At 41.0% G+C, this 60,948-nt stretch overlaps 1 protein-coding gene across 5 annotated transcripts; it reads right to left on the bottom strand.

Moving 5' to 3' along the window:
- Window positions 1-20,465: 20,465 nt before the first annotated feature.
- LOC105046751 (uncharacterized) lies at window positions 20,466-45,765 on the bottom strand. 5 transcript variants are annotated; one of them, XM_073259666.1, is made up of 6 exons: window positions 45,566-45,765; window positions 45,347-45,408; window positions 26,499-26,629; window positions 23,317-23,766; window positions 21,084-21,697; window positions 20,466-20,962 (listed from the first exon to the last, which is right to left on the bottom strand). In XM_073259666.1, exons 2-5 carry the CDS (start codon window positions 45,371-45,373, stop codon window positions 21,283-21,285), a joined length of 1,023 nt encoding a protein of 340 aa, XP_073115767.1. In that variant the 5' UTR covers window positions 45,374-45,408; window positions 45,566-45,765; the 3' UTR covers window positions 20,466-20,962; window positions 21,084-21,282. The 5 variants fall into 5 exon arrangements, with proteins under 5 accessions (XP_073115767.1, XP_073115766.1, XP_073115763.1 ...); XM_073259665.1 differs by having other exon boundaries at window positions 45,347-45,419; window positions 45,566-45,764; XM_073259662.1 differs by lacking the exons at window positions 45,347-45,408; window positions 45,566-45,765 and adding an exon at window positions 27,120-27,299.
- Window positions 45,766-60,948: the final 15,183 nt, after the last annotated feature.

Here is a 60,948-nt window from a genome sequence, read left to right as displayed (position 1 = left end):
ATACTGATGTATTGGATCTACGAACATATTTGTCATAAATTTAAATTATTTAAAATATTCAAATAATTCCATAAAAAAATAAAAAAACAAACTGAAAGAGCATTGAAACTCTTCGATCAGACCAAAGAGGAAAATGCCTTTTCGATGAGTTTTTGACATATCTAGAAGAGAATAGGATTCTTTCTTATTAGAATCGACTTTGTTAGACATAATTTGATCCATAATGGGGTTTAAAAATCTGTCAGTCTCTTTTTAGGATTATGTTCTTGAGACTACTTATCATGTTCTCAATTGGATTCTGAATTAATCAGTCGTAAAGACTCTATATGAGATATGGACTAGGCATAAGCCAATACTTTCTTACCTTAGGGTTTGGGAGTATTTGTTTAATGTCAAACATTTGCAGATCGATTAGTTTGGATCTCGATCCTATATGTATTATTTAGTAAGATGATCCTAAAAAATCTAAGGGATATTACTTCTATCTTGCTAAAGAATAAAAGTTGTTTGGTATTTCTTTTAGAAAATGAGTACCTTGGTGAAGAAACTGATGTCTCTAATGTGAAACTTATGAAGTCCGACAGATAGAAGAACCAACATAATTTAATGAACCCATAGAATTAGATTTGATTAGATCAAATCCAGAATCTATTATAGAGGCACCATTAAGGAGATCCGATAGAGTACCACATCTATCGGATAGATACTTCGATTTTTAGTTTCAGAATGTGATCACTATTGAACTCGATAAGAACAACAAGAATCTGATCGTCTATATGGATGCCATGCAGAGATTTGACTCTGATTCATGGTTTGAAGCCATAAAATCTGAAATGAAGTTTATGAAGGTCAACGATGTATGGACACACATTGATCCACTCAAAGAGATAAAATTCATAGGATGTAAATGGATCTTCAATAGGATCAGAGAGTGCAAACAAAAAAGTGGAGACCTACAAAACTCATCTGGTTGCCTAAGAATATTGTCAATATTATGGTATTGATCATAACGAGATATTTTTTCCTATAGTAATGCTATAATATTTTAAAGTTAGAACATGCATTTTGATAAGTGATCAAAATGCATGGCTTCATTAGAAATGAAGAACTCTGTAAATATAAATGGGTTAATAGTTCTGTGAGTATATTTCTTATTTTGTATGTAAATAAAATTTTCTTAATCAGGAATGATATTTCTTACATTATAGAGAATAAAAATTTCGCTGTTATCATTATTCTCCATAAAAGATTTAGAAAAAGCATCCCTCATCCTAGGGATGAAGATCTATAGAGATAGATCTAAAAGCCTGCTTAGGTTATCTCAATCTACGTACAAAGAGTGTTTATGAGTAGAATTTATTCTATCATGTACACCATGTATAAACCGAATATAGTATACTCACTAGAGTAGTGAGTGGATATCTACAAGATCCAGATGAGAATCACTGGAAGGTCATCCTTAAGTATTTTAAAAATACTAAGGATCGGTGACTCGGTCATGAAAAATCTGACTTAAAACTTGTAGAGTATGACTTCAATTTTTAGTTGGACATAATAATAGTAGGAATATGTGAAAATACATTCTTATCCTAAATAATGGAGTAATCTACTGAAAAAATTTCAAGTAGAATAATATAGCCAATTAAATTTATGAGGTAGAATGCATTGCAGTATTCGATGCTTGCAAGAAAGCTATATGATTGTATAAGTTTACTGGCAAGTTAGGAGTGACACCTTCTGATGATGGTCCTGCTATATTGTACAATATCGGAACCATAGCTTATGCAAAGGAATCGGAGTTCTATTAGTTTATCAAGTATTTTGCATCACTTCCACCTTATTCGAAAAATCTATTAAGGTGACGTCGAACTTTAGAAGATCGATGGAAAGAAAAATCTGGCCAATTCATTTACTAAAACCTCGATATATAGAAGTTCTGAGATGATAAATCAAATATGGGTATATGATACTATACTGATTGGCTTTAGTCCAAGTGGAAGTTGTTGGTAAATATATTCTAAAGTCAATCGTTTGACGATTGCACTAATTATAAATGTATATGAATTAATAAATAATAAAAGTTATTTAGCCTTTTTCATCATAAGATTACATCTTCTGACGAACTCCTATGTTGTGATCAAATCTTTAAGATTATTTTGATCGATAAAGAAAGATTTATCGTATAGTCCTTAAACTGGTTCATGACCAAATGATATGCTATTACTAGGATGATGGTGATATCAAGTGTAAATCATTGTGTGCCATATGTGCTGGTTGTCCTCATAATTAAATAGTGTAGAGACACTGGTATGGCATGCAGGTGAGATTTAAGAATACATCGTCATTGAATGTGACCAACTGCGGAGAACTCTACTGTCAAGAGTAGCTTACGAAGGGTATGGATATAAGTGTCTCTCTGACCTGAGATCACCACGGTGACTTACAAGCAACTCACTATACTTTGATGTCAGATTAACTGAATTTTAAATTCAGTGATGGAAGATTTTTGGATGCAGTCAAGTACTTATCAAGTTGGTGCGTGAGTCAAGATGGGATTGATCCCTCCGAATTAGTTGGAGTTGATGTATCAATGCATTTCAATTTAACAAACTTGGGTCTGGATAATCTATGTGATGGATTTGAAAGATTAAAATATAATATGGATGACTTATCTCGGATTAACAGTTAAATCCTAGGTCATCCTTGAATATTAGGGTCAAAGGGATGAATTATACGATAACCATACGCCATAGGTTTTTGAATGTTGCTTCACCATCATTCGACATATTTGGATATTGGGTCACCATTGCTAAATAGTTACATTGATTGGTTCAAAAATTTATTCTTATACTGTTGGCTTAGGTTCAAAACTATAGGGTCACACTCAAAAAAAGTTTCTGACTGACCATGTAACTAATCAATGATTGAAAATCGTACAAGGGTTTAATTGTCAATTCGATTAATGATTAACCTTATGCAAAAGTTGTAATAAATTTATTCATCAAGTATTAGTGAATTAATAGAAGATTAATTAGCAATTACAATGCTGATTAGCTCAATTTGATTGAGCAAAGAGGATTTGATAAAATTCAATTGAATTAGATTCAATTAGGTTTGACTCGATTAGGTTATGAGATGACCTAATTGCTAAGGGAGAATTATCCCTGATTTGATCAGGATTTTTATTCAATCAATTTTTAATTTGATTAAAATTTGATTAAAAATTTATGAACTTAATTAGATTGAGTTTTATTTATTTATTTGGGCTAAACCAAATGTGATTTGGTTTGGAGTCAAATAAGAAAATTAAGAGTCCATATAGCATTGGACTCTTCTCCCTTGCACACCAAATTTTGCACGCCATATTTCTCCATGCTGAAATATTTTTTACATGAGACTTTTTCATGCCTAAGAGTCCCTCACCCTCTCTATCTTACGTCCAAATTTGGGTAAGATCTGATTTTAAATGGTATGTTCAAATTAGATTTGAATAGGATACCATATAGATAATGTTGGACATTATCTATAAGACCTTGCACTAACTTATTTTATTCTTTTCATTTGTGAGACATTTTGAGGAGGATTTTTATTATGAGAAATTAGTTGGAGAACTTATTTATCATGGAAAAATAGGAATTGGGGCATCCAATGTTTCTTTGGGCGTGAATTGGTGAGAGGAAGCGACAAAAGGCAAGTTAGAGTCCAACATCCCTAGGACTCTTCACCCTATCTTATTACATGCTAATAAAAAGGAGTTTATTTTTTTCTTTTGGGTGTGTAAGAGAGTAGAGAAAGGGATCTACACGTTGAGGGTCTTGGGGCATGAGTTCTTGGTGTGAAAAAGAAGAGGAGAGTCCTCTTCTCTTGGATGTGCGCAAAATCTAGTTTCTAGGATTTCTACCTCAGGGTTTGGGAAGAGAAAAAAATAAAAGAGAAAATAGCTTCTTCTCCATCTTTCTTTCATCTCTTCATCTCCTCGAGAAGTATATCTTCAATCTTCAAAAGGTTCGAGAGATTTAAAGAAAAGATCCAGATCAGCCAACCAGATGGTCTTCATGCGAGCTAACACTCTCGAGAAGATCGATCAGATTGGAGCTTTGAGTGGACTTCTCGTAGAGACCAAATACGTGTGCAAATGTAAGCAACCAGTAAAGATCATCTTTACCATGTCTCTCAGCAGCGGCAATCATCGACCCATGCTTACGTATCGAGTTCTAAACTCAGATAAGTGTAGATTTGATCTACTGCTTACATCCATGCATGCAGATTTTATATGCAACATATCATGTCATAGATCCTAGAGTAGGTTGATTTAATGATTAGATCATATGCATGTTAGATTAATATGATTAATCTGGATGCCTTTCGTTATATTTTATTTCAAAAATTTTTAAAATACAGGTATGAAATCGCCTATATTTTCCAACACCTCCAACATTTAAAGTTGATATCGTCAGCCTGACAGGCAGAAGCATGCGATGAAAGATTGTGACTGATGGGACCATATAATTGATAATTTTTTCAAAAAATTAATTTCTCCAGGTGGCAGCTTTTTATCTTCATCCTTGTCTTCTTTTAAATTTGCCTTTCGGGTGTACAGAGGAGACAATCGCAAGACTTTTCTTCTCCAAATTTTTGCTGCGACTCTTGACGATCCTTGAAGACAAGATAGATTCAAAGCGCTTGAGAAAGTTTGAGTTGGTACTGGCCAGAAGGAGGCAAATTAAAGTTCCATCTGTTGGTCCTTCGGTCCCGTTGGGTGGTGATGTGAGGGTTCCGATCGTTGAATCAACTGCTGCAGCTATAAGGGATGAAAATCCTCCCTTAATCACGGAGCCGACAGTTGCCCCATTGGAAGTCATGGCGAAAGCTCCACTAGAAGGGGCTCCAACAGAAGAGAGGCTGATGGAGAAGGTGCAAGGGATGGACTCGGCTAGCTACCCTGAGGAGGTCCCAACGGAGGCCATACAGGTAGAGGATGCGGGTGGTCGTGTCGAGGAGGCTCTGATGATGGCGATAGAAATTAGGGAGCCTTCGGAGCAGGTGCTCTCACTCCAATGCCTTCCCCCAACCGTAACTCAGGCGAGGACTTCACAGCAAGCACCTTCTGGTCTGTCCGCAGTAAAGAATCTCAAGTCCACGGCAAAATTTCTAGGAAGCTTTCTTTCTCCTGTTGAGAAGCAGTACATGGATGAGTAAGGGGCCCAACAAATGATGACAGGCGCTCTGAGATCTCTTGCTCAGACAGAGTGTCTTTGGATCTCTTCTTTTAATCTTCTATGACTTGCAACATTGAACGATTGAATGTAAATTTGTACAGATTGGATATTATTTGGCCAGTTTTGTTGGCTCTACCCCCAAAGCCTCAATGTTAGAGCTTGCTGCAATGAGAGAGGAGATGGACTCACTGAAATGTCGCTTGGAGCAGGTAGAGTCAACCAACTTTGAGTTGGTCAAAGAAACCAACTCTTCTAAAGAGGCTCTCCAAGAAGCTCGAGAAATAATTGATCGTCAGGATGACGAGTTGAGGAGAGCCGAGAAGAAGATTAAAGATCTTGAGCGATAGAGATCTAAAGCTGAAAGGAAGATCGAAGACCTCAAGAGGCAGAGATCTGAAGCTGAAAGAGACTGCTGCTGAACCTGCAATAACGTAGAGCACCTGAGGAGGACGCTCGAAGAAAAAAAAGGTCGAGATTATACCCTCAGAGGTTCATTCTTGAAGGAGTCCCAACGAAGGCTCAGCTAAAAGGGCCAGGACTTCAAAAAGAGGGAGGCGTAGGGAGAGAACACCTCTGAGGGGTGAGGGCTCTGCTTCTAAAGGGATCCAGGCATCTCCAAAGCCATTTGCCAAATTTTAGGAGGCTTCGTCTGAAATGGAGCGCTTGAAAAAGAAAAGAGAGCCAAAATATCCTCTAGCATCGATTCAAAGATCAAGAGCTCTTAACCAAAAATACTGAAAGAAGGGAAAGTCGGCTGACAAAAAAGGAAGCTAAAATCCTAAATCATGCCTGCAAAATGGTATTTTTTGCGAGCTTTGAGAGATACAAAATAATGGCCTAGGTGCATCTTCCTGTTGACAGTATCAAGCTTCTTCAAGCCGACCTTTTAGACGAAAGTTTGCTAGCTGTGGCGGTGGATAGTGCAGAAAAATTTGCGAGGGCATCTGGCTACTCTGTTAAAGCAAATAAAATCAACAAGACCGTCTAGACTGAAGAGGCTACCAGCTCGATCCATAGTCTGGGCCAAAATTCGAGCCGTACACAACTTGTACCCATACGCAGGTGTTTAAAAGAATTGAAATTCAAATCGCCTCCACGTGGTAGATACCATCGCATGTTCTCGCACGCCTCTTTGAAAGTGATGCAGTGTATGATTCGCCTGTCATTGGCATTAACTACCATATCGACGGCAAGAGTTACATCCCATCAAGGGTTGCCATGCATCGAGCATTCACTATGCTCTATCGATTCACGTCTACAATAATCAATGCTCTGAAAAAAAAACATCGCTTGGAGATGATTTGAACTCTGGGGCTATTTAAAGCCTCAGATGAGACTGAGCATAAGCATTTAGGATTTATCCTTCTCTCTTCATCATGAGTCTCCCTCTTCTTCTGACTATTGCTTCCTAAATTTCTTTTGTCAGGGAGATGGCCTCTGGAGACTCCGATTTCGTCCCACTGTGATTTCGATCTGAGCTGATGGAACGGGATGTGGTACTGCTTCACGAGCAGTTTTAAATCCCTTCAAAATTCCAACTGAAAATTTCAAGACTAAATGATGAGTTTGCCGCCCTCCCCTAGGCCGGATAAGCATCTATAAGGAATACTTTCGGGCTGTGCTAAGACTTCCTCTCCATCCCTTTTTCATGACTCTCTTCCAGTATCTCAAGATGTCGCCGTGTTTGATAGTTCCAAACTTTTGATAACATATCTGCAGCTTTACCACGGTATGTGTGCTAGCTGGGATTGATCTCAGCATCACGCTCTTCTTTACCTTCTTCAGCCTCAAGAGGCATCTGGATTCACATAGGTGGTGGTATGTGACGACACGAAGGAAGAAGAATATCCGCCCACTGATACAAGATGCTCCTACAGTAGTCCATGGTTGGAAGGAGCAATTTTTCTTCATCTCCCAAACGTTCGGCGAGGATTGGGGGTTTATCACTTGGGGCGAACCCTAAGAGGTCGTGCTAAAAGAGCCTCTATTAGATTAGTGCCTGAGGTAGGAAGTGGAGACCTTGCGTAACTTCAAGGTTTCGATACTAAAGGAACTTCTATTGGCACAAATGCTATTCAACGCCGGCATCAGTTAAACTGCTCCCCAAGATGAGTATAGGTTTTCTGTCTCAAAGCCATGTCTTCCTTGATTTTTGCTTTGCTTTTACACTAACCATTTGATTTTTACTTTGCAGAGATGGCTGCAGAGACAAGCCTAAATTTCATGAAAAAATTAGAGAAGCAGGCCCATCGAAATGCTGGCACACGAGCTATTCATCGGTTGCTCCTCCCAGCCGATGCAACCAAGCTACTAGCCGAGCTGCGCAGGGAGGTGAGGAGAAAAGCCATGGAGAGCTTCATCCGAGTAAATCGAGATTTCTGCAATTGTTTATTTTCAACATACATTTATTGCATTCACTGATAAGATGTTTCTCCTGATAGCTCGCCCATTACCTAAATGAATATATGGAGAGTTGCCTCGAGCTCTCAACTGAGATAAGGAAGCATCGAGCCGATGTCGAGATGCTCAACGGTACGAAAGATAAGGCAAAGAGGGAGGTCGGAGAGGCCTCCATGAGGGCCAATGTCACCAAAAGAAGAGCTGAAGATGCTGAAGAGGCACTAAGAGGAGCTATCGAGGAGAACTCCCGATTGCAAGAAAAAATAAAGGAGCTTAAAGCTGAGCTGGAGGTAGTGTTGGAATTCGTATATAGGGGCATACATATATGTTTCAAAAATTTATTTTCTAAACACCACAGTGAAATAGTAGATTAAAATACTTTTAATCTATATCATATATGTATAAAAATATAAACTACAAGGATCTACTTCATATGCTGAAATTGTACATATAATGAAATTTAACATGTGATCGAATCACATATCTATTTCATAATTTTTTTCTTCAAATCTGGATCTGAAAAAGAAGAAGCTCTTTCTTAATCTCATAAGTGTCCAACCTCTACAGGTATCCACTCGGGATCAGTCTGGAATAGCCCTCTTAAGATTGAATTTTCTTCTCTAAAATAATTCAGTCTGCGAATCTGAACGAAGCCTGGATCGTGATCAACTCTTTGATCCTTTCCTTGATCTTTTTCTTCTCTTCTTCTCTTGCCTTCTTCCCTTGATTTATGCTGTTACCATGTGATCGAAAATAGCAAAGAAGGGACGGCCAACAGCCTTGGGCATGGAAGAAGATAGGATGCCCAAGAGGTGGGGCAGGTGGATGCCCAAGGGAGAAAAGAAAGGAAGGAGAAGAGAGGGCATGGGGGGGCTCCTTTGTGGTGTGTGGGCTGCTGGTTTGGATACTTAGGGATCTTAGGAGAGGTCCCTTTAAATAGACATAAGGATTGAATCCTATTCAATCTCATAATACAAGTCCAACTTATATTAGGTTTCTTAATAACTTAAGTTATTCAATTTTCATTAGGAGACCTATTAGGCGCCAACTCTTAGAGCCCTTACACCCACATAAACACAACCCAAAGTGTACCCAAGGGATGCCCCATAAAGGGTCTACATGCTCTCTAAAGATGGGACACGCCCAACTTGATCCAATCAAGGTGGTGCCCCAACTAAACTATCAAGGAATATTAATTAAGGACTTGCACCCTTAATTCAATTGATCCAAAATCTTAAACACCCAACAATTGGAGTCCAATGAATCTAATTCATTTAGATTATTAGTAGGTAATTATATTTGAATTATCTTAAGAAATCCAAACGTAAAGAGGAAATTGGGTCCAATCATGTGCTAGCAAGATTATCTGGAATCCAATCGAATTTCTCTAAATCCAATTGATACTTCATAAGTCTAATTGCTAATTTCAGGCCTAATCCCTTTGTTATGTGACTCCATAGATTCAATTCTATCTGATAGTGAGATATACAATGATCTCTATCAAAGTATCATTGAAACTCTTTTCAATGGATCGGAACAATTTCACTCTAACTCATCAAGAATTGTCGATCCAGAATAATCCTAGTCAGCTTTCACAATCCATCAGTGACATCTAGTAATATGTAGTGGCAACCCAGTAGAATCGAAAATGAACATCAAGGTGTAGTTAGCATGTGATTCAGTCCCTCTATCATGAGTCCCGACTAGATGGCAGGTCATGGATAAATCATCAAATCTCAATATCAGTTATATGATAGATCCGATCAGCTCAAGTCTAATTATAATTTTTATGAAAACTTCTTTCCATCAATCATACTGCTGTGGCTACAGACTCTTAGACTTAGCTTTTAAAATCCTATTGGACTTCTCTTTTCTATCAAGGTGGATAGATCCCATCTTAATGCGCACTCTACTCCTACAGTGGACCAACTGTCATTAATATCCACTACAAGAGCTCATTGAGATCTATATTTATGTGTCAATCAAACTCCAGCAGCCTCACTGTGAGCAGTCATATCATCTCAAATCAAAGGATCATTCACACAACTACAATATTGAGACAATCACTAACGATCAAATAAAAATCTAAGTGATCTCTCGTATGATCACACTCAGTACTAGTTATTTTCTAACAACTACCTATACTCGTCATCCAGTATCTCTACACTGTAGATCAGAGACTCATCTATTTCGAAAAAAGCGATCTGTGCATCAGTCTATCCAGATCAATCACCGTCCTCATGATGATACTATGATCGAGAGCATTTAAGAATTAAATACATATCTCTAATTTTTAATTCTTTGATAATATATATCGAAAGTTAATTCCATAGATGATTCAAGGACACATCACACTTGAATAAAAAATAAATTTATCCTTTTATTGATCAAATCAATGTATTAAGTATAAAATTGTATCCTAGATTTATTATAATGTATCAGCCATATTGACTTCTAGAACATACATCTAACAGATAGCAAAAAAGAAGGCAATAGAGGCTGCCTCCAGGGCTGTTACAGACTTTCGAACGTCGATAGAATATGAGGATGAGAAAATTAAGTTTTCTGCTGATGCCTATGCTGATGAAAAATAGCTGATCTGAGATAGGATTGCTACTCAGTATCTAGAATTAAATCTAAATTTTTTGGATGAGCTTTGAAAATCTACTACAGCCGACGTACCTACGACGAACATCCTAGCTCCAGACGCTGCCTCTTAGACTTTTAACTTTCTTCTTTTTTGCTTTGTAACCAGACCTTCTAAGGTCGTTGGAAAAATTCTCATTATAAATATTTTGCAAAAAATGAATGAATAAAGTTTGATCCTTTTTTTATTTTCTGTCTTTCACTTGTGATTGCACACTTAGCATGCAAGGTGATTTAGGATAGTAGGCTCTGTAGTGAACTTAGCTTCAATCGTAGAAAGTAGGAGTGTTTTGGGCAAAGAAACATCAATGGTAGCCAAGTCAGTTTTAAATTAGGGTCAATCAAAAGTCGTTGAGACTTGGATCGATCAAAGATCACCGAGACTTGGATCGATCAAAGGCAATTGCTCACTCATGCCAATCGAAGGTTGTTGTTCGTGCTTGCTGATCTGAGGCATTTGTTTGTGCTTGCCAATCTGAGGCAATTATTTGGACGGCATCTTTGCCTCGCACTTTTTAATGTGAGTAGTCATGGGGAACAACACCTACTGACTCTTCCAATAGGATAATGACTGGGAAAGAATGTTAGGCTTGTAAACATACACCACGAAGTCATGCATTGATCCATGAAGTGTCACTTGGATTTATTTTTGGTAGTAAGAAAATACACCATTTATTACCTGATCCTACTTTTTGTCTCTCTCCTTGTAGAAATTTTTTTCCCTTATTACGATGGCACCACCTCTGTATCCACCTATCTCAGCAATTAAACCCAGGGTAAAGGAGTGGAGGGCCTTCGTGAGAGCAACCCACGAGAGAGCAAGGATTAGGTGCACTGGACCATCTTCCTCTTGCGGGGCACCCTCCAACCCTCGGGTCCTGCCACCTTCTGAGAGTGGACATACCCCTCAGTCTGGATAGATTCTGTCTAGTATCTGAACGTGCTGTGCTGAGGAGTCCTGGGCCTTTGCAGAGTTTTAAGAGGCTGTCGACATTGCTATCGCCATTTTTATCCTCATTTTTGAGGATTGTAAGGCCCACTTGCTGCAGATAATACCGTATCTAGAGCTCCAATTCCTCTAGTTTGGGAATAGTGATGAAGAGGCGGGGGTCTTCTCATCAGATGAGGACTGAACCTCCTCATCTTCTCTCTTCTCTTTTCTTTTTTTTTTTATAAGGTGGCACCTCAAATGCCATCTTTTTTCTTTAAATATTTGAATGGAAAGAAATTATCCTTCTTGCCATTTGCATTCTCTTTATTTATGCATGCGTATTTTTTACTCAACACGTAAAGGCTACTCTTGACTTAAGGAACTTAGAGTTGTCCCAACTAGTAAGGTCTACAGTGCAATTCTGACCTTAGGGATTTAGATGAATCCATTCTGATTTAAAGAACTGAACATTATTATGGAATCAGAGCTAAAACCATCCCGAGCAGAGGAGCCTCGATGACCACAGTCCTGATCAAAAGGACTTTCCAAGTCGAAATCAATCGAAGGTAATTATTTGAGCAGCGCCCTTACTCTGCTCATTGATACGAGTGGCATTTCTACTCTGCTCGCTGATGTGAGCGATATTTTTGCTCTGCTCGTTGATATGAGTAGTATTTTTGCTCTGCTTGAAGATGCGACCGGTATTTTTACTCTGCTCATTGATGCGAGCAGTATTTTTACTCTGCTCATTGATGTGAGCAAAATTTTTGTTCTGCTCAAAGATGCGAGAGGTATTTTTGCTCTGTTCGCTAATGCAAGCGGCATTTTTGCTCTGCTCAAAGATTGTAGATTAAGGTCCTTTCGGTTGGCCCTCCGAAGATCCTTTTTGGTTAGCCTTCGCTTGCTAGGTATGGTTCCAATCTTGTTATGAACTGAGAATCTTTTTAGGTTAGCCCTACGAAGGTCCTGTTTGATTAGCCTTCATTCGTCAAGTATGATTCCGCTTAAAGAAATCTTTGTAGAGCTCATTGGATATGAGTTTTAAACTTCTCATGCCATTTCCACGTGCGAACACAAATTACTAAACCTGAAATTTTATGTATTCAACGGTAAGATGTTACAACATCATTGATAGTACATGCGCAAGTTAGCCAAATTTCATGGCCTAGGAAGTGGAGTCCCACAAGCTGCTTTACCTGATAGGTCTCAGAATGTACTACCTCATCCACTTGATAAGAGTATTCCCAGTTGAGTGACAATTTCTTTTGCTCGGTGGGCTGTGAAACTTCAGCTCATCGTAGCATCAGGTCGCCAACTCGAAACTCCTTGGTCTTGACTCGAGCGTTGTAGTATCTGGCTACCCTCTGATAATAGGTAGCCATTCTTATGGCAACACACTTTCTACTTTCTTTGATCAGGTCAAGATTAGTCTGAAGCCATACTGAATTGATGTCTTCATTATACTCCTCCATCCTGAGGGTCGGGAGCCCAAATTCTATAGGTACAATCGCTACAATCCCAAATGTGAGTGTGAAAGGAGTCTCGTTGGTTGGAAGCCTCTGAGTGGTCCGATAAACCCACAGTATATGATGAAGCTCATCTACCCATGACTTCCTAGTCTGATCTATTCTGACCTTCAAGCCCTGCATAAGAGTTCTGTTGGTTACCTCTATCCCTCCATTTGCTTATGGATGGCCAATCGAGGTGAAGCGGTGCTCTATTCCATGTTCTTTACAAAATTTTTAAAGTCAAACACCATCGAACTGTTTGTCGTTGTCCGTTATCAGTACTTTGAGAAGACTATAGTGGCAGATGATAGATTTTCAAATAAAATCTTTTACCCTTATCTCTGTTATATGGACCAGAGGCTCGACTTCAATCCACTTTGTGAAGTAATCGATGGCCACTAGAAAAAACTTACGCAAACTTGATGCGAGAGGAAAAGAATAAAAAATATCCATCTCCTATTGAGCAAACGGCCATGGGGCACTAGTGAGAGTTAGAAGCACTGCCGGCTGATGCTGAATATTAAAATTTCGTTGGCACCTATCTTAGTTCCTGACAAAGTTACCTGCATCTTGCTACATTGTGGGCCAGTAGTAGCCCTGTCGAAGTATTTTATAAGACAAGATATCTACCCCCCAAATAGCTTCCGTAGATTCCTTCGTGAACTTCTTGCAACGCGTAGTCTGCCTCGGGTGGGCGCAAGCACTTCAATAGAGGTAGGGAGAAAATTTGCTTATACAACTTGTCATCATATAGAACATAGCAGGCCACCTACTTCTTTATCCTTCAAGCCTCCTTGTGGTCAGGTGGTAGCTCGCCCAACCTGAGATACTTGAGCAGAGGATTAATCCAGCAGGGTTCTTCATCAACTTGCTGGATGACAAGAGGCTCCTTAAGGCTCGAAGCTTTCAGTACTTTGAAGTAGGTCCCTTTTTGCAAGTTAACGGGCAACAAGATCACTAACTTCAATAGTGCATCTGCTCTGGCATTATCCGCCCTGAGGACCTGCTAAATGTCAAAACAAGAGAAGATCAAGGTTAAGTCTTTTATCTTTTGAAGGTATTTCTTCATGTTCTCCTCTCGGACCTCGTATTCGTCCTTGATTTGTCCAACCGCCAACTGAGAATCACTAAAAACTTTCGGATGCTGGGCCCTCACTTCTCTCACCACTTTGAGACCAACAAGTAAAGCTTCATATTTTGCTTGTTGGTGGCGGTCGAAAATTTGAAGTGCAAAGCATATCTGCCATGTCTCCTTCTGGACTAGCTAAGATGAGCCCAGTCCCTGCTCCTGCCATATTTAACGAGCCATCAGCATGTAGTGTCCATAGCTCTTTCGAGTTAGATCCTATATCTGCCTCTTCAATTCTCAAGCTTTCTCCAACTTTCAAAACTTCTGCAACTTCCGAACTTTTTTCATTCGGGATGGTGCATTCAAGGATAAAATCTGCCAACACCTGGGCCTTGGTGGAAGAACTCAGACAGTACTGCACGTCCAATTCAGCAAGTTCCAGAGCCTACTTCGCAATACATCCTGAGATGTCCGAACGGTGGCGAACAATCTTGATCGGCTGATCTGTAAGCAGCGCTATGGTGTGATCCTGAAAATAAGGCTGTAGCTTCCTCGTTGTGACAACTAGTGTAAAAATTAGCTTCTCAAGCTTAGAGTATCTGATTTCCACATCATAGAGAACTTTGCTAGTATAGTATATGGACTTCTAAATCCATCCTTTCTGGATAAGGACTGAACTGATTGCCACTAGAGAAACGGCAATATATAATAGCAACTCCTCATCAGGCTCGGGCTTCGAGAGCAATGATGAAGAGCTGAGGTACTGCTTCAATTCTTCAAATGCCTTCTGGCATTCGACGGTCCACTGAAAGTCTTTTGACTATCTGAGGGTCTGAAATAAAGGGAGGCACCTCTCGATTGATTTAAAAACAAAATGGTTGAGCAAAGCAACCTTGCTGGTAAGATGCTGCACCTCTTCGATGGTTCTTGATGGCATCATCTCCAGGACTGTCTTGATTTTCTTGAAATTTGCTTCGATGCCTCTCTGTGAGATCATAAATTTAAGAAATTTGCCAGCAGTAACCCCGAAGGCACACTTTACCAGATTCAGCTTCATTTAAAATCAATGGAGGGTGTCAAAAGTCTTCCAGAGATCGGCAATATGATCCGGGGTAGCTCGACTTTTGACAAGCATGTCGTTTATGTATGCCTCTATATTGCGACCAAGTTGGTCTTTAAAAATCTTATCCACCAACTGCTGATAGGTAGCTCCTGCATTCTTTAGGCCAAAAGACATCATCATGTAACAAAAAAGTCCACGGTCAGTAATAAAGACTATTTTCTCTTCATCTTTAGGTACCATCCAGATTTGATTATAACCGACAAAGATATCCATGAAGCTGAGAAGCTCATATCCAGAAGTAGCATCCACCAACTGGTCAATCTGAGGCAATGGATAGCTGTCTTTAGGACCGACTTTGTTCAAATCGATGAAATCAATGCACATGCGCCACTTTTCTTTCAACTTCTTGACCAGCACAACATTCACCAGCCAATCTGGATACATGACCTCTCTGATGAAGCCAGCCTTGAGCAGCTTGTCCACTTTCTTGGCTATGGTCTTCTAGCACTTTAGGGCAAAGCTCCACTTCTTCTGCTTCATCGAGCGGTGGGTGGGATCTACCTTTAGGTGGTGGAAAATCATCGCTGGATCCATACCAGGCATGTCCGCGGTCGATTAGGTAAAAAGATTTGTATTCTCCTATAAAAGAGCAATTAGTTGACTCTTGGTTATCTCAGCTAGGTGTGAACCGATCTTCATCATCCGATTGGGATCCTCTTTCCTTAGAGGAACATCCAAGAGATCCTCAATTGGCTGGGCACGTTCCTCGACCAAATCTTCTCGAGTATCCAACCCTATTGGAAGTTCAAGCTGGACCTCCACTTGGGCTGGCTGACCTTCTGCTTGAAACTTGACAGCAAAGCATTATCGAGCCATGGTCTGATTACCTCAGATTTGTCCAACTTCATTTTTTATTGAAAACTTTACCATCAAGTGGTAGCTCAATACAATGGCCTTTAAAGTCTATAAGCTCGGATGGCTAAGGATTACGTTGTAGGCTGAGGAAACTTTAACTACCAGAAAGTTAACTTGAATTGTTGTTCTCTGCAATGGAGTACCCACAGTAATAGGGAGCTTAATCATCCCCTCTGGAATCACTGAACTTTTGGAGAAATCTTGAATCGGGATGTCGAATCTATTTAGCTAGTCTAGAGTAAATCCCATTTGGGTGAAGATAGAATAATACAAAATATCAACTGAGCTTCCATTATCAATAAAAATATGGTGTATATTAAAATCAACAATATTTGCTGTCACAACCACCGCATCATTATGCAGAGAAAGTACACCTTCTGTATCCCACTCGATGAAGACAATGATGTCTTTGTGCCTATCTTTGAGCCTTGTTCTTTTTGCCTTCAGAGGCTCTGTCAATCTGGACGACCCTCCAATTATCATATAGATTTTTCTCCAGATGGGTCGGTATTTCACTGTTGCTTGTCCCCCTATTTTCTGCCTATCCTGCTGCACCGATATTGGCTATGGCTGAGGCAAAGGGAACAATTACTGAGGCAAAGAAAGTGGCTATTGATCTCTCGGAGGTCGACGTTGAGGTGCTGTCTTCCGAACAAAGTGATTAAGCCTCCCCTACCTGACGAGCCTCTCAATCTCATCTCGAAGCTGAATATAACCTTCAATGTCGTGACTATTCTCCCGATGGTAGAAGTAATATTTATTTAGGTCACGACGGCATTCTGGCTTTGTCTGTATTTTTGGAGGCTCGAGCAATTTGGCTCGTATCTCCATTAGTACTTCCCTCCTGAAAACATTCAAAGATGTGTAGTTAGTATCACGCCTAGGAGGAAAGGGTTGTCGATCCCTTCTCTGAGAACTTCGAGATCGATAATTTCAGGAGCCCCCATTCTTTTGCCTCTGGAATGGGGATCGGGAGCGCTGTCGAGTTCTCCCTTCTCATCTCGAAGAATGCTCTTTATTTTGCCCCACCGCCATGAAACTGGTAGGGGTCTTCTCCACAAAAGCCTCCTCCGTGCGGGCATATTTCTCTGTACGAACAAGCATATTTGGAAAGTCTTGGGATAAGTCTTAGTCAACGATTTTTTTAAGTCATTCTTCAGTAGGCCGCCCATCATCGTGACCATCGCAGTCGACTGATCCAAATCATGGACTTTCAGGGTCACCGCATTGAAACTATTAACATAGGTGTGGATCGACTCACCCTCCTTCTGCTTGATGGTGTGGAGGTAGTCGGACCACTTCTGTTGTCGTCAGCTGCTGACGAAATGATCGATGAAGGACCAGCACATCTCCTCAAAGAAGTGGATGGAAGCTGGCTTCAAGCTTGAATACCATTATCGAGCCATCCCTTTGAGAGTAGGAAGAAATGCTCGACAGAGGATGACATCAGATGTCCCCTGAAGGAGCATTGCCATATTGAAAGTCTCCAGATGATCGACAGGGTCGGTGGTCCCATCGTAGACCTCGACCTAGGGCAACTTGAAGTGCCGAGGGAGTGGCTCCTATAATATCTTTGGAGCAAAGAGTGGCTCACTATTGAACCTCTCATAGGGCTGCATCGAGAAGTTATTATTAAGAGCATTCTCGATCTTTTTATCTATCCTCTCATCGAGTACTCGAAACCATCTTTCGATGGCTAGATCTCGGATGGTGCAGGCCTTGAAATACCGAGGAGAATGACGATCAGGGGTTGAATTATGCCCTGATTGCGGACTAGGAGATTGTCGCCCGATCGATTGCTGGGCCCTAAAATGGCTCTGATGAGTTTGCCTTCTCCCTGGGCTCTGAGGAGGCACATGCGACTTTGGCTGTAGTGGGGGCACCACCATGAGAGGCACCGATGGTGCCACCGAGAGAACCACTGGTTGCACTACTGAGGGATGTGCAGGGACAAGCTGAGCAGGCTACGGCATCGTCTGAGGAGGTGCAAGAACAATCTGGACCGTTTGGACCGCGACCGTCAAATTCTAAACCTACTGAAAAAGCAGGTTGAATAGATCCACCATGACCACTACTGACTGGATTGGCAGAGGAGTCTCCATCGTCGGTTGCTGTGCCTGGCTGTTAGGCTAGCTCTGTGCCCGACGAGAGGCGGCAGTGTTGGAGAGTCGAGATGATGCTCGCTTTAATGGTATAATAAAGATTACACCCTTCTTCTATCTGTTGCTGCTTATTTCGACTAGGTCGGAAGGCGGACCCTGGTTCTTGCGTAGGGAGTGCTGGAGTGACCTACAAAATAAATCCAAATTGAAGATTTTCGCTCCGACGAGGACCTTCCGACGCTCAAGTCAGATTTCAGAGAATAAAGAGAGCAGCAATGAGTTCTCTGAGAATGATTACTTATCTTGATCCTCGATACTTTGATCGTTTATATAGAATGTCATCGAACAGCTGGTCGAATAGCTGTAAGATAGTGTGATTCCGAAATTGCAAGGTCGTTGAACATGCCATTACGGACAAGATATTTTAGCCCTTAATCACTCCCACAAAATCAGGGGAGTCGATTATCTCTGAGTCTATCCACCCGAGGTAGACAACTGTTGTACATGTTAAAAAATAAGTCGGTCGAGGTAACGGAGGCAACTCACGTACCAGACAAACCATGCGACAGGCAGTAAGTTAGTAGCTCGGCTTTGCATACCTTAGCTCTGTTCTTAGGTCAGCAACCAAGCAATAGCTCGACGGTTTGAGGTATCCCATAATAACAGACTGATCTGAGATATTTACAGTACCACTGCAACAGTTTCCATGTCAAAATTATGAGTCTTTGAGGAAAAAAAATTTAATTATTTTAAAAATCTTAAATTTTTTAGAGATTTTTATTGTTATTTCGAATTTTGATTTGTTACAATCAGATCATTCAACTTTTAGAATGTAGCAATTTTTTCCTAACTGCTACTTCCGTCTAATAACCGTGATGAAAATAGTCATGTACTATTGCATGACATATAGCCGAAGTTGATGTAGCATGAAATAGTTGATGTAGAATCTTTATAAACTCTTTCTTCCACTATTCTCTCTTTTATTTAGGATTTCTATTTCCTACTTTTTCTCTTTATCACTATATCCTTTATATTCCTACTACCTCCTATACTACCATCGGTACCTCCATCTCTACCATCACTGACTCTAAAACCTCCGTCATAGCCACCACCACCACTAAGACCACCTCCACCACCAAATCCATTGCCACCAACCCTCATGACCCTTGAGCAGCACACTATTTTTATAATATATGCTACGAAAGGCAAATCTCTCTTACACAATAGCCCACCCAAATTATGAAACTCTTTTAATCATGCTAAACACACATATTTGTCTCCTCCATAAACACCTAGAAGAGGAGGTACAAATGGTAGAGGTTTTAGGAAAGATAGCAATGAAAAAAAATGAAGAAAAATAAGAAGTAAAAATCCTAACTAGAAGAGGAAAAGGGGGAAAAAAGAGTTTAAACCCTAATTAAAAGAGGAGAAAAAAAGAAGCTTAAACCTACCTAAAAGAGGAGGAAAGAAGAAAAATTTAGAATTCCACGTCAGATAATTTCATACCATATCAACTTCCAATATATATCATATGATGGCACATGACCATTTCTATCATGATCTTTAGACGAAAGTAATAGTTAGAAAGATACTGCAACATTGTAAAATTCGATAACTTAAGGTACATTTGATTAGCCATTAAAAAATATTTTTTTATTTTTTAATTTTTAAAAAGTCAAAATTAAAAAGTAATATTTGATAACATCATGAAAAGCAAAAAGTAAAAATCAAAATAATCAAAATAATTACTTTATATGCAAAATAAAAATTTTTTACTTTTCAAAACTTACTTTTCTATTTTTTTTTTCTTCCACACATCTAAAATGCCAAACCAAAAAGTAAAAAATCCGAATCCTTCTCTCTCGTTGAACTCTTCACCTCCCGACCCCCTTCTCCCTCCCTTTCTAAACGATTCTTCCTCATCGATCTCTTCATCTACCGTCTCCAAATATTGCTTTTTACCTTATAACAATAAAGTTACCAAACATACTTTTTATTTTTTTACTTTTACTCAATAACAAAAATTTAAAAAATAAAAAATATTTTTTAAAAATTAAAAATCAAAAATCAAAAAGTGTAACCAAACACACCTTTAATTACAACAAATCAAAATTCGAAATAAAAATAAAAACCTCCTAAAAAGTTCAAGTTATCTAAATTATCTAACCACCACTGCCCCATAGCTTTTTGTTTGCAGACCAGGAGCCGAAAGCTACATATATCTTTTCACAAATCAAAGCCTAGAAATACAATAAGTGAAAGTGGTGCAAGCAATTCTTAAAAAAATTAGATTTTCTAAGCGCTAACGACTAAACATATTTGGATATTTCTACAAAATTAAGCTGAAATTCTACAGGTATCGCCTCTGCTGGGCCATCTACCTCGCATCTCCTGAAGACCAGTCTCTTTTTTTTCCCACAGAACTTTGGTTTGGAGATATTGGCTGATAAAGCCATACTTGAATAAGCAGTTCAATCCACAAATCCTTCAAAATTTTCAGTCTAATCCTATAAGAATATTCAAATAAGCCCTTAATTATAAATAAAAACTCCTGAAACACCGAGCTTAATATCTAAAACTGATTTCATGTGCATCTCTTTAACTTCAGATGGTAACAAGTCAAAAACTATTTTCTTATAACCATCATTCAAATTGATGAACTTCCAAGTTGACACCACTGCACTCAGCAATCCCACCCAATAATCACAACCATATTCGAACAGCCATCCCCTAAACACACAAAACAAACAACATCGCAGCATGGTCGGCTGATTTTGCTGTGGTGCTGATGACCAAATCTGTACAAACAAAAATAAACTTGCACTTATGACTACCACACAGACATTATTTCTTCCAAATTTTTTTACAAAAGGCTTCCATCATTCAGATATTAGGAAGCTGATTTATTCTATAATCTAAATAATCCATACTGCAGAGCTCAAAAGCTTTGAAGGCGATTCTTCCAGGACCACGAGACATTAGAGAAAAAACTCACCTGTCAATATCACAACATAAATTTTACATGGCAATCTTCACAAATTTTGACAAAGTACTTCAATGCTGAACCCCAGAAAAACATTAACTCCTTCATGTACCCAAAGTATCAGATCTGTGAAGGTCAGATCATCAAATGGTGTCATTACATTTTCATTTCATCACAATAAGAGGGGAAATGAAAAATTTAACAATTACAGAATAAATCAAATAACTGCTATAAAGAGTTCAGATACCTGAAAGTCACATCCCCAATCATAACCTCTCATTCTCAAGGAGGAAAAGTTTGTTTAATGAGGAATACCAGAATGTCCACTGCATCACCTTTTCTAGCAAAATCCTCATAAAAAATCATCAGTTATAGCCAAACTTAATGATCGTTCATGAAATACATAAAGAGATGCTCACGATAACTGTATTCTTTGATAACTGCAGCTAAATGAAATGGGCTTTCTTCAAAAATCGGATAGTTCTGCAATAGTATGGCCATATCAATTCGATGAAATCCAGATATTTCTCAAGTGCCCACTCTTCAAGTTGTTTGAATTTTTGTCTCAAAAGAGCTTTGTAATCTAAGTTTTTGATGTCTATTATAGGCTTCCAGAAGAGGGCCCAGATAAATGCTTTAAGCTTTCCCGGAGCAATGTAAGTATAGACCAATGAAGAGTAAATCGGTAGGTTCTTTATCAGTCTAGAAGCTTGCATGAAGAGGAAAAGGTATAGCAAACAGAGCCCTTGAATAATTTTTATATAGAAAGCGACGATTAGTGGCCCAAGAACCCATAAAGGTGTCAACTCCTTAGTGACTTCAACTCCATACACCAATTTGACTGTTAGGTACCATGGTATGCTGCAAGAAACAGCACATAAATCAGCTTTCTTTCCTACCTAAAAATCTAATTTCATCTCACTGCAGACAATGTTATGATAAGTAGGTAAATAAATTCTAGTAAGATAACCCTACTATGATAAAAAGCATAGAAAACCGTTTGCAATTCTTTGATTCATTGACTACATAAAGATAAATTACATGGCACTGGAGAAAACCCCACACCATAAAAAAATAAAAATTCACGTCTTTTGACAACTCAATGACTTTACATACCATACATCTTTAAATAATTAATTAAAACAAAAACCCCTCTTATCATATGCAAACTCTTGATAACATTCAAGCAAAAGGCAAAGTAACTAAATAAAGTAAATATTCCATAGCATCAAATTTTTTGGATGACAATGATAAAAAGTTTTGAGGTATGTTCAACTGTAGCTGAGTGTTAGCACACTCTTAACTTTTATCATGGTTGACCATGGCTTAGGTCAAAGGGAAGTTTTTCTAGAATGTCCAGGTTCTTTACTTTGCCTTTCATGCAAAGATTTAAATCCAATCATAAATGAAAGTGGAAAAATAAAATATATAGCAAAGAGAAGAACCATATCCAATAAAGCAAGTGAATTAACTTTCATTCCATCTGAAGTCATACTTCTTTGATACCTTTCATACATAATATTGTTGCAAACACCAAGATAAAGTCCAAAGTAGTATTCTTGCCTTCTAGATGCAGAAAAGTAGTTCTTTACAAAAATAACTACCTTCCCTGAGGTAGTTTCCTCCATTGGTAACTTTCTCCTTGGTGCTTGCTCTTCCAAATAACTTCCTTTTAATAGTTAATTACAAGGATAACTACCTACACTTGGCCTCTTGCGATGCTTCTTATATGAGGGACAAGTGGCCAAGCCCGGTTTGTCCAAATATCATTTCATACTAAATCAAGAATGCTTAATATTTATTACAATTGGTCAATGACCATTTGTTTATGTTAACACTAAGTCAAAAGTCTAATTACACATAAAAATGTTAAGCCGTCTTTAGAATTTATTATTGAAGGGTTGTAGGAATTCCAAGCTGCCACAGCAATATGACACCATCTGTATGGTTAAGACCATGTAACACAAAGACTTTAGAATTATAGCTGAGACTTGGATGCAAAGGGAGAAATAAGTGATCAGGGAGGCTGTTAATAACACAATCGCGAGATTTTTGGGATCCTGGAAACAACTTTTAGATACATTGAAATTATCCCAATATTCTTGGGGGTGCAAAATCAACAGCCCCTCCAATCCTTCCTACTTCCTTCCACCACCTCCTCTCCTTAGTCAAACAAAAAGCTTCACGATATACTTCCCGCTCATGCAGGGAATACAGAATTCACAAAGCCCTAAACAAAGAGTGGAATACACTACCAGAGATCATCATATGTGCATAAAGCTACCAAAGAAAATCGCCCAAAATATTTTTGAAATTGTAGATTATTGCAAGCATGGAGAAGGCGATCTTGCAACCAATCACAATAATTGCAAGCAAAATATGATACCATATCAAGTTAATATTCGTATATGAGCACATTCAAGTGGAAAAGTATAACAGCAAAGAACAATTATGAGCAAAGGCACTATCTCAGAACTTACAATATCAATAATGGGACAGATATTGCTGCATCAAGTCCCAAGAAGTATACCAGTGCAGCCTTCAGCATATTCCCGGCCCTCATTCTTATAGTTACATGTTGACCTTCAATTGTTACATTCTCAGCTGGTTCTTCGTGGAAGTTTCCATCCATTCTCAGACTAGGTGTCTGTGTTCGCAACATGATCAACCACTTTCTGAAAAGTTTTTGTATTGCAAGAGATCCAGCTGTAGTTTCCTCCCTGACTTCAGGTGCATAAGATAGTGAATGCTTTTGCACATCATGAGAATCTGACAGAATTTCTTCTCTTTCTTGTTGTGCAGAGAGCTGAACCGGTGCCTTGGGAAATTTTGAGCTACTATCTCTGCCTTCTCGTTCATCATTCTGGGCATTGCCTTTAAACGATGAGACTTTGAAAGCTTTGCCTTTTAGTAAAATAACAGGTTGGCCTCTGGTACAGCAAGCAAAATAATGCAAGAGAATTTTCAGCACTGTGAAATTGCAAAAAGTGAGAAGACTTTACATGCACTTGATGTACATGACATCATAGGAACAGCAGAGAATAAAATGTCCAATAAAAAATATACTGAACAGGTGAAAAAAACAGATAGAATTTTTGTTCATTCAATATATATTTCAGAAGATAATAAAAGGATAAGTTGAAGGACGCACGCATTCTCTTCATAAACTGAAATCCAAAGCCTCATATGTTTCAGAAAGGCTTTTTATTGCAGTTGCACTACGAAATTACATAACACTTCTGAGAAATAATCCATATTAAAATAAGATAAAGTTCTACAAGGACATAGCTCCAAAAACAATATCCACCCCTTATTTGAATAGAGAATATTAACCTCATAAAAAAATTAAGCAAATAGTAGAGTAAGACTCTCCAAAGTAACGAGTCCGTAAAAATAGACTTTGCTACAACACTTAGGACTCATTTGGTTCACAGGTAGTGGCGGGGGGGTGTGTGGTCAACGGGAAGTGGAGAAAACCCTCTTGTTTGGTTGGGAGTTTTCAAAAGAGTGAGATTGGAAAAGATGTTCCCATGGGAACAAAATTCCCATGTTTCATACGAAAGAAAAGACCATGCAGGACATGGAATTTTGGCTTTCCTACGGGATGGGAATTGAAAACTCTTTTTTTCCAAAAATACCCTTTTAAGCCATCAAAAGACATATGGTTGAAATGAATATTCCCTCCACCACAACACCTCAAACCCTCCACCACGTCCTATGGCCAAAAATACCCTTCACCATCATAATTTTTTTTATTTGAACAATGGTAATGTGTAGAAAAGGAAAAAGTTTTTCTTTAGGATATACTAGGTACTTTACACAGCTTTCCTAAGAAAGTGGATATTTAACCAAACATATGCCACTCTAAAATAAGCCACTTTCTATGGTCAACCAAACATGCCAAAACCACTTTCCCAAGCATCATATTTTCATAAATCAATTTTTCAAAAATAATATTCCAAGGAAAAAGATTCTTCTCATGAACCAAACGAGTCCTCACAAACTTACACATCATAAAAAGTACCTAGAAGTGTATCCATCACATCAAATGGACTCAGATATCTATTTACAGCCCTCCAAAATATCAATATTAAATTAAACAAGAAAATAGATATTCAAATGAACATGCTACTTGTCAAACTTTTTAGATCATAACTTAACCTACCAAGTGAACCCCATGAAGATGGGATAAGGGGTTTTCGATTTAGGTTTTAAGATTAAAAAGTCTTAATTTTACTAAATTCTTTGTTAACAAAAATGTAGACATAATCTTGATTTGAAAATTCCTAGTTTAGATAAGAAGATAAAAATAGTGAGTTAAGAAATCTGCTAAGCCATCATTTGCCTCAGTTGCACTAGAATTCATCCCTCGTTTTTTAGGGTGAGATTCACTTATCATAAATCTCTAGTTTTCCATTTCATATCTTCTGATGCATTCATCTAGACAAGGAACCTATATGAAATGAGATCTCGCTCAATGCAACTAAAAATGTGTTCTTCATTTCCTGATAAGATTGAAAAACAAAGGCTCGGATCTGGTGGTCGGCACCACTTTTTGTACCGCAGTGCTGATGCCTTCATTATACAAAGGAATATCCAATTCTCATTTTGCATGTTGCAAATTTAACCATTGTTTCAACTTCAAAACTAAGAAAGCACCTTAATTTCTTTTCACTTGCAAAAGGAAACATTGGATACTAAAAATACAATACTTATAGGAGAATAGGCATCAAACAATACATGACAGAGAAACCTCTTTCGTAAATAAGAACACCTAGATTTGCTTAAGTTTCATTAAATATATGATGGGTTTCCCAATTCCCATCAACATCGTGTTCTATATAACTTTTTGTTAAAACAACTCCAGATCTCATAACAAATGTTTATCTATGATAAACCAATAATGCAACAGTGATATAAATTAATTTCAGCTCAAATAGCTTATCACTCTTAGATTCTACCTATTCAACAAAGCTTCTGGCCCTCCAAAAAGTGCTTCCTGGAGGGTCAAAAGCTCCTTTGGGTGATTATGAGGTGTTTGGTAAAAATTTGAAATAGCTTTCTACCTCCTCCAAAAGCTAAAAAAGTCTACTAAGGAAAAACTCCAATTCAAAACTTTTGAGCAAAGCTCTACCTAAGATACATCATGAAGCTATTTTCATTTTAATATAAGCTTCCAAGGAAACGAAAATACCAATACTAATAGTTTTTGATAGTATATTACTATATAATATAATAAGATAGATATATAATTTTATATTGTTTTACTAGTACTATTATATTACAATAATATAATATTATTTATTATAATAAACGATATTACATAAAATAATACTATAATATTATATAATGATACTATTATTTATTATTATTTATTATATTATTTAGATTCTATCAAAATAAATAATCTATAAATTAAGAATACTTTATAATAACAATTTTTATACGACAAACAATTGGACAATTGAAAACACTATATTGTCATTTCATGATATCAAAAGAGCTTTCTCAGTTTCTTTACCAAGTTCCATAGTACTTCAAATATGTAGTTACCAAATGGCAAAAATCTTTTATTAAAAGCTCCACCACCCAAACCTTTATAGACAAAAGCTCTATTACCTACAGCCATGCCAAAGGGGGCCTTAAACTTTTTACCTCTCACCTGAAATGGAACTGAAGCTTCAATGGTATAGACTTATCTTTCCTTCCACTGAACTGAAATGCTACAAAAGATCCCCACCTCACTTCATGGGTCAATGCTTTAGGTCTCAAGGAATGGATTGAATAAGAACCCTGCAACAAAATACAGACATGGATAATCATAGAATATTAGTTATCTGGTTTGGCACTACACATGGAAATAGGATGCATGACATGGTAACTAAAGACACACAAATATCAACATTCTGATTTTCCATATCTTTTTTTTTTTTTTTCAAGCCCAACTTCATGAAAACTCTATACATGTTAAAGTGAAGAAGTGGGGGTACTGATAAAAGCTTTATTCATGTTAAAGAAGGCAACAGGTTTGCTTGAAGGGGAAACAACCTCCCTGGATCTACTTTGCAGGGGATCAGCTCTTTCAGTTCTCTAGAAGAACAAAATTTTGAGTAAATTTTCTCTACCAGCTTCATCATTACAAGAGATTAAAATAGAATTACATGACTGTAGTGTAATGCCAAATCATCACAATAAAATTCTCATTCCAAATTGTATAAGTTTGAGACTCCAAAATGGAGAATAAAAGAAAGCTAGTAGGTAGCATGGTTAGTTGTGAGCTCACACTTTCAGTATTACTTGCAAAAAGAAATACAAGAAAAAAGCCTAGGAGGGTTATGCCTCCTTCCTTTCTGTTATATTCATCTTCTTCCCTTAATTTCTCTCCCTTCTCTACTGTGAAGTTCTGAAAATGAACCAGTTTGTGGAAGCAGTAAGTTTTGTTCAGCATGGCTTTCTCTTCACCCCATCACTGATTCAGAAACCATTTTTAAGGATACTAAAATATACCAAAATTGATTAAATAAATTTATTTAATTCAAAAAGTTAAAATTTTGGAAAAAATAGCATCCCGATATGGTATCTCAAAGCCAAACCATCCCAAGTCGCAACAGTTGGGCAGTAGCATCAAGTGGTGTTATATGTTTGTAGTCTCACGTTGTTTAAGTAGCTTGTGTTTTTGAAGTCTATAGTGATGAACATCAGAAAGTAATGCCATAACTTTAGAGTCCTATTGTTCAATTCCATACAAACTAGCATAATGGAACTGAAAGGATAGTGAACTGTGATATATTAGAAGTCCTATTGTTGAATTCCATACCAACTAAGATAATGGAACTGAAAGGATAGTGAACTGTGATCCTCATTATAGAATTTAGTAGGTTGGCTCCCTTGAAGCAGCAAGGTCTTCTTCCTCTTCTTTAAACTCCATGGCCATGTGATAGTTTAGGCATCAGGGCTAGGTCGTTCCATATATGGCCGAGGGTATTGGGCTTTGCCAATTTGCAGAGTCTGTGAATTAGTTGCAAGAGACAATTTGGTCATAACAAAAGGTCATCAAAGGACTCATGCAACAACTCCATGTTGTCATAGCTGACGATGAATCCTTGTCTCGGTGTCACTATAAAGATCGAGGAGATGGATCAGATGGACAGTATAAATCATCACTTCCAAGGCCAAAATTTTAAATTGTTAGGTAGCATTCAAATAACAACTCGCTTGAACTTCCCTAAGGTTTATAGAACGAATCTAACTAGTTAATCTTGTAGAGCAGAACAATTCTTTAAATACCATCAAACCAACCCTCAGCATCGGTCTTTACTTGCCTCTTGTTATATGAAGCACAAAGCATGTCATGGTTCAAATGGATGGATAATTCTAGCTCTATTATTAGTTGGGATTCTTTAACGAAAGTTTTGAAAACCCAGTTTGGCCTAACAGAGTTATAGGATCTACCAGTCACTCTTACAAAACAAAGATAAACTACAATAGCAGAGAAGTACCAAACCCAATTTGAAATCTTAGCACATCGGGTAGAAGGAATTGACAGAACACTCATAATGAATTGCTTCATCAGCAAGCTCACAGATGATATTCAGTTGGATGTCCAAATGTTTAAATCCAAGATTCTTTCAGCAGCTAATGATCTGGCCAGCTTGCAAGAGATGAAGTTGAACCTATGGAGGAGGCCTATACATTTTAAAGGAGCGTAAACCAGCCTCTCTGGTAATGTCGACAGTATTAAACCTTTGACCATTTCAATCAAAAGGGTTGCACACGAAGAATGTAAGAAAGGTGTGATCATCGGCTGCGCTACAATTTTAATGAAAAATATGCCCCTGGAATGAATGCAAATTTAAAAAAATTGTACCTGCTGGACAGTGTCGAACCCTAAGAAGGGAGTGCAGAGATCATGGAAATGCCTAATGATATTGCGGATTGTGGTTAAAATAGAACTAGAAAAAACACTTGAGAAATGTCTTCATGCCATTACAGGTGCTTCTACACCATAAACCATGCAACTGGGAGGGAAATTGGACCAACAAAGCATGGCAGTGTTGATTGATTTAGGCTTGGCTCAAGATTTTCTTTGTTCTACAGTTGCGAAAAAGATTTGCCTCCAATTCAATCTTGAAGTCAACTCCAAGTTATGGTCAACATTGGGTTTTCAGGGGTAACACCAAATCTCCAAGGGCACTCAATCACCACTGTTTTTTTCATAGCTTTGGGAGGATCTGATGTTGTTCTTAGGGTTCATTAGCTACGGGCACTTGGAAAAATTGTGTGAGATTTTTCTAGCCTGCCCATGCATTCTACCCAGGATGGAAAATTTTGGCTACTGACTTGTTTGTAATGAATGATATAGAACTCCAAAAGATGGCAAAATGGGACCTCAAATTTCATTCTTCAATTGTTTAGCGTTGCTGGAACTCAAGCATCCAATCTGGCGGAACCTTAAAAAACGCATCAGGGGAGTACAGATGTGTTCAACAAACCAACTTGACTTCCTCTATCACAAGCTTGTGATCACCAGAGATGGAGGTAGTTTGTGATGCCCTAGAAGTAGGGATATGTGGAGGTTAGACAAGGAAAAAGTTATTCCACCTATGACAAAGAATTATATGCAATTAAGCAGGCATTGAGATATTGGATGAATTATCTCCTACCTAAAGTGTTTGTCTTGTATTTATACCCTTAGGCCCTTAAACATTTGGACTCTCAAAAGCAACAAAGGCCTCGACATATTAAGTAGATGGAGTTTATCCAAAAGTACACCTTTCTCCTCAAGCATTGTCTTATTGTTCAAAACAAACTTGTTGATGCTCTTAGCATGGTGGTGGCTATATCTTGCATCTTGCTCATGTCAAGATGGATAGATTTGAGTGCATTAGAGATGACAGTGCTTCTTGTCAAGATTTTAGCAAAATTTACAAATCATTGATGAGTGATGCACATACCAAAAGTGTAGATTATATCATCCAGGATGGTTATCACTTTAAGAACCAATGATTGTGTATACCTAGTTCTCCTTACACAAGGATTTTGTCATTTATGAGTTACATGCTGCAGGTGCTACTGGTGCGCTTTTGTCCTGAGAGATGTCAAATGGGTGCTATAAAGAAACTTCAAGCAAAACATGCATGACCATATAAGATTCTCCACAAAATCAATGCCAATGCCTATATTCTAGGTTTACCTCTCAAATTGGGAATTAGTCCCACATGTAATGTGGAGGATCTCGCCCTCTATAAGAAGGCAACTAGTGATCCCTTGTGTGTAGCTCCAGATCGTATCAAATGCTTTAAACGTGGAAGATTTTGCCTTCAACCACCAACAAACAACTGTGGCAATGAGAAGGAACCCCAAGCTAGTTCCCATATATTTTGGCCCACATAGGGTGATCCAATATGTTGGACAAGTTGCTTACAAATTCGATTGCCAAAAAGTTCTCTTATATATCGTGTTCCATATCTCTTGCCTCAACAAGAAAGTGTATGGTGATATTTCTGTCCATACTACATTGCCTCCAATGACAAATAAAGATGTTATACAGCAACAGCCAGCAGCCATCCTTGACTGCCACATGGTCAAGAAGGGAAATAGGATATTATAAAAAAACCTTGTACAATGGGAAGGAGTTGGAAAGTCGGGTGCTACTTGGGAAAAAAAAAACTTTCCTAATGCCAACTTTGAGGACAAGATGCTTTGAAGAAGGGATGAATTTTTATGTATTTGGAGTTTGGACTAGGATGCCATTTTTGCTTAGTTTATTATGTAAAAATCTCTTATGTTGGTTACTTTGTGGTGGTCATATATTTGTAATTTGTGGTGTTGATAGGGATGTGCAAAAAACTGACCAACTCACAACCCCAACCAAACTGATCACTTTGGATTGATTTAAATCAGTTTTTCTATAGAGGTTCTGGTTTAGTTTGAAAAATTCTCAAATTGAAAAAATCAATTCAATTTTTGTTAGGATTTTGAAAAATCAACCCAAATCAAAATACACACACACACACATAGAGAGAGAGAGAGGTACACTTACCTATATTCGAGTGGATCTCTACTCAGACCCAATCAAGTTTAGATCGGATAATGGGAGTCTCTCATTGGCAATACGAAAAATTAGATATGATCTACTATCTTTAAACTTCTTACACACCAAAAATCTTCTAATTTGGAGACTCCTAGCCTACGCATCAAGCAGTCAAAAAATTAGACAGTTTATATATCCTGAAACAAGAAATACCGTACCGGGCCGAACCGCCTAGTACGGGATGTACCGAACCGGACCAGCGGCCAGCCAATTCGGTTCGGCTATTTTTCTCAGAAAATAGCTCTGAACCACACCGAATCGGACGGTTCGGCATGGTTCGACGCCATACACCCGAAATCGGGCGGTATGGCTAAGTACGGTTCAGTTCGGCATTGAGTTTCGGACGGTATGGCTCGGTACAGTTCGGTTCGGCGTTGAACCGAACCGTACCGACAAACTTCACGTGGGGTGTGGGGGGTTGTGGGGGGGTTGTAGTGGGATCTGGGCTGTCTTTTAGTGACAGCCCAGGTGGTTTGTCTGAGAGATTCGAGAGCTCTTTTAGAACTCTCAAGCTCGCCTGAGAGAAAAACGAGACGCTGAAAAAATTAGAAAAAGAGAAAAGAGAAAAAAATTCCGTCAAATTACAGCACTGGATCGAGGAGACGCTGATTTTTGACCAAGGTAATGTATTATTCTTTTAATAAATATTTTATTGTTTATGTTTTTGTTGTTAAAAAAAGGATAAGAATGAAGAAGTATGAAAATAAAAAAAAAATTATGCCAAAATTTTTTGATTTTGGTATGATTTGATCATATATGATAGATCTTTAGAAGATTTACATAATGATAGTAAAATCATTGATTTTTATTAATTATATTTTTTAAATATTTATATATATATTTATTCATAAAAATTTATTAAAAAATAAATTCAAAAAAATAAAAAATCAAAATTTCAGAATCATTTTTAGAATGACTCAAACTACTTAAATCTATTATTTAAATAATAAAAAAATATTATCAAATAAAAAATATGTAAAAATAGTGTTATATTTTATTTAATTCAAAAATATTATTTGAAGCATATAACGTATTTTTTTGAATTTATAAGTTTTAAAATTATTATTAATTTTTTTTGAATTTATATATAATATTTTTTTAATAATTATTAAACTACCGTATTTTGTTATACTTGCAGAAAATTGTAAGAAAAAAATTCACAGCCATACCATCATCCCGAAGATACTTCTCAGAGCCAGAGTTTGAGTGAGAGATCTGAGATATCTTACAATCCAGAGAGGATACCTTATGGAATGAATATTCAGAAGTACAGTGCATCTTGATCAGAGGGTTGGACTAATGTTCCTCCAGATTATGTCGATGATTCAAATATCTACGAGTGTCACAGACACTCGACGAGATATTAAATGTAGAGCAGATCTTGAGATTAGTATATCATTTTTTATGCTTTGTACTTTAAAAGTTTAGATACATTTTAATGCACATTTATATATTTTTTTTTAATTTTAGGATGTTAGAGTTGTAATATAATGTAAATAAATACATATTTAAAATTTTGGATCAAGAATCCCTGTACCGCTATGAACTCAAAAATTGAACTTAAATATGTCAATAATATGCAATATAATATAATTTTGAGATTGTATTTATAAATTAATAACTTGATGATCCAAAAAAAGAAATAAAACAAAAAAATTATACCGGGATCGAATCGGTATGCCGGAGCATACCGTATGTCGGTACGGTATGGTACTGATATCGTACCATACCGGCCTGACGTCAGTACGCACTCCGGTATCGGTACAGCGAATCTTGGCCTGAAATAATACACGTACTTTTGACCATTTGATGCACAAGCTAGAAGTCTCTAGATCATATGATTTTTGGTATATAAACAATCTAGAGATAGTAAATCACATCTAGCAACTCAGATCATTGATATGCAACCTTCATTGCCAAATCTTAATTTGATCAGATTTGAGTGGAGATCCACTTAAGTGTAGTCAAGTCTAATTATATATATAGCCTCTTAAACGATTTTGGTCCTAACCTTAATCATTTTTCACAGTTCTCCTTCCCACTTGAACAACCATCCATCGCACCTTCTCTCACGATCTCATCTTCTCCTCACCGCCATAGCCACCAAAGCTCCCTCATCCTATCGGGCTGTCGCAACTCTTCCTCACACGGACCTTATCTCACCATATCTCTTCTTCTCTTCACCACCACAACAACCAAACCCCCCTCAACCTATCAATCCAAAGACGACGAGCCAATGGTATCATCGCTTGGTGGCTAGTTCGATTGTGATGGGCAAGGGAGACATCTTTCTTGTGCCTCATGGGGTATCCCATCTCTTTCAAGCCCCACTATTCCCTCATAAAGTTCCATGCTAGGAACCTCATCAAATCATCACCACTTTCTTAACTATTCATTTTTTAATCTTTTCTTCTCTTTCCAATTGATCACTTCACTTTTGTATCCCAAATGTGCTTCTTTAAATTCTTGGAATGGGAAGTACAGTGAAGAGAGATTTTGGAATTAGATGTCTAGAAGGAATTGGAGAGCATCCAAAACCTTTCTCTGGTCTACTTTCCAGCTCTCTCTCTCTCTCTCTCTCTCTCTCTCTCTCTTTGGATTTTATAGATTTGTTTAGATGAATTTTTCAAATAAAATCTCCAAGAAAACTGTCACAAACAGGCAATGCTCAGATATCTCAACTTGGCACAACAAACCTAAAATTGGATCTCCTCAACCCAATGAACCGAACCAAATATCTCAGTTTACTTTCGTTTGGTTTTTATAAACCATTGGTTTGATTACAATTTTGGTTTTACTAAATCAAAAGCAGTTTGGTTTTAAGTTTATCCTAAACTGACCCAACTCAACCAGTGCACATCCCTAGATGTTGAAGTAGTTTGTGTCTTTGAAGTCTACTGTGGTGAATATTTGTAGGTAGTTATATGATATTGGGGTCCTAGTTTTTGTATTCTATTGAAATTAATCTGATTGGAATTGTAAGGACATTAAGTGTTATCCTTATTCTTTAGTTTAGGAGGTTGGCTTCCTCAAATCAGCAAAGATCTTCTTCTTCCTCTTCTTCGCTAAACTCTATGGCCACGTAAGAAATAAGCACTCAAATCGGTGAATAATTTTATTTTTCTGGGTCAAGGAAAGGGGTCCAAGCCCCTACAAGGGCATAAATGGTCAAAACCAAAAACAACTCCATGCTTTTTGTTGGGGAATACCCACCGACCGACCGACCGATGGCCGGAGGAACCGACCGACTGCCGGAAGGACCGACCGACTGACGGCCCAACCGACCGACCGACGGCCGGACCGACCAATTGGCGGTCGGAGCGACCGACTGACGGACGCCACCACCGGCTAATTATCGGCTCACGACCGACTGAGGATATGTCGGGCGCACCTTTCCCGACCGACTGAACCCAGAGGTCTGATGACCGACTCACGAAGGATTCGCCGACCAACGGAGGGGCCCGACGCCACTCAGCTGGCCACCGACTTAGGGTCGGTCGGCTCCTCCAATCGCCGTACAGCCGCCAGACCTTGTCAGTTAAGACAGCAACATGCGGCACGGCTATCTAGGGGCATTGTCCCGCCGAGGGCATTGTCAACCCTGATGATTTGACAGCCACACGGCGACATGACACTTTCACGGCGACTCTGACAGTCTACAGTGAGTTGACAGTTTCTCACTTGTCTGCGCCATTAATGATGGCGCCATACCGTGCTCCACTATATAAACCGGGGAAGGCAACAGTGCAAGGGATCCGATCCGCTCCCCCACTTCTCGACTCCAAAAACACAGGCTCGCTCCTCTCCCTCTCTTCTCCTCTCTCGATCGAGCTCTCTGTCTACATTTCACTGTTGCCCGGTCACCTCTCTGACTTGACCGTCGGAGGGTCCCCGCCGAAGCCGCCTCCGGTCAGTGTGGACTTCTCGTTTTTGCAGGTGCACGTCCCCCGACGATCGATCGACGAGGCGATTGGCCGCAACAGATTGGCGCGCCAGGTAGGGGTCAGCATGACAAAGACAAGAGCTCAACGATCGAGAATCACTGGATCGGCAAGGCGCTCTTCTCACCGGGAAGAGGCCTCCCCGCCACCACCGGCGGCGGAGCCCAGCTCTCCGCGCCCTGCAGTGACCACGGAGGCGCAGATTGCGGCCATCGTACGGCAGATGACCGTACTGACGGACGCAGTCAAAAGCCTCCAGCAGCAACCGGCGGCCCGTCCGATGCCCTCCAGGAGCAGCCGCCGACGACCGCGCCGATCCCCGTCGCCTCCATGCGAGTGCCCCCAACAGCGCTCCCACGGAGAAGAGGAGGGACGACCTTGGCACGATGACCGACGGTCCCAGCGGCCCTCTCCTTCCCCGATGGAACGGGCAAGGAAGGAGAAACGACCGCGCACGCCGTTGGTCACCCTCTCGGAGTCTTCCGGAGACTCCACTCCCGAGATCTCCCAGCATCGACGAGCGGACGACTACGAGCGCCGGTTCGAGGAGATCGACCGCCGACTCACCCAGTTGCAGATGGACGGCCAGAAGTCTTCGAACGACGTCGACTTCCAGACCGCCCAACCTCTCTCCCGACTGGTCCTCGACGAGCTGATTCCCAGTCGGTTCAAAATGCCGCACGTGGAGCCATACGGCGGCTCCACCGACCCAGTCGACCATCTCGAGGGCTATAAAGCTCTCATGACGATTCAAGGGGCAACCGACGCTCTTTTTTGCATCGGCTTCCCCGCTACGCTCCGCAAGGCTGCCAGGGCCTGATACTCTGGCCTCCGGTCGGGAAGTATCCACTCCTTCGGGCAGCTCGAGCACTCGTTCGTGGCCCATTTCAGCACCAGCCGAAAGCCGCCGCGAACGTCGGACAGCCTTTTCTCCCTCAAGCAGGGGGAAAATGAGACGCTCCGACACTTCGTGGCGCGATTCAACCCGGCCACGCTTGAGGTCCGGGACCTCAACGAAGACATGGCTGTCTCAGCCATGAAGCGGGGCCTGAAGGCGTCCCGATTCACCTATTCTCTGGACAAGACCCTCCCCCGGACATACGCCGAGCTACTGGAGCGCGCGTACAAGTATATGCGTGCGGACGAAGGAGCGTCCGACCGACGCTTGGCCGAGCCCAGAGGCCCGAAAGAGAAGCGGAGGAAAGGTCGGGAGCCCGCCGAACCTAGCAAGCCCCCGACCGATAGTCGGGTCTCGCCACCCCGACAAATCCAAAAGTCACCCCGGCAACAGACTCCGAGGCCAGCACGCCCCAGGTATGACTCCTACACTCCTCTCTCCGCTCTTCGTGCGCAGATCCTGATGGAGATCGAGGGGGAAGAATACCTGCGACGGCCTCCGCCTCTGAAGGCAAAGGGCCTCGACCGTCGGAAGTACTGCCGATTTCACCGAAGCCACGGCCACGACACCGAGCAGTGCATCCAGCTGAAGGATGAGATCGAAGCTCTCATCCGCCGGGGATATCTCGGCAAATTTCGGAAGGGTCCGCCGACCCAACCAGTTGCCGATCGACGACCCCAGCCGACTGAAGAAGCGGCGAACAATCAGCCGACGGCCGGAGTCATCAACATGATCTCCAAGCGGCTGGGCCCGGGGACGTCTGCGGGAGGGGAGCCGACGAAAAGGCCGCGCCCGGACGGCGTAATCACCTTCACAGAGGACGACGTTCGGGGCATCCAAACTCCCCACGACGATGCTGTTGTTGTGTCGGCGACAATAGCAAATTATGATGTAAAATAAATTTTTGTTGATAATGGAAGTTCAACGAATGTTTTGTTTTACTCGACCTTCTCCCGAATGCAACTGTCAACTGACCGACTCAAGAGGGTCTCCATGCCCTTGATCGGCTTTGTCGGAGACGCCGTCACGACAGAGGGAGAAATCACCCTGCTCGTGACGGTCGGCACCGAACCACGGCAAAGCACGGTCCGCCTAACTTTCGCGGTCGTCCAAGTTCCTTCGACCTACAACACCATACTCGGACGACCCGGATTGAACGCCCTCAGGGCAATCGTCTCGACGTACCATCTCCTTGTTCGGTTCCCGACAAAAAACGGAATCGGGGAGATGCGCGGAGATCAACAGCTCGCCCGACGATGCTTCCAAATCTCCGCTCAAAGCGACGAGTCGAGGGGTTCTCTGACAATCGACAAGCTGGACCAACGGGAGGAGGAAGAACGAGGTTCGCCGGCCGAGCAGCTCGAGGCGATCCCGATAGGAGAAAATCCCGACAGAAAAGTTTGGGTCGGATCCCAACTGCCCGACACCGAACTACGCCGACTGACAGAGCTGCTGACGGCCAATGCCGACATATTTGCTTGGTCGGCAGCAGATATGTCGGGCATCCCCCCAGAAACAATAACCCACCGACTCAACATCGACCCGACGATGAGGCCGGTGAGGCAGAAGAAAAGGTCCTTCGCTCCAGAAAGGCAGAGGGCCATCGACGAAGAAGTGAACAAGCTACTCGAAGCAGGCTTCATCCGAGAATCCACGTATCCCGATTGGCTCGCCAATGTTGTCATGGTCAAAAAAACCAACGGGAAGTGGAGGATCTGCATCGACTACACCGATCTCAACCGAGCCTGCCCAAAAGATAGCTTCCCGCTTCCCAAGATCGACCAGCTGGTGGATGTGACGTCCAGATTTCGACTGCTCAGCTTCATGGACGCCTTCGCCGGGTACAACCAGATCCGAATGGCGCCTGAAGACGAGGAGCACACCGCGTTCGTGACTCCCAAGGGCCTCTACTGTTATCGGGTGATGCCCTTCGGACTGAAGAACGCCGGCGCCACCTACCAGCGACTCGTCAATAAGGTCTTCAAAGACCAGATCGGCCGCAACATGGAGGTGTACGTGGACGACATGCTGGTGAAAAGCACACAGATCCCGGACCATGTTCAGGATCTCGAGGAGACCTTCCACACCCTTCGACGACATCGAATGAAGCTCAACCCGACCAAGTGTGCTTTTGGGGTGACCTCAGGGAAGTTCCTCGGATTCCTCGTTTCTCAGAGAGGGATTGAGGCCAACCCTGAGAAGATAAAGGCAATCCTCGACATGCGTCATCCGAACACCAAGAAGGAGGTCCAACAGCTGAACGGAAGAATTGTCGCTCTTAGCCGATTCATTTCTCGATCAGCTGAAAGGTGCCTCCCGTTTTTCAAAACTTTGCGTCACGCAAATGGATTTTCTTGGTCGGATGAGTGCCAACAGGCCTTCGAAGACCTGAAGAGGTACTTGGCTTCCCCACCGCTGCTCGTAAAGCCGCAGGTCGGGGAAACCCTGTATCTCTACTTGGCCACATCTTCTGAGGCGATCAGTTCGGTGCTCGTCCGAGAAAACGAGTGCCGAACCCATCAGCCTATCTACTACACCAGCAAGGTGCTCCACGGCACAGAGGCCAGATACTCGGAGACGGAAAAGATGATTTTCGCCCTGACCGTCTCCGCGCAACGACTCCGTCCATACTTCCAGGCTCACGCCATAGTGGTGCTCACCAATCAGCCCCTGAGGGCGATACTGCGCCGACCCGACACATCTGGACGACTCGCGAAGTGGGCGATAAAGCTCAGCGAGTTCGACATTCAGTACCGACCAAGGCCTGCCCTGAAAGCTCAGGTCTTGGCCGACTTCATCGCCGAATGCCCGACAACCGGCCAAGGGTCGGGAGCTGAAGACCCAGGACGAGATGCGGTCTCTGAGCCAGACCCGATCTCCACCTGGGTACTCCACATCGACGGAGCCTCAAACGCTCAGGGAAGTGGGGCCGGGCTCCTGCTCACGAATTCGGATGGGGTGGTCACCGAGTACGCCCTCCGGTTCGACTTCAAGGCCTCCAACAACCAAGCCGAATACGAGGCACTCCTCGCCGGCTTGAGGATGGCAAGGGAGCTGGGCGTCGACAGCCTCCGGACATTCTTCGACTCTCAGCTGATCGTAGGGCAGGTCAAGGGCGAATTTGAGGCGCGAGATCCGACCATGGTCAAGTACCTTCAGAAAGTGAAGGACCTCATGGCACGCCTCAAGTATTTCGAAATTTTCCACATCCCTAGGTCGGAGAACGCCCGTGCCGACGCACTCTCCACACTGGCGACTTCGGCCTTCGACTCCTTGGGTCGGACATTCGTGGAGAATCTCGAGCACCCGAGCATCGATCGGGTCGACGAGGTACTGCAGCTGACATCCGAACCAAGTTGGATGGACCCGATCGTTCGGTATCTGACCGATGGGGTCAGCCCCGAAGATCCCACGGAGGCCAAGCGACTCCGATGGTCAGCCTCACAATATGTCATCATGGACGGCCGACTGTACAAAAGGTCGTTCTCCCTCCCCCTGCTAAGGTGTTTGGGACCGACCGACGCCGACTACGCTCTCCGAGAGGTTCACGAAGGAATTTGCGGGAACCACTTGGGGGGCAAGTCCCTGGCCTACAAGGTCCTGCGACAAGGTTATTACTGGCCTACCATGAAGAGGGATGCAGCCGAGTTGGTCCGGAGGTGCGAGCCATGTCAAAAGTATGCCAATATTCAACACCAACCGGCCAGCCAAATTGCCCCTATTGTCGCTCCGTGGCCCTTCGCCCAGTGGGGGGTCGACATTCTCGGTCCTTTTCCACCAGCGTCGGGCCAGAGGAAGTTCATCGTTGTCGCCATCGACTACTTCACCAAGTGGGTGGAGGCCGAACCATTGGCGCAGATCACCGAGCGGAAGATGGAGGACTTTATCCAGAAATCCGTCATCTTCAGGTTCGGATTGCTGCACACCATCATCACCGACAACGGACGGCAATTCGACAACCAGGACTTCAGAGACTTCTGCGCCAGGTTCCACATCAGGCACCGACTGACTTCGGTCGGGCACCCCCAGTCCAACGACGAGGTCGAGGTGACCAACCGAACCTTGCTCCACGGACTCAAGACCCGACTAAACGAAGCCAAAGGTCTCTGGGTCGACGAGCTAGGCTCCGTTCTGTGGGCTTACCGAACGACCCCCCGCGTTCCGACCGGGGAGTCGCCTTTCAGTTTGGCCTATGGAACGGAGGCCATGATCCCGCTCGAGATTGGACTGCCATCTTCAAGGATCGAGCGGTACCAAGAGCCAGACAACTCCGAGAGTCGGAGGGCCGACCTAGACCTCCTCCCCGAACTGCGGGACGAGGCCCAAATTCGCATGGCTTCGTACCGGCAGAGGATCGCCCGGTATTACAACGCCAAGGTCAGACCGAAGCTTTTCAGGCCTGGCGACTTGGTCTTGAGGAAGGCAGAAGTCTCGAAGCCCTTGGACCAAGGGAAGCTGGCCTCGAATTGGGAAGGACCCTACAAGGTAGCAGACACCTACGGTCCGAGAGCCTACCGACTGGAGACCCTTGAGGGGAAACCCATTCCCCGAACTTGGAACGCCGATAACTTGAAGCTGTATTACCAATGAACTTTGTGATTCAGTAGTCGGAATACAAATTCAGTTTGAAAGTTCGGAGTTTTAACTCTTCGACTAATGATCGGTGCTCATCAAGGTCAAGCCCCGACATGACGATGTGGACTTAGTGTCCTCCTGGAACCAACGGCCTTATCGCCGGTGATCCATCGGACCCCTGTGAGGACCGACTCATCTACATGGTCGGGAGTTGACACTCCTTCGACGATCGACGATCGACGATGCATCGGACCCTTACAAGGACCGATGAACCCTTATTGACGGGAGTTGACACTCCTTCGACGATCGACGGTACGTCGGACCCTTACGAGGACCGATGCACCCTCGTGGACGGGAGTTAACACTCCTTCTACGGTCGAACTTTCGGGCCAAACCATCGGCTGACAAGCCGATCGGGCCCCGACCAAAGAGAGGCGAAAAGCCTACGCGACTGACGTCGCGACTTCCGACCAGACCACGGCCGGTCGAGGGATATTCGGCTTACCACCGTCTATCGCACAACGCGACCTTAGTCGCATCCACGACTTGCCGACCGACCTACGGCCGGCTGGACGACATTCGGCTTGCTACCGTATGTCGAAAGATACAGAACGAATACCCGACGCAAGAGCATGGGGATCCGACTTATTGCCGTTCCCCCGACACTGCGCCGGACGACATTCGACTGAACGCGTCTATGGAAGCCCGACTACCGAACCTTTACCAGGTTCGGTCGGCTCCCGACTCAACAAGACGCGCCCGACTGATGAGCTCGACTATCAGAAGCCGACCCAAAGTCGGGACTTACCCTTCCTTCGTAGCGGCACGAGTTGCCGAACGTCCTACCGACTTATGTGAGTTAGCGACTTACACAAGTTAATGACTCACTAAGGCATTCAACTATGCATTCGGAAGAAGGAGACAAAGGGAAAACAGAAGAAATTTTCATTCAAAATTTTCATTCAAAAGTACAAAGTCGGGTCGAAGCCCGATTACATGTATTTCAAAAAAAAAAAAAAATAGAAAAGGCAAATGAAAATCGGTATAGCCCGATCACCCGTCTGAGTCGATCTCCTCGACCGATGGGAGATCGGGGATGACTGGTGTATCGGCCACGAGCGGAGCCGGGTCAACGGTTGGAGCTGGTCCTTCGGTCGGCGGGGGACTCAAAGTCGGCGCCGCTTCCTCCGGGACGACTTCCTCCGCAGCAACTACGCCTCCCGACAGCTGGTCGGCCATCTCCTCGGTGGCTTCCTCCTCGGTCCCCGGTGGGACGATGCTGCTAAGGTCAAGCCCCGGATACAAGGCCCGGACTGCCTCCCGACCGTCCTCGTACCCCACCCGGTACGAGGCGAAACCCGACTCAAGCATCTCCTCCCGATATTGGTCGGAGACCCGGAAGTCTTCAACCGCTCGGTCGGCCGACTCCCTCGCCGACCTTGCCTCTTCCTCCGCGCGGCCGAGCGATTCCTTCGCCGACTCCGCCTCCGCCTTTGCTATGTCGGCGTCAGCCTGGGCGATCGAAAGCTCCTCCTCGGCCTTCGCGAGCTTCTCCAGGCTCACCCGAAGCTGCTCGCGCTCGCCTTGGAGTTCGGCAGTGGTGCCGTCTCGTTCGTGCCGAAGACGACGCACGGCCCGACCCTTATGTCTGGCCTCCTTCTTGGCCGACCTAAGCTCGAACCCAAGCTGGGAGACCTCGTCTACTAACTTGGCCTCCCGATCGGCCGACTGCTGAAGATGGTCGGCCAACATCGCCCTCTCGGCTTCGACCGCCGCCGACCTCTCCTTATAAGCGGCCCGGACATTGCCGAACCTCCGGTACCCGACCTCCAGTTCCGACATTGTATAGATCAGCTGCCGATTGCAAATGCTTCGTCAGGATCACATAACAAGAAAAACTTCTAAGGAAAAGAGAAGGTGATGCGAAGCTTACCTCGACCATAGTCGGATAGAACCTGGACAGCATCTCGGTTACCTGCCGAGATCTCAGCGACTCAACGTCGGCCGGAAGAAGAATCCCCTGGCACAACCTCCTCGCCAGGTTGTGGTCGGCCAACGCCGACGCGCCCTCGGGGAACTGTGCGCTGGGCGGCACAGATCGGCTCCCCGACCTCGTTTCGTCTGCGGGGTCCATCGGGGCTTTCCCCCGATCGGCCGCCCCGACCGACGGAACCGGCAACGAGGGGATGCTCGAAGTGGAACCAGCACCCCCCGCTGCGGCCACGGACCCTGCCGGATGATGTTCGGTTTCCCGAACGACATCCAGCTCCTCCGCCTCCGGTGATGCCGCCGACGCTCCTTCGGCCGCCTCCTCCACCGGCCTCTCCTCCGTACGAGCCGCCGGAGCCGCGAGCGCGATGACGGGCTCCGACTGATCGGTCACCGACGCTTCGACGATCGGCGCCGCTGGAGCAGGCTTCTTCGAGGGGCGCGAAGGTCCGGCCCCCGATGCTGGCCTCTTCCTCGTCGCGAATTGCCGAATCTCCGCGTCTGTCGGCCGCATTCTTGGAGGTGTCCCTGCAATACCGACAAAAGTGTTAACTAAAGAACCGGACTAAGGGTCGGATGAAAAGGAGACCGAGAAATCGGACGATACCTAGTCGGGGGACCAAGCTTAAGCCGGCGTCATAGAGAGCTTGTTCGGTGACAAGCTCCCTCTGCTTCGGGACCGACATATCTTTTAGTCGGTGGAAGTCCTCCCGGTCGTCCGCTTCCACCCGACTGTTGTCATTGGCTTCGGTTCGGGGCACGCCCCAGTGAGAAGGAAAGTCCCAAGAAGACGGAGAAGAAACAAAGAAGAATTGGTTCTTCCACCCATGAATGGACGATGGAAGACCGGTGATGAAGGAAAGACCCTTCCGGGGGTTGAAGAGCCACCACCCTCGGGCTTTAAGGTGGGGTCGGAGCACAAAGAAGGCCCGGAAGAGAGAAATGCGAGGGTTGGTCAGCAAGAGCTGACACAACAACGCAAAACTAATTATGAGCCGGACAGAGTTCGGCGCTAGCTGCGCCGGACAGAGTCCGTAATAGTTCAGAAGATTCCGAACGAACTCCGGAATCGGGAGCCGAAGACCCGTGCGAAGGTCCTCGACATACAGCGCCAGCTGACCGGGCGGAGGGCTGTTAACCCGACCGCCGACCCCTGGAGCGGACAGTTGAAACTGCTCCGGGATGCAATACTGCTCCCGAAGCCGATCAACATTCGGCCCCGAAAGCGAGGAAACCTCATCTTCCGGAGTCGATCGGGAGTCGTCAGTCGGGTTCCCCGACCGAGCTCCCTGAGTCAGATTCCTGGCCATTGTACCGGAACCGAATGAAAAAGGAACGGAGGAGAAGAAGAAGATGAGGAGGACGAAGAGGAGACCACGAACCGGAGGAGCTCTTCTGGAAGCAAGAAAGCTCTGCCCGCGACGACTGAGAAATCGCCCGGACAGAGTTTCGGCAGCAAAATGGCAATGGTGGGGTCTTGGGTCCAAGAGGTCCTATATATATAGGCCCGACCGACGGCCAAGATGACTCCGCGCCGACCGAAACTCCATGGATGCGCGACACATGGCAGCCTCCGGGTGGCTGAGGATTCGGCGCGCCCCGTCCCGGGACGGCCGCACCGCCCATATTGAATGCGGGGGGCGCCGGCCAACCACCTTCGACACGCGGCACGCGGGGACGCGGTTCCGCATTTATGCGCCCGCGCCGATTCGCGTTCCCGATGGGACGCCTGCCAGCGCCCCACGCTCCCACGATCGGCGCCGGATATTCGGTCGTCTGACACCGTATCGTCCGGCGCCCGATCTCCTGACACCGACGTAACGTCTGACGACGACAAGACGCGACGCCTGACATCAGACGCGACGTCTGACACCTGACGCCGACGTGACATCTGACACCGACTAGACGTCCAGATCGCTTGGCATTTATGAGACGTCTGACATCGGGTCAGCCGGCGGTACGGTCGGATCTGTGCATACGACAACCCCACTCCTAGTCGCCCATGATTGCTGCCCGAGTGAGAGCATCGGCCAGCTCACCATCCGACTTAGGAGTGGAGGGGGGCAACTGTTGGGGAATACCCACCGACCGACCGATGGCCGGAGGAACCGACCGACTGTCGGAAGGACCGACCGACTGACGGCCCAACCGACCGACCGACGGCCGGACCGACCAATTGACGGTCGGAGCGACCGACTGACGGACGCCACCACCGGCTAATTATCGGCTCACGACCGACTGAGGATATGTCGGGCGCACCTTTTCCGACCGACTGAACCCAGAGATCTGATGACCGACTCACGAAGGATTCGCCGACCAACGGAGGGGCCCGACGCCACTCAGCTGGCCACCGACTTAGGGTCGGTCGGCTCCTCCAATCGCCGTACAGCCGCCGGACCTTGTCAATTCTGACAGCAACATGCGGCACGGCTATCTAGGGGCATTGTCCCGCCGAGGGCATTGTCAACCCTGGTGATTTGACGGCCACACGGCGACATGACACTTTCACGGCGACTCTGACAGTCTACAGTGAGTTGACAGTTCCTCACTTATCTGCGCCATTAATGACGGCGCCATACCGTGCTCCACTATATAAACTGGGGAAGGCAACAGTGCAAGGGATCCGGTCCGCTCCCCCACTTCTCGACTCCAAAAACACAGGCTCGCTCCTCTCCCTCTCTTCTCCTCTCTCGATCGAGCTCTCTGTCTACATTTCACTGTTGCCCGGTCACCTCTCTGACTTGACCGTCGGAGGGTCCCCGCCGGAGCCGCCTCCGGTCAGTGTGGACTTCTCGTTTTTGCAGGTGCACGTCCCCCGGCGATCGATCGACGAGGCGATTGGCCGCAACACTTTTCATCAAATAACTCTTAATTACGAAAACTTTAAATACATTGTCTAAAATAAATAAGAAAGAAACAAATTTTTCAAGAAAAATATCCTCAACCTATCATAATTCAGTGGAACAAGACAACGCGTGCCAACAACAGGGAGATAGATATCTGATATCACATACCTGCGTCTGGTGTGCTAACAATGCCATGTTCCGAATTAACTTCAGACCCTCATTTTTCGACCCTGGAATTCCACTAAACAATATCACAATTAAAGATAACCCACCCAATTAATTAGCATCTTTAAAAATCAACACGAATATAAATTTAAAATTACAAACTAGCGACAGCAGAAAAAGAGAATTTGGGAATAAAAAGTAAAGCAAAAGGATAGTAATTACATTTAAAGAATCGGTGCTCCCCCCGCCCCCGCCACCGGCCGCCACCTACTCCCCTCGTTCCCCCGCCACCGCCGCCCGCCGTGCAGATGCCGCCCTCCTCCTTCCCTCCCTCTCTCTCTCACGCTCTTATGTTTCTCGCTTCTAGGGTATAAATCCTAACGGAGCGATTCCCTCTTGCCTCCCTCCCTCTCTCGCTCCCACTTTCTTCCCTTCTTATCTGAAATCTCCGAAATCGCTGCCCTCGGCTAAATAACGGCCGCTAATCGAACGGGAGCGTGGGGCGGCTTAATTTGGGCATGGAGCTGTCTTTTCGGGTTTTCGGGCTTCAGATTATCGGGTATTTCATACCCGAACCGCCCAGCCCGTTAAGAACTCAAAAGTCTCCCAACTGGCCTCCTGGACAAACTTCTTTTATTATTTATTTATTTTTTAATGCTATAACGGATCACTGCCTTATCTGGTCAATCACTGGTCACATTTGGTGTCTCACGAATAGTCCTACTATCTTGTGAATTGCAAGACCTTACTGTGACTTAATTTCCAAGGTTGTTGGTCTGTTAAATACACCAACTTTGTTTTGTACTGCTTTTCAATTGAGTTACTTACATTGTAGCCACAACAAAATTACTTGATAATGCAGCTGAAGAGGTAGCTATGAGCCTACAATTGTCTTTTGCCTTCTAGATTTGTCACTTTAGCTTGAAATTTTAAACTCATTGCCATAGAGTTAATGCGTCATAATTGTACAATATCATTTTCATTAGTTACCCTTGTCTCCTAATCATGTGTACATTTTATCATATTCTTTCATTTTTGACCATTGTGATTATTGAAAATTTTTGTGGTGGATCATGACATTGCAACAATTAGATCATTTGATCTTTCTATTATGTCATTTGCATATGATAGGTACAAAAAGAGACCACTTTTGTCATCATAAACAAGTTAGCAAATTCACAGATTAAAGTTTTACTTTGCTGATACAGAATAGTCTAGACTTTCTTCATTTTAACAACATGGTCAAGATATTTGCTGAGAGACTTTCACCTTTGTAATTTACATTAGAATTCTACCAAAAAAAAAATTACATTAGAATGAGTATTGACAAATAAAATGAAGGAGAAATGGATCCTAATCATTGCATTGTAGTATGATTTTGGATTTCAAATAAACAAAGAAAATCTTTTATTAGATAATATATGTACCCTTGTTATTTGATTTGCATAATTTTCATTATCGTTTTATTTTTGCACCAATTATTTAAGCTGAAACCTATGTAGTTTTGAAACCATCAATATGCAGCTCGATATAAATGTGATATCTTTCAGCCACTGTTTAATGAAAAAGGTTACAGTTTCTATCATTTCTCATTTTTTTCATAACGTTGATTTAAATAAAGTTAAAATTATATATCAATTTTCTTCCTACCTTAGTTCTCTACTATGACATGTAAACAAAACCTAGCCTTCAAAATGAAAATGTGTTAGGATCACAAGCTTTCTTTTCTTTTAATTTTTCTTTTATATTGTTTATGTATGAGCGATACAAAATTAGGTTACCTTTGCCATTATAAATACATTTACAAATCTTTTACCAAAAAAACTTACATTTACAGATCCACAAATGGAAAGAATCCTTTGTGAATGAAATATAGTTTGATTTTTTTTTTTCCAATTTACCAGCATATTGTTTACTTTTGCAAAAGTTAGAATTTCAGCTTTTATTTGTTGCGCCCTTTTCACTAAGAAAAAAAAATGTTTATAGTTGGCATTGGGTTATGGACTTGTAAATATGACAAGAAACTTATCCAAAATCAGTATATATTGTATCATGAACGTTTTAGATTTTCAAATAGACAATCAGAATCAATAGTGTATGGATTCTTTCCTATTCAAATTGCACAATTTTCAGTATTATATTGCTTTACATCAAGTGTTTGAGTTGACATTGAGATTGAGGTGGTTCTAAGACCACCACCATGTGGCATAATCTAAATCTAATGGCTCTTACCTGCCACTCAAAGAAAAATGCGGCATCTCATATTGTACTTTTATTTTAAGGTCCATCTTTCTAAGAGTAAAAAATTTATTCAGAAATCTATATTTTTTTATATAAATATTTTTCTGACAATATTTAGATAAAAAATAATTTATTTATATTTTTTTATATATTGAAAAATGATTCGAAAATTTATTATTCAAGTTCTTTTGTATTACTAGTTTTCTGGATAAATTACTAAGATTTATCCATAATTTCTATAATACTCTTCATTATATAAATATTATTATATATAATCATATAATATAATATTATTATACTTATTTTATATTATTACTAGTCGAAAACCCACACGTTGCGCAGGGCTGGAAGCATGAAAATAATTTTTCAGATGTTGTTATCCTATTTTTCAAATGTTGCTATATTCTTATTATTATTCAAATTATTATTAATAATAAAGTAATATTTTAAAAATAATTTTTTTATTATTATTTTAAAAATAATATTTTTTTAAATAATATTTTATTATTAATTTTTTGAAATTAATTTTTTAAAAATAAAATGTTATTAATCAAATAGTATTTTTAAATTAATAATAAAAATATTATTTTTAAAATTATATTTTAAAAAAATAATATTTTTATTATTATTTTAAAATTAATATTTTTTTACTTTAAATTATTATTAATAATAAAATAATAATATTTTTTTCTCTCTCTCTCCACATATTTTCTTTTTTTTTTCTTCTTTTCCCTTCCTCCCGCTCAGCATGAGACTCAGGTCACGGTCGTCCGTGCCACCCCCGCCACGGCCCCACCCCACCACTGTCCATGCCGGATGTACGAAAATAATTTTTTTGATGTTGCTATATTCTTGTTATTATTTAAATTATTATTAATAATAAATTAATATTTAAAAATAATATATTTATTATTATTTAAAAAATAATATTTTTAAAATAATATTTTATTATTAATTTTTTGAAATAATTTTTAAAAATAATATGTTATTATTATTAGTATTTTTAAAATAATATTTTAAAAAAATAATATTTTTATTATTATTTTAAAGTTAATAATAATAAAATAATAATATTTTTTTCCTTCCTTTTTTCAAATATTTTCTTTTTTTTCTTTTGTCCCCCTTCCCTTCCTTTCCTCCCGCTGTCTCCCCCCACCCCCTCCCCCACCGCATCCCTTGGCTCCGACGCCACCAACCCCGCTTTCCTCCCCTCCCCTCTGCAGTCTCGTCCTGTCGCTGTCTCCTCCTGTTCCCTCCCTTGATCTCAGTGAACTTGTGCCCTCGCGGCTCTATGCAAGCACCGGCAACCGCCCCTCCCCTCCCCCGGCTCCGACGCCACCAACCCAACCCCGCCCCACCATCGTCTGAGCCGCACCTGCCGTCCGTGCAGCATCCGACTCCGTACGACCACCAAACCTCCTTTTCTCCCCTCCCCCGACTCCGACACTACCAACCCCCTCCCCTTCATAGCCCTGCCCCATCGCCATCCCCTCCTGTTCTCTTCCCGGCCCCGATGAACCCAAGCCCCTGTGGCTCCGTGCGAGCATCGACGACCACCCCTCCCCTTCCCTGGCTCCGGCACCACCAATCCCCCTCCTCTCTCCCAGCTCCAGCACCACCAACCTCCCTTACCTCCCCTCCCCAGCCCCGGTCGCGTGAGGTTGCCAGCTTGAAGCTACCGAATAGGGAAGCTTAGATGATGGTTGGGGTTCGTCGGTGCTCGCATAGAGCCGCGGGGGCTCGAGTTGCGATATTTTGTAGGGGACTTTCTTAAATTGGTAGAGAATTTCAATATTTTTCTATCTAGATGGCACAACCAAACTCATTTGAACAGTTGAGTTGGCAACATCCCAATGCTCCTTCATAGAGTATTATTTTATATGTATGAAAATAATTTTTCAGATGTCGTTGTCCTATTTTTCAGATGTTGCTGTGTTCTTATTATTATTCGAATTATTACTAATAATAAATTAATATTTTAAAAATAATATTTTTATTATTATTTTAAAAAATAATATTTTATTATTAATTTTTTAAAATTAATTTTTTAAAAATAATATGTTATTATACAAATAGTATATTTAAATTAATAATAAAAATATTATTTTTTAAATAATCTTTTTAAAAAATAATATTTTTATTATTATTTTAAAATTAATATTTTTTTACATCAAATTACTATTAATAATAAAATAATAATATTTTTTTTCTTTTTTTCTTCCTCTCCTCAAATATTTTTTCTTCTTTTCCCTTCCTCCCGCCATCCCTGCCTCCAAAGCGTGAGACCCAGGTCATGGCCATCCACACCACCCCTGTTGTGGCTCTGTCCCACCGTCATCCACATCGGATGTATGAAAATAATTTTTTTAATGTTACTATATTTTTATAATTATTTGAATTATTAATAATAATAAATTAATATTTTAAAAATAATATATTTATTATTATTTCAAAATAATATTTTTAAAATAATATTTTATTGTTAATTTTTTAAAATAAATTTTTTAATAATAATATGTTATTATAATTAATATTTTTAAAATAATATTTTGAAAAAAAAATTATTTTTATTATTATTTTAAAATTAATATTTTTTCTTCTACTTCAAATTATTAATAATAATAAAATAATATTATTTTTTTTTCTCTCCTTAAATATTTTTTTAAAATTAATATCTTAAAAAAATAATATTTTAAATTATTATAAATAATAAAATAATAATTTTTTTCTCCCCTCTCCAAATATTTTTTTTTCTTTTTTCTCCTTCCCTTCCCTTCCTCCCGCCGTCTCCCCCCCACCCCTCGCCCCCACCGCGTCCCCCAGCTCGGTGCCACCAACCTCCCTCCCCTCCCCTCTGCAGCCCCATCCTATCGCCGTCCCCTCTTGTTCTGTCCCTCGGCCTCACGAACTTGAGCCCCCGTGACTCTGCGCAAGCACCGATGACTGCCCCTCTCCTCCTCCGGCTTCGATGCCACCAATCTGGCCCCACCCCACTGCCATCCACGCCACACCCACCGTCCGCACTGTATCTGGCTCTGCGTGACTATCAAACCCCTTCCCCTCCCCTGGCTCCAACACCACCAACCCCCTCCCCTCCCCTCTGCGGCCCCATCCAGTTACCGTCCTCTCCTATTCCATCCTCCGACCCCGACAAACTCGAGCCCCCACAGATCCACGCGAACACCGGCGACTGCCTCTCCCCTCCCCTGGCTCCGGCGCCACTAACCCCCCCTCCCCTCCCTCGGCTCCAGCACCACCAACCCCTCTCGCCTCCCCTTCCTGGCCTCGGCTGTGGGCGGTCGTCGATCCTCGCACGATCACCGGCTTAGAGCGGCCAAATAGGAAAGCTTGGATGGTGGCTAGGGTTCGTCGGTGCTCGTGCGGAGCTGTGGGAGTTCTAGTCGCGACGTTTCATAGGGGACTTCCTTAAATCGATGGAGGTTGTCAATGCTTTTTTGTCCAAGTGGCACAATCAAACTTATTTGAAGAGCTGAGTTGACAACATCCCAATACTCCTCCATAGAGTATTATTTTATATATATATATATATATATATATATATATACATATATATATGATTATAAGGTTAAGGATATATTAGGAATGAAATAAAAAGGTTATTTTTTCATTTGATGGGAAAATGACTTATCCATCTAGGTGGGTAAGACTTTCCTCCCATTTCATAGATAAATAATGTCCATAGAAAAGTGATTTATCCACCTAGAGAAGCATGAGAACATGAATAAATTAGTCAATAGAAAAGTTAACCAATTTTCTTACAATATTGATCCATAAAAAAAACAAGCCCTTAATGAATTGTTTACCTATCAAAGTAGAAGTGCAACTGTATTTTTATTTCTTCCTAAATTATCTATCCTTCTTTTCCCACAAAGCTTCACCTACACGTATCTACCATGGCCATCATGTTCTTATGCCCCTGCCGCCCCCATCTATTCTTCTTTCCTCCAAAACTGCATGCCCTCTGGACTCTATTTTCTCCTTCCTCCATATTTGGATGAACTTAAGATCAGACATCAATGTATGGATTTGCCTTAACAAAACTGTCAATACTTACATAGCCTAATGAAATAGTTCTTACATACTTCATCATCTACCTTAGATCTCCACCATAACAGAAACATAGCCAAGCCTTGTCCTCAGAATGCAAGAGCATGCTTTATAGATTCTACTTCTCTCTTGGTATCTAGGCAAAGCCTCGTAAAATGACAACTGTCTTGAAATCTCTGTGTGCTACTTCTCTCTTGGTTTCTAGACAAACCCCCTGCCCCCACCGCATCCCTTGGCTCTGGCACCACCAACCCCCCTCCCCTCCCTTTTACGGCCCCGTCCCATCATCGCCCCCTCCTATTCCCTCTCTCAGCTCCAGCAAACCCGAGCCCCCGTAGCTCCATGCGAGCACCGGTGGCTGCCCCTCCCATCCTCTGACTCCGACGCCACCAACTTGGCCCCACCCCACCACCATCCATGCCGCACCCACTGTGAAGGAAAAATGGATAGTTCAAAGTATGTATTTTTAAAATTTTATAATAGAATAATAAAAAATTAAATATTTTAATCTTTTAAACATGCGTTAGATCATATCTAAACCACCATTAAGGATCTACGACATGAAAAATTTATATATAAAATCTGATATAAAATAAAAAACTGCATCGATCACATCGATGCCCTAAATCTGATCTAACTTTCAGATTATATCGGTAGAGTTCAGAACTCATCACCTTTTTACGGGTCGATAATCTCTACTGCTGGTAAGCATAGTACAAAGCTCTCGCTGATGTCAAACATCCGCACAGGTCATCTGACCTCTATAGATCATCCACTCGAAGCTCTGATCGGATCTTCCTTCGCAGAAGTGCTAGCTCGCGTCGAAGGCTCTGGATGGCTGATCCAAGCTCCTTTCTTCAGATCTCTCGAACTTCTCCAGATCAGAAGATGAAGCTTTACGAGAAAGTGGTAGTGTGAAAGATTGGACAAGACTCACTCTTGTATTTTTCTTCTCACAAAACCTAAAGATGCAACCCTAGAACCCACAGGTCACGCCCGAGAGGAAGAACACTTCCTCTATTTCTCACGCACGGAAGCCCAACCCACTCTCAACCTTTTATGTCTCCTCTCTCAGATTTCTCACACCAAAAATTACTTCAAATCTCGCATAAAACTGATCTCTTTTTAAGGTTGGCGTCCCATGGAAGATAAGGATAAGAATAAGGTAGTTTCGGTTCAAATTCAAGTGTTGGTTGATCCTTATCACCAATTCAAATCAAATTTGAATTAAATTTTGAACCAAACTTCATACTTATCTTATGAACTCAGAGAGGGATCGACCAACATCAGAATGGTATAAAAAATCTCATGCAAAAATACTTTATGTGTGGAGAAATGTGGTGGGGTGAAGAGGAGAGTCCAACTCAATTTGGACTCTAGGTTTTCATTCAAATTCAAATCAATTTGAACTCAAATTTAAACCAACCAATTTTTAGTTCAAAAAGACTTAGATGAAAACATAAAAAAGGCTTCTGGGTATGAGAAAAAATCATATAAAATATTTCTCATGTGAAGAATAAGAGGGCGCAGATAAAAGAGGTGTAAGAGATTCGAATTCGAATTATTTTTCTCATCCAATTAGCTTCTTAACCCAATCAAATTAGGTTAAACCCAATTGGACCATTAAATCTAATCTAATTAAGTAGCAAATAGCTTTGATCAAATCTTAATCAAATTAAAAATTAATGGAGCTTAAATCCTGATTATATCAAGAATCGAACACCCTTAGCGATTGGTCATCTCATAACCTAATCGGATCAAACCAAATTGAATCTAATTCAATTAGATTCGATCCAAACTTCAATGTTCAATCAAATTGAATTAATTAGCAATCTAATTACTAATCAGTCCTTCCATAATTCATCAACAATTAGCGAATTAATTTATTATAACTTTTGTACAAGATTAATCATCATTACCCGAAAATAATTTTTAATCGCTGATCAGCCATATGATCAGTCAGAAAATTCTTTTGAGTGTGACCCCATAGGTTCGAACCTAAATCGATAGTATGGAAATAATATTTCTATACCAATCAAAATAACCATCTAGCAATGATATCTGACGTCCGGATAGCTTGAAATATTACAAAGCATCATTCAAGAACCTATTGGCATATGGCTACCGTATAATTCATCCCTTTGACCCAAATACTCAAGGTGACCTAGGGTTTAACTGCCAACCCTGATATGGTCATCCACATTGTATTTCAATTTTCAAAATCCATCATATGGATTACCCCGGTCAAGGTTTTATTAAATTAAAACACACTGATACATTAAAAACTACTTATTCAAAAGGGTCAATTTCATCTTGACTCACACATCGATTTCATAAGTACTTGACTATGCCCAAAAATCTTTCATCATTGAATTAGAAATTCAGATAGTCCGATACCAAAGCATAGTGAGTTACTTGCAAGTCACCGTGGTGATCTCAGGTCGAAGACATACTTATATCCATATCCTTCACGAGCTACTCTTGATAGCAGAGTACTCAGCAATTGGTCATATTCAATAAGATGTACTCCTATGTCTCACTTGCATGCCATGCTAGTGTCTCCATGCTCCTTGATTAAGAGAACAACCAACGTACATGGCACACAACGACCTATACTTGATATAGCTATCGTCCTAATAATAGTATATCATTTGATCATGAACTTAAAATTTAAGGACTAAACGATATATTCTCCTATATCGAATCAAATAGTCTCAAGGACTTCATCACATAATAAGAGTTCAAAATGAGATGTACACAGTGATGAGAAAACCAAATAATATTTATTAATTTAATAATTCATATACAATTATAATGATAAGCACAACCGTCAACAGGCTGACGATTAGCTTTGAGATACAATTTCTAACAACTCTCACTTGAACTAAAATCAATCGGTACAGTATCGTATACCCATCTTTGATTTGTAGTCTTCGAACTTCTTGATGCTAAGGGCTTTAGTAAATAGGTCGGTCAAGTTCTTCTTTCCATCGATCTTCTGAAGTTCGACGTCACCTTGATCCATGATCTCTCAGACCATGTGGTAGTGGCGCAGAATGTGCTTGATCCGCTGATGTGACTTCGGTTCCTTCGCTTGAGCAATGGCACCAGTACTGTCGCAGTACAACAAGATGGGGCCATCAAGGGAGGGTGTCACTTCAAGCTCGTTGATGAACTTTCGTAGCCACACAGCTTTCTTCACAGCATCGGATGCCGCGATATATTCTACCTCACAAGTAGAGTCGGCCACACTGTGCTGTTTGAAATTTTTTCAGCAGATTGCTCCATCGTTCAGGGTATAAATATATCCTGACATGCTCTTGCTGTCGTCATAATCTGACTGAAAACTGAAGTTTATAAATCCCACAAGTTTTAAGTCGGATTCTCTATAGATAAGCCACTGATCCTTAGTATTTCTCAAATATTTAAAGATGGTCTTTACGATCTTCCAGTGATTCTCACCTAGATCGGACTGGTATCTGCTCACTACTCCTAATAAGTATGCCACGTCTGGTTGCTACATGTCATGACGTATATAATAGATCTCACTGTCGAAGCGTATGAAATTTTACTCATACACTCTCTCTTGAGAAGTTGTCAGACAATCACTCTTCGAGAGAGAAATTCTTTGGCCTACCGAAAGATAGCCTTTCTTGAAATTCTCCATGCTGAACCTTTTCAGCACAGTATCAATGTACATCGACTGGAATAATCCAAGTAACCTTTTAGATCTATCTCTATAGATCTTCATCCCAAGGATGAAAGTGTTGGATGTATGCCCTACAAGCCAATCTTGACTGACACATTTTATATCTCTAGGACATGATTTTGTACTTATTGGGCAGTTATATTATCATTCATGTCTATGTGTTCATGAATCATCCAAGAGATTAACAAGATGATGACACATATTTTTAAAAAATTAAGAATTTGAGGCATATGTCATTGATGGTTGATTCCTAAATTACTCCTGGTCATAAGATCATCATGGGGATGGTGATTGATCCGGATAGACCAGTGCACAGATCGCTTTCTTCAAACAGATGGATCTCGAGTCTGTAGTGTAGAGATACTGGAGCGAGAGTGCAGGTAGTTGTTAGAGAATAACTAGCACTGAGCGTGACCAACACGAGAAGTCACATGGATGTCTGCTCATTCGTTAGTGACTTTCTCGATGCTACAATTGTATAACTGATCCTTTGACTTGAGATGACACTACTGCTCACGGTGAGACTGCTAGAGTTTGACTGACATATCAACATGAGTCTCAAAGAGCCCTTGTAGTGGATGTTGGCGACAGTTGGTCCACTATAGGAGTGGGGTGTGCATCAAGATAGGATCTATCGATCCTAACAGAAGGAAGTAGTCCTATAAAATTTAAAAGACTGAGTCCTTAAGTCTATAACCATAGCAGTGTGATTGATAGAAAGAGTTTTCATAGAATCACATATGGACTTAAGCTGATTGAATCTATCATATAATCGATGTTAAGGTTTGATGATTTATCCACGACCTACCATCTAGTCGGGACTCACGATAGAGGGACTGAATCACACGTTAACTACACTTAGAGATTCATTTTAGTTCTATTGGGTTACCACTATATACTGCTAGGTGTCACTAGTGGATTGTGAGAGCTCACTAGGATTGTTCTAGATCGACAATCCTTGTTAAGTTAGAGTGGAATTATTCCGATCCATTGAAAAGAGTTTCAATGATACAATGATAGAGATCATTGTATGTCTCATTATCAGATATAATTGAACTTATGAGATCATACAACAAAGAGATTATGTCTGGAATAAGTAATTGAGCTTATGAAGTATCAATTGGGTTTAGAGAAATCCATTGGGTTCATGATAACCTTGCTAGCACATGGTTGGACCTAATTTCTCTTTCTGTTAGGATTACTTATTTGATAAGATAATTCTAACTTAATTATCTACTAATAACCTATATGAATAAGATTCATGAGACTCCAATTGTTGGGTGTCTAAGATTATGGATCACATAAATTAAGAGTGTAAGTCCCTTATGAATCTCCTTGATAGTTGTTATGGGGCGCCACCTTGATTTGATCAATTTGGACATATCTATTGATTAGAGAGCTTTTTATTTTCATATGGGGTATCTTTTGGGTGTATTTTGGGGTATCTAATTATAGATGCAAGGGCTCCAATTATTGGCGCTTAATGGGCTTCCTAATGTAAGTTGGATAACTTAAGTTAATAGGAATCCTAATGCAAGTAGGACTTGTATTATAAGATTGAATAGGATTCAAATCTTATGCCTATTTAAAAGGACCTCCCTTACGATCCCTAGAGCATCAAAACCAACAGCCCCTCACACCCAAAGGCTCTCCCCATTCCCTCTCTTCCTCTCCCTTTCTTTCCTTTTGGGTATTTTATACACCCCTTCCTTGGGATGCGCCTCCTAAAGAGTTCCATGTCCAAAAGATTTTGGGTGCCTCTTTCTTGCTGATTTCTAATATTTGATAGTAGTACATAGCAAAAAAAAATTCTAGAAAAAAGGAGAAGAAGAAGATCAAGGAGAAAGATCAAGTGTTGATCGTGATCCAGGCTTCATTCAGATTCAGCAGGCTAAATTTTGAAGAATCAAAATTCAGATTAAAGAGGATTATTTCAAGCTGATCCCGAATGGATACTCATAGAAGTTAGACACTTGTGTGGTTAAGAGAGAGCTTCTTCTCTTTCAGATCCAGTTTTGAAGAAAGAGATTGCGAAACAGGTATGTGATTTGATCACAATCTGAATTTCAGCATATATCAATTTCAGTATATGAAATAGATCATGTGGTTTTATATTTTTATGCATACAAAATTAAGATTTAAATTATTTTAATCTTATTCTCTACTACGATATTTAAAAAATAAAATTTTTAAAATACATATGCATGCATCAAACCCCAAAATCCAACAATGATATCAAAGCCATATATTTTCATATACTGAATTTTAATATACTTATTTTTGAAAAGATTTCAAAATTAATTTTTTCTTGATATATGAGATGTATGGATAGATCTTCAAATCTGAAATTTGATTTTAGATTTAATTCTAGAATATATAGTCGATATGTTGATGCATGCATAGATCTGAAAATTGATCTAGAAAGAGTTTTAGTTCATGTGAAATAGATACATACATGAAACCTGAATTTTTTTATGATCTAAATGTTGATTCATATATATGATATATGATTGCATATGTAAATCATAAATTTAGATTTAATCTGATCTATGATTAGTATATGAGATATATGATATCATATTTAGATCTGAAATTTTGTTTAAGATCTGATTTTACATGCATATATGTGATATATGTTTGTATATTAGAACTTGAAAATTATTTTTATATTTTAATACTTACTTTTATGCAAAGTATTTAAATCTGAAATATGATTTTAGAATCTAAAATTTGTGTCTATGTATGAGGATTTTGATCATAGAAAAATCAAAAATTAGATCATGTAATAGGATTATATCTAAGATTTTTGATTTGGGATATATAGGTCTAATTTGATTAAGTAATTGGTTAAACCGAGTCAAGTATTGAATTGAGTTAGATCAATTAAGTTAATGATCATACAATTATTGTTGATCAAATCGATTGAGTCTTATATGTAGAATCGATTAACCTAAGGACCTAATTTGGCTGGTTTATTTGAGCCCGATTCACTTGGGCTAACCAATTCTGATCAATTGTCCAATTAATGTCTAAGATAAGTAATTAAAAGATGATTATTTAATTGATTTTGTTCACTTACTTGATCAATTTATTGATATCTAAGGAAAGCAACGAGGGGACTCCTACCAATCTTTACTTATCTGATCAATTTGAAAGATTGAGTCACAAAAATATAGTTGCTTGATGGTTTGATTTAGTCCATGTCAATTATATCAGTCATATAATGACTGATTAGATGAGACCTAAACTTAAATCTCATGACTGATTAAATGAGACCTAAATCCAAGTCTCCCCATAAAATATTAAGTCCAAGGTCTTCCACCATTGTAGATGTGCAGACGTGCTACCGACGTTGATTGTTCTCGGCTAGTCACAGTAGTTCAGTTGCATCAAGAACATGCAACCACTCTATTAGCAAAGAGTTATCGTAGGATAAAGATGAGATTGGGCCCAATAACTGTTAGGTAAGGGACCCAATGATGGCTTTATACCTGCTTGTGAACGATGGATCTGACTTAATTAAGAAGTACGAGTAATAATTGTTAGGTGAGCCCACATGACTTAGAGACCAAGTGGCTGCATTATGCTTAGAGAAGCATATGAGCAAAAAGTTATTCACGCATCGATATTTATTTGTGTTACTAATAATTGTTAGGTGAGGTGTACGGCATCGGTGGGACCGCAGCATCCACTAAAAACTCAATTATCGTGTTAGAATTTTTGTTTCTTCACCTGGATAGTGTGGGAGTTCGAATAAAATAGTGAGTCTCTTTTTACATTTAAAAATCTCTAAAAAAAATTATAAAATAAATACAAACACTCAATTAGAATCTTTATTCTTTGCTGTTTATTGTGTTAGCTTCTAACTCTCTAGCTTGAATCCTAGATATCAACCGATTAATCAAAATCGAGTACATAGACTGACTTACAAACTTAAGAATTATTCTTAATTTTAAAAAATTAAACAATATTCTCTATTAGGTTATTCTAATATTAACAACCCGTCCAACCCATAATCAATGAGCTATGCTTGACGAATGGATGGACAATGACAATAAAAATAGGTGCTATGCATGAGTACATGTACACTACCAATGATTTGTTGATTCATCCACAAGTATTGTAAGGTGATCAGAGTCGTACAGCGCATGTGATGCATGATGGACAATCAGTCTATGATCGTTATTTGATAATGATCGAGGACATTAAAAAGCTTAAAAGGCTCGACATGATCATGCATAAGGAATTGCTTATGGATTTGATCCTGTGATTTCTAATTAGTTTATATGGATAGTTTATAGTAAACTATCATATAAAAGACCATCATGGTACTTTATCTAAATTGGTCAAAGTGTTGATAACAAAGAAACTTTGAAAGAGTTTAGAGGTAAATACCTAGAGAGCCTAAAGAAATAAAGACACACCTAGAGTAGGTATGTCAAAATTGCTCAATATTATCCTTACGATTTTTTTTTCTCTTAGTTGAGCTACAGACTCTAGTGTAGAGTCGATGTGAAGGTAGAGGACTGAGGAAGTAACCCTTGAATTGGCTATAAGGCAACAGTTGCTGCTGCAGCCATGGATATCTATCCTTTGTGATCATCGTTTGGATTTAGTTCTTAGAGACAGTCTCTATCATTTGCATATTGATGTATATGTGAACTTAATTGAGCAATCAGTGAATGTCATTGGATCTGAGAGATCCAAAATTGAGATAAAATTTAAAGTATATGTGGAATCTATAGCTAAGTCATATTGGAGAAGAAATGATTAACAAACTGAAAAATATGGGCTTTGACTCATTGACTGTTGAGTCAAATCTAGTTTGTGCATCATCTTTTTAAGAAAATATGACCAAGCTACTCTTATGAAATAAGAAGAAAAAGACCACTGAGATACTTATCCTTGTATACATTTGATGTGTGTAGCCCATGTGATATGCTAACCAAGAAGTTGTCTCTACTTTGTATATGAGATACAAATCTGAAATTTTTGAAAGATTCAAAGAATTCAGATGTAAGTAGAGAAACAAATCAAAAAATTTCTGAAGGCACTTCGATCAGATCGAGGATGCAATACCATTGAAAGAAATTTCTCAATTATCTCATAAAATGGTATTGTTTCATATTGGACGCCTCTTAGTAAATCTCAGCTTAATGAGATAAGAAGAGTCATGGGACTATATGAGATATAATCTAGTCTATAATAAAATTTATTGGTTTATTTATATTTCTTTAGGGACATGCTTTATTTCTATGAAATTGAGTTCTCTCTAAATCTGTTTCTACCACACCATATAAGATATGATATGGTGAGAACTGAATCTTGATTATTTTGAGATTCAAAGATGTCTAGCCTATGTTCAGGACAACAGGTGGATATATTAGAGAATAGATCTATAAAGCTCTTCCTAAAAGAGTTTGGGATATTACTTTTCGATGGGATTATAATATGATTGTAACTCAATGCTATCTTCTTGGAAAACTATTTAACCAAGATGAAGCAGTGGAAGGAAAGTTAAGCTCTAAGAGAGTATCTCTGAAGAGCAAGGAGCCTTGGGACCTTAAGAACATATTAATCATGAGCT

This window comes from Elaeis guineensis, chromosome 6 (assembly GCF_000442705.2).
Source record: "Elaeis guineensis isolate ETL-2024a chromosome 6, EG11, whole genome shotgun sequence".
NCBI classification, from domain to species: domain Eukaryota; kingdom Viridiplantae; phylum Streptophyta; class Magnoliopsida; order Arecales; family Arecaceae; genus Elaeis; species Elaeis guineensis.
Note: the sequence above shows the minus strand (reverse complement) of the source record. Positions and strands in the feature narration are given on the sequence as shown.

Bases quoted from the DNA above. Each gene is read 5' to 3' on its own strand.
- LOC105046751 (XM_073259663.1), bottom strand. From the start codon at position 27,284: ATGCTGAACAAAACTTACTGCTTCCACAAACTGGTTCATTTTCAGAAC. The intron at 26,630-27,119 runs GTGAGCTCACAA...ATTTTGTTGCAG, and splicing joins TTGCAAGTAATACTGAAAGT to GGTTCTTATTCAATCCATTC. The intron at 23,767-26,498 runs GTGAGAGGTAAA...TTGCTGTACCAG, and splicing joins AAGCTTCAGTTCCATTTCAG to AGGCCAACCTGTTATTTTAC.